Below are 71,627 nucleotides of genomic sequence, written 5' to 3' on the forward strand. Positions count from 1 at the left end.
GCCTTTCCAGGTGTAGGTTCTGGCTTTGAAGGAGCAGGTTTAGAGTTGGAGGCAGTAGTAGGAACTCACGTTTAGCCTACTATAGATACAGATGGCTGTATATGGAAATATGTATAGATATGTGTATATACGCAAGATGGTATACACACATATATTTCCTTGCTCTGTGAGTGGAGAGGACCTAGAAGCAACAGCAACTCAGTAGCCGTGAGCACACCTAGCACCCGGATCTTGGTTTCTAATACCATTCTCCAATGAAAGGAACTGATGCTCCTTGAAGAAATGGCTGATTCTGGGGCTGGGGCAGGGAATACACAAAAATAAAATTATAAGGCAACCTGTGGAGTGGGAGAAATAGTTGCCAATCATATATCTGATAAGGGATTAAAATATATAAAGAACTCATACAACTCAATAACAAAAAAACCAATCTGATTAAAAAACCAGCAGTGGATCTGAACACACATGATTCCAAAGAAGGCATACAGGTGGCCAACAGGTACATGAGAAGGTATATCACTAGTCATTAGGGAAATTCAAAACCACAGTGAGATTATTAGAATGGGTTTTATCCATTTTTAGATGGATATCATCAAAAGGTGATTTTTAGAATGGATATTATCAAAAAGACAAGGGATAACAAGTTTTGGTAAGGATGTGGAGAAAAAAGCACCCTTGTGCACTGTTGGTGGGAATGAGAACAATATAGAGGTTCCTCAAAAAATAAAAAATAGAACTACCATATGATCCAACTATTCCATTTCTGGTCTATCCAAAGAAGACAAAAACACAATCCTTTTTTTTTTTTTTTTAAGATTTTATTTATTTATTTGACAGAGAAATCACAAGTAGGCCCCCCTGAGAGAGAGGGGGAAACAGGCTCCCTGCTGAACCAAGAGCCTCATGCAGGGCTTGACTCCAGGACCCTGAGATCATGACCTGAGCCGAAGGGAGAGGCTTAACCCACTGAGCCACCCAGGCGCCCTAAAAACATAATCTTAAAGAGATATCTGCTCTTGGGGCGCCTGGGTGGCTCAGTGGATTAAGCCGCTGCCTTCGGCTCAGGTCATGATCTCAGGGTCCTGGGATCGAGCCCCGCATCGGGCTCTCTGCTCTGCAGGGAGCCTGCTTCCTCCTCTCTCTCTGCCTGCCTCTCTGCCTACTTGTGATCTCTGTCTGTCAAATAAATAAATAAAATCTTTAAAAAAAAAGAGAGAGAGATCTGCTCTTCCATGTTCACTGCAGCATTATTCACAATAGCCAAGATATGGACACCACCTAAGTGCCCATCAATTGTTGAACAAATAAAGAAGTTGTGGTATGTATACACAATGAAATATTGTTCACCCATGAGAAAGAAGGAGATCCTGCCATTTGTGACAACCTGGATGAACTTGGAGACAACATGCTGAGTAATAAACCAGAAAAAGGTAAATACTGTATGATATCAATCATATGTAGAATCCAAAAGAACCAAACTCCTAGAAACAGAGTAGAGTGGTGGTTACCAGGGGCAGAGGGGTGGGGAAAAAGGAGATACTGGCCGAAGGATACAAACTTCCAGTTTAAGATAAATAACTTCTGGGGACCTAAGGTAGACCATGGTGATTATAGTTAGTAATACTATATTTTATACTTGAAAGTTGCTAAGAGAGTAGATCTTAAATGCTCTCACCACAAAAAAGAAACGGCGATCGTGTGAGGTGACGTGTGGGGAGGTGTGAGCTGATGCCGCAGTGCTCATCATTTTATAGTGCGTGAGCGTATCTCATGAACAGATTGTACACCTGAAACTTACAGTGTTATCCGTCCATGTTCTCGCACCAAACTGGGAAAAGAAAAAGATTGAGAGAAAGAGAGAGTGATAGAATAAGAGGGAGATGGAGGGAGAAATGTGACATGGTATTTATGTATCTATGCTAAATGATTAGTATTTGTAGGGATGTATAAAAGAACATTTTTTGAAAATGGGCTCTGGAATCAGACTGCCTGGGTTTGAATCCCAGTTCTCCCACGTACTCATTCTGTAACTTCACATAACATATGTAACCCTTATATGCCTACAATGGATAATGAGAGTGTCTACCTCATCATAGCGTCTCTGGTGGCTAGCACAGTTCCTGGCATACAGGAGGTCTCTGAGGAAGTTTGTTTGTTCAGTATGACAGAGTGGATGACGTAAGGACTTTTATGAAGATTAAATAAGATGATACCAGTTTGCTGGCACAATCCAAACATCCAGTAACAGTTGAATATTACCATTAACATTCTCTCCAGCCTCGGGATCCCTTCCTTTGCACGGGCCATTCCCTCTGTCTGAACACCCTTCCATCTCTTCTGCGCCTTGTCGCTCAAGACCCAGGTCAAGCAAACTCCCCCTAGTCAGCCTTTCCCACGTGGCCCTTTCCCACATTGTCCTTCAACTTCTTTTCTACCATTATAGCACCTCTGAGGTTGGTTTTGGGTTTTTTCATGATGGCCTTAGCGTGATGTAATTCACATATCATAAAATTCACCCATTTGCAGTGTATTTGCAATGATTTTCAGTATGTTTGCAGAGTTGGGTGGTCATCACCCCAATTTTAGAATATTTTCACCATCCTCCAGAGAAACCCCATTAGCCCCACTCCCCGTCACTCCAGACTCTGGCAAGCACCTGTGTATTTTCTGTCCTGATGGATTTTTCTATTCTAGACTTTCCTGTAATGGAATCATACAAGATATGGCCTTTGTGTCTGGCTTCTTTCACTCAGCACCATGTTTTCTAGGTTCATTCAAGTTGTAGTGCGTGCCCGTAGTTCATTCCTTGTGGCTGAACAATACCTAATTCACGGTCATACCCACGTTTTACTTATCCACTCAGTTGGTAGACTTTTGGGCTATTTAGACTTTTTGGCTATTATGAATAATGCTGCTATGAACATATGTACATTTTTGTAGAGACACATTCTCTGGGTGTATACCTAGGTCTGGAATCGCTAGGTGATCTGGTAACACTATGTTGAACTTTGCGAAAACGTGCCTGTTTTCCAAGGTGGCTGTGCCGTGTTGCATTCCCACCAGCAGTGCATGTGGAGGTCCAGTTTCTCCATGTCTACAGCCATTTTTTTTAGTGTACTGCCATACCGGGGAACTTCCTGAAGGCAAAGAATGTGAAACGGTGGTTTCTGTCACCCCAGCTCTCAGCCCAGTGCCAGCCACAGAAAGAAACTTTGTTCCCACCCCTTCCCTACTCCCCAGGACTGTAGCAGTTATAAAGACATGATATCTTCCTTGTTAATATGCTCGAGGTAGGAGTCGACTACTTACAAAATGAGGACACTGAGGCCCAGAGAAGTAAGAAGACCTGCTCGATGTCATACAGAGCCAGAGCCAGAACTCCTGACTCAGGACCGGCGACCCAGAGCTCGTTCCTGCAGTGCTCTGCAAACTGCCTCTGAATTGACTCCAAGATGGAAGGAGAATCTACTTTGGCTCCAGGGGTCTGGTGCCATAGTCCCAGGACGGAAGGCACACGTAGCAAAATTGCCCTGCAATGGCATGTTTCTCTTTAAAATTCAGAGGAAGGCAGCATTCAAAAATCACAGCACGTCTATGTCTTTGAACCTGTGAATAACCCGGTGATTATTACCCTTCCGGTACAATGGAAGCCGCATGTCTCTGCTCGGTGTCTTGGCACAGGATGCATCCCCGTGGGGGGCTGGACCCCCGTGTGGAAGGCCATGTGTCACTCCACCGCAGTGCCCTCTCACACCCTCTGCGGGAGCAGGCAGGCACCAACTGCTGATTATCAACTTGAGTCGTACAACCATGCCCTTACGTTTCTGTTGGCAAAGGCACTGGAGAAGCATCAGGTGGTTCCTGAACTCCCGCTGTGGGCTCAGGGCTGTGCTGGCTGACACAGCATCAACACGGCCTCTGCCTGTGAGGGGCTGGCAGGCTGTTCAGGGATCCCAGCTCCGTGCTCACGGGGTATTTTAAGGAGCTAGGAGGAGAGACGGGGATGCTAGGGCAGGAATGCGGGAGGACAATGCCATCTGCCTCCGCAGGGAAGGAGCAGGGGCCAGGCCAGGGGAGGATGGGCCCAGGTGCATGGGTGCAGCAGCGAGGGGCCACACGTCCCATTGGACCATTCGCACTGCAGCTCCAAGGTGGAGGCGTGGATGTCAGCTGGCAGAGGCCTTCCGGGACACCCCAGTTGAGCCTCTTGTTTCCCAGGGATGGAAGTTGGGCATTGAAGGTGACCCAACGCATGAGTTTCTTGAGACCACCTGACCAAGTGCAGCCAGTATTATGTGGCTTGCCAGGGGAAAGAGGAGACCAGTTTGTCACTGGGGAGAGTCATGGGGCTGGGAGGGTGTCCCATTCCGGGCCCCTTGGGCCTTTGCAAAGGGCCACGCCCAAGGCACTTGGAGCTCGGCCTCCCTAGCTGCATGTTGCAAGCGAATTAAATGAGATGACGTACGTAAAGCGTATAGAAGAGGCAGGGCCTGACGCTTATTTACTAAGTACAAACAAATGGGAGCTATTTTTTTTAAAGTAATCTCTACACCCAACATGGGGCTCAAACTCACAGCCCTGAGATCAAAAGGCACATGCTCTATCGATTGAGCCAGCCAGATGCCCCACAAATGGGAAGCTATTTTTGTGGCTGCTGTTGCTGTGGTAGATGTTTACTGATTATCTCACGCTGATTATATTTCAATCCGCTGAGAACTCTTTCGCTAATGTGAGATTTATGACTAGAACAGTGGTTTCAGACATGAGATTTGTTAGAATTACCTGAGGGGAACTGGTTCAAAATTAGATTTCAGGGCCTAGCCCCTCCCTGCTCTAATTCAGTGGGATGGATATCACGTTATCTATCATATATAGTATGTATATCTACAATATGTTATCTATCATATATTTTATATACATATGTATGTTAGATCCCCCCAAAATGGGCACCCCAATAATGGGTCCGTGATTAAAGGAGCAAGACTGATCAAAGCGAAGGTCAAGCAAAGCTTCATTTCGCACCAAGCTTTGAGAATCAGACCGAACGTTCGGAGCCGCACCTCTTACAAGAGAGGGAGACCCTTCTCTGTTTCACAGACTAGCTTTTAAGGGCAAAGGCCATGCGGTCGGGCCTGGCCACGCACAGGTGACCAATGAAATTGTAACACACACAGGAAACCCCACAGTGATGCTGAGTAACCAACTGAATTACAATTTACCCTAGTAGACGTTAGAACCAGCCTACTACACCTTGATTAGGATTGGCGCCACTCCCAGAGGGTGGGGGTCCCTACTCCTTGGTAACTAGGGAGACAGTATGCAACCCCCCACTGATCGGATGTCTCCACCTGGCCTGACCCACCCTATATCTGGGCTGTTACCTGGAGCTGGTTTCCGGGACTTGTCTCCAAATAAATCCCCTGGGGGAAGGGGAGCAGGGACAGTTTCTAAATAGGTCCTTATACTATATATGGTATGTGTTTTACTTATTTTTTTTTAAAATATTTTATGTATTTATTTGACAGACAGAGATCACAGTTAGGCAGAGAGGCGGGGTGGGGGGGTGTGTGGGCCAGGAAGCAGGCTCCCTGCTGCTCCCTCCTCCCAGGCTCGATCCCAAGACCCTGGGATCATGACCTGAGCTGAAGGCAGAGGCTTAACCCACTGAGCCATCCAGGCACCCCTACTTCTTTATTTTTTACAAATATCTTAGGTGAATCAGTGCTGGTGGTTCAAGGACCACAGGGGGAGAGGCTACTGGGAGCTGGGAGCCCTCTGCAGGGAGCTGTGCTGAGTACAGCCCATCGGTGTTCTCCTACTTCGATTTTCTTTAAAAAAATTGGGTTACACATGGTTTTAGAAAAACAATTCAAAGAGCACAGAACCTTACTAAGTGAAAGGAAACTCCCCAGACCCTGCTTCTTCCACGCTTATCCCTAGGTTCCCACCCCGAGATAATCCTTGTTAACTGTGGTGGGTTTTGTTTCCAGAAAGTCTATGCGCATACAAGCATATCCACTAATATATGTCTTTTCCCCCATGCTCACTTTGTGAAAAACACGAATAGGATCATAGGATAGATCAGGGATTGGCAAATGTTCTCAGCAACATGTTGAACAGGAAATATTTTCGGCTTTGCAGGCCAAATGGTCTCTGTCCCAGCTACCAAACTCACCATTGTAGCTAGAAGGCAGCCACAACAATTCACAAATGAATGGGTGTGGCTGTGTTCCAAGGCCGCTTTAGTTGTCAGACTCACAGCAGGCGGGATTTGGCCCATGGGCCGTAGTTAGCTGCTGCGGAGTACAGGGTTCTCTTACCACTTGGTTAGTTTGAGTATCTTTCCCGTACCAGCTCTAGCAGTAACAATTCTTTAACTGCTACAAGGTACTGAGAACATATCTAGCCACTTCTCAACTGGACAATTAGATAGTTTTACAGGTTTTGCTGTACTAAACAAAGCCGCCACACACTGTGTGCTTGGTTGACTGTTGTCCACCGGAATGAATTCTCAGAATAGAACTGCTGACTCAAAGGATAAATGTGAGTTTAGAATTTTGCTAAGAGACTGCCAAATTCATCTCAGGCTTCTTTTTAAATTCAGATTGCCACATGACCTTGTGATTTTTCATTGCTTCATCTTACATCTGGTGAATATTTTGTTAACTTAAAGGTTTTTGTAATAACTGAAGATTCCAAAGACCGACAGAGGGAACCATGAACTATGTGCTAACAGACTCCAGTTTATAATTCTTTTTTTTTTTTTAAGAATTTATTATTTATTTGACAGATAGAGATCACAAGTAGGTAGAGAGGCAGGCAGAGAGAGAGAGAGGAGGAAGCAGGCTCCCTGCCAAGCAGAGAGCCCGATGCGGGACTCAATCCCAGGACCCTGAGATCATGACCCGAGCCGAAGGCAGAAGCTTAACCCACTGAGCCACCCAGGCGCCCCAGTTTATAATTCTTTAATAAGTACTTGCCCACTGTGAAGCGATTTGCACAGCATTCTTGTCAACGTGAAAGCAAGTTCCCCTCTGCCCAGACTCTCAGAAAGCCTAGCAGCTCTTTCTAAATGTAAAGAACATTCTGTGCAAAACCATAGTTTAAGCCCTTGCAGAGCGAACATGTGGATCAGGTAGGACGAAACTACCTTCACAGCTGCCGCACATGCAGGCCTAGGCTCAGTGATGGCGAAAGTGAATTGATTTCCCCTGGGAGTTCTCAGTCCATCCTGTCCACAGCTGGGCCAGTGTTTCAGATTCTCTTAGCTGGAAAATTGCACCTGGTCACACTCACTGTTGCTGAGATTCACAGTTACGAACAACCAGCCTCCACCGAGCCTCTTCTGTGACCCTGACACTGGGCAAGTCCTTCACCTACATTCCTTCTACCTTTGAGGACAGCTTCATGACCATCTTACAGACGGAAAAACTAAAACTCAAGTAGGTTTAAGTAGTTTAACTGTGTTGACATAGTCAGCTTTGACTTCCAATTCTACGGGAAAAAATACAATCATTTACTGATCCGAAAACTGGCAGAAACCTTGATGACTGATTCCTAACTACTGGGCCAAGTCTACAGAAGTCCTGCACATTGTACAATCCCTCCATTACAAAACCTATTTCTCATCTTCAGAAATCACATACCACTGTGACTGAGGCAACATTTAAAAATAGACTTACAAAAGGAGTCAGAGAAATATTGCTAAAATCTGAATGCTGACATTTCTGATTCTGGTCCAGACAAGATGGCATAGACCCATTTTCCCCTGCTCCTCATGGCGAAGTACAGCTAGAAACCCTGGAGATGGCCAAACAGGCAGCCACAGGAAAACTCTAGGCGGTGAGCTGGTTTGGGACCAGGACCAGAGAGCGGCCCAGTGGCAGGGGCATGTGTGTCCTACCACCCACAGGACAGTCCTTCCCAACCCTTGACCTAGCAATAGAAGGCAGCCCAGGGACACTCATTCCTGCCCCTTAGAGAGTGGGAGTCTGTCTGGTGGCAGGACACCAGCTGGCAAGGGGGATCACTGGGAGTCCAGCCAGGAATAAGCCACCAGGGAGGTATTCTCCTTCCCTACAGACTCCCCCTTTCCCCCAAGTTTCCTCGGTGGGTAGGCGGACAGGCTGAGCCAGAGGAAGAAACCCAGCTATAGCAGGTGCGCTGGTTACAAGCCTCTTTATCCCTGAAGCCTAAAGTAAGGCTCTCCTCGCCCACCCAGGGACACTAGCCCAGGAGGGTGGGGGTTGGGAGGACCAATTCGTGGACCCACACGCCCTTCCTCCACCAAGAGATACCCACCAGAGCCTTGAGGCAGCACCTGCAGGGACCAATAGAAGCCCCAGTGGCACCAGGGGAAACGAAGCACACCAGATTAACAGTGCAAAGCACTGAAAATTAAACCGCATTGAAACCACGGTCAGCAAAGTGGGCCAAGCCTCATGCACTAGCCCTCAGTGAGGGATGCCTGCTAAAATCGAAGAGTTACACAGGACCATAACAGACAGAACACCTAGGACACAGCTAATCCATCATACCGTGAAAGAAGAAAATCACCACTTAAGTGAAAAAAAGACAATGGAGTGATGAATCTTAACAAGGAATTTAAAGCAGCCATCTTAAAACTGCAATTAGACTGTCAATTAGAAATTCCCTTGAAATAAGTTAAAAAATAGACAACCTTGGCAAAGAAATAGAAATTATAAAAAAGAACCAAATGGAAACTATAGAACTAAAAATATAGTAACTTAACAGTTCCATAGTAACAGAACACCTGCTGGGCAGGTTCTCTGTGAGCGTGGAGATAACAGACAGGCTCCATGAACTCGAGGACAGAACAACACAACTCACCCAGTCTGAAACAGAGAGAAAATAGACTGGAAAAACAAAACAGAGCCTATGGACCCATGGACGGTAGCAAAGGATCCAATCCTTTTATCATCAGGCTCCCAGAGAAAGAGGACGGCGGTTGGGGCTCAAAGAGTATTTAAGGAAATACAACTGGAAAATTCCCACATCTGGTGAAAGACACAAACTTACAGATCCAAGCTGAGCAAACCCTGAACAGAGTAAAATGTGAACATAGCAGTAATTATCTTACATGTGAACTGGTACAACACTCTGGAAACCAATTTGGCAGCTTCTTATGAGACTAAGCATCCATCATTTGACCTGGCAATCACAGTGACAGGTGATACAGACAACAAATGTGTCTGGGAATGCTCCCAGCAGCTTCGGTGTAATAGCCAAAAACTGGAGTGAGCCTACATACATACCAAGGAATACTACTCAGCAATAAAAAGGGATGAATAAAAAGCATGAACTATCGATACATGCAACAACCTAGAGGAATCTCCAGGGAATTATGCTCAGTGAAAAAATCCCACAAGGCTACCCACTGCATGGTACCATTTATATAACGTTCTTGAAATGATAAAGCTGTAGAAATAGAAGACAGATTAGTGGTTGCCAGGGATTAAGGATGTACTACACCCCACTTGTGCTCTCTTGCTCTTTTTTTTTTTTTTTTTAAAGATTTTATTTATTTGAGAGAGAGAAAGAGAGCATGAACTGGGAGAGAGGCAGACGGAGAGGGAGAAGGAGACATCTCGCTGAGCAGGGAGCCCAACATGGGACTCCATCCCAGGACCCTGAGATCATGACCTGAGCCAAAGGCAGATGCTTCACTGACTGAGCCACCCAGGCGCCCCAATAAATAAAATCTTAAAAAATAAGAAAAAAGAACTGCTGAGTGTCTTGTAGGATGCAGGAACTTACATGGATATTCAGTTGTACAGGACAGTACACCACACAAAGGAACACAGGTAAAACTGGAAAATCTGAGTAAGATCAGTGGACCATATCAAAGCCAGTGTCCTGGTGGTCAGTCGTATCATACCATTATTTTGCAAAATCGTACCTTTGGAGGAAACAGGAAGGTATAGAGAAACCCTCTATTATTTCTTACAATTGCGTGTGAATCCACAATGATCTGAAATTTAAAAATCTGCTTAATACAGGCCATTGCATGAGTAACATCTTATTTACAAATGAGAGAACTGAAGTTGGGTGGGTAACTGACCTAAGATCACAGAGAAAAACTGATGGGCTAGGATGGAAAATTCAGGTCTGTACAGCTCCAAAACCTACGACCTTAGTCACAAAGCTATTTGGACTAATAACTCAGAATATAATGTAAATGACTTAAGAATCTAATTCATTGATTAGAGAAATAAAGAAAGTAACTATATCATTTCAAAAGGTGAGCAAGGTTTTGCTTTCTGCTTTGCAGTGGGTTGTTAGGAATTAGTAAAATATAGCATCGAGGGGCGCCCGGGTGGCTCAGTGGGTTAAGCCTCTACCTTCGGCTCAGGTCATGATCCCAGGGTCCTGAGATCGAGCCCCGCATCGGGCTCTCTGCTCAGCAGGGAGCCTGCTTCCCCCTATCTCTGCCTACTTGTAATCTCTCTCTCTCTGTCAAATAAATAAAATCTTAAAAAAAAAAAAAGAATATAGCATCAAGACTACTATAAACATGAGGGATTTCATTCTCAGGTTCCTAAAAATAAAGTCAGTTTTAATCTAATAATTATGAAATTGAATTATAAGATCACTGATAGAAAACAAACACCAAATAGCACCCGTGCCCACTTGGTAACGTCAGGCTGCAGAGTAAAGTAAAAATATTATAAATGAAGTTATGAAGTGTTGGCAAAATAATTTTATTTTCTAACACATGGTAAACATATACATCCAACATGCATTCATCTTGCATATTCACAAATGACTTCTAAATTACAACAACTGCTTTGATAGTGAAACACGTACTCTCTCTTAGTTGAGATATGAAAAATGCTTTTAGATGCATAACATTCTGAATATATTGGTCACAGCAGAGTTTCCTTTAGTTAGATTAGTTCTATGAATGTGAAGCTGTGAGAAACTGCTTTTGCATCTGCGGCTCCAGATGAACAGGGTGCGGCATCACCAGCCTGTACTCCGCAGAACAGTCATTAGTTCTTCTGGTGATGGAACCACTTATCCACTGCATTCGGATATAAAGAAAACCAAATTAGAATCTCTATTAAGAATCAAAATTTAAAATAGTAAAAAAGAATCAAAATACACCCAAAATATAACAACGAATATCATACTTGCTTTCATGTATCCTATCACAGATCACCTTAAAACTGACACCTGAAGTTCCACTACGGCAAAAACAGGTAATTTATCACAGTGTTTTCTCCTGGGCTTTCTCACTCTTGATCCTAATCGATAAACACGTGATTCTCACCAGAACCACCTTACAGAGAATTCTAAATGTAAAGGGGGAGAAAGCTGTGTTGGTGGCCAGAAGGGGATCCAGATCCAGATCCTCCCGGAACCCAGAGGGCAACAGCGGGTCATGGTTTGGAAACTGCTGTGATGGGGGCTGGCGTGAAGGGTGGCAATGCAGCCATCTTTCTTCCCACATACATTATGGAACTCTAAAAATGTTTCTTCCTCCCTTCTTTCTCTTTCTCTGTGGGTGTGGTGTGTAATATATACCTGTAGGTACAGATATATTTTTCCCACACACAATGACACTAAACACAAAATGTTTAGTGTAATTTTACAAGAATATAGATCTTACCATCTGTCGGTACTGTGCAGGCAGATTCGCATGGTGGCGGTAACTAAAATAAAATATTAAAATGTATTAGTCTAATTCCAGAAAAAAAAGTAAGCCAAAAAAGTATACCAACACAAAAATTAAAAAAACAATCTGAACAGAAGATAACTCTCCCAATTTTTAGGTTCTAAAAGTCATTTTTAATACATAAGAACAAGGCAAGGTTCACTTTACGGCCAAAAAAAAGATTCAGGCCCTATAGCTTTTGATTGAACACAGGAGGATAAATAAAATGAAATACTGCTTGAAATAACGGATTGATGCATATATAATGAATTTACATATACACATATACAGAAAAAGTAGGCAGAGTGTTCTCATTGAAAAGTTATGATTGTTAACCACTGGTTTTCCCCTTCCAATTCTTCTTACTCACCTCGACTGTCAGGATTCAGATATAAAGAGAAATCTAAATGTACTGGCTTCATTGTTAAATCATTCTTTTTCCTCGTACTACACCCCACTTACAAGGCAGTAAAGTCAGACTTCATTTTCTTTTCCTCATTTAATATAGTAAATGAAAATAATTTAAGGTTATCTAGTTTAGTCTTTTGGTTGATCCAAATCAAATAATTAAAAATAATACAAAGCCAAAATTATTTCTTTCATGAATAGTTTACTACAAAAAAGTCTTTTCTAGAGTTATGACCGCTCCTCCATGGTGCCTGAAACTTGACCACCTTCTCAGTCCTTGGTATAACCAAGTCTAGTAAGTTCCCATTAATTCATTTGGAAAAAGGGCTTAGGATAGGTACACAGGATTTGGGTTAGAACCTTCTGGAATCACTTTGATTGTTACAAGTGTACTATTTGCCCACTTAGAGTTGACTAGGACCCTTTTCAGCTTCTCTCTTCAGTCAAAAGTCCACTTGTGTGCACTCACGGTTTGTAATTTCAAGACCACACACAATGATATGCAGCCAGGAGGGACTCCCAGTATTTGCTGAAGGAAGTACTTTCCCTCCTAATTATCGTCTTAATCTGTTTAGCACCAGGTACGTTCTTTTTCAAGGAAAACTTTTACATACAGCATCCACGATAGCTTTGGCAGCATCAGGGTCACACTTGAAGGGGCTCCCAGACACTGTAGTATTCATGCTATTAAATAAAACAGAAGTAATCATGAGTTACAGTAACAAAACTTGTCTCTTAAGAGTCAAAAAGCAACAGATAGGGGCACCGGGGTGGTTCAGTGGGTTGAAGCCTCTGCCTTTAGCTCAGGTCATGATCCCATCCGGCTCTCTGCTCAGCAGGGAGTCTGCTTCGCCCCCCCCCCCCCCCCCCCCCCCCCCCCCCCGCCAACCCCGCCAGCCTCTCTGCCTACCTGTGATCTCTGTCTTTCAAATAAATAAATAAAATCTTAAAAAAAAAAAGCAACGGATAGAGATGGTAGGCCCAAAGAGATTCAAGTTTGGTTTACTTGCATCTCAGGTTTACTCAAGTTGTAGGATACAAAATCACTATATACAAAAATCTGTCACATTTTCCATATATTAATACTAAACTATCAGAAAGAAATTAAAACAGTAACATTTACAGTTACATCAAAAAGAATAAAATACCTAGGAATAAATTTTTTTAAAAGTAATCTACATGTCCAATGTGGGGCTCAAATTCATAACCCCGAGATCAAGAGCCGCATGCTCTACTGAGCCAGGCACCCCGACTTAACCAAGGAGGTGGGAAAGATGTGTACACTGAAAATTATAAGACTCTAATAAAAAGATTGAGGAAGACACAAATAAATGGAAAGATAGTCCATGGTCATGTACTGTGAGCATTAATGTGGTCAAAATAGTCATACTACCCAAAGCAATCCAGATTCAGCACAATCCTTATCAAAATTCAGTGGCATTTTTTCACAGAAATAGGACAAACCTGAAATGTGTTTGGAGCCACCAAAGACCCTGAGTAGCCAAAACAGTTTTGAGAAATAAGAGCAAAGCTGGAGGCATCACAGTTCCTGATTTCACGCCACAGTAATCAGAACAGTACGGTATTGGCATAAAAACAGATACACAGATCAAAGGAACAGGACACAAAGCCCAGAAATAAAACCCATTCATATAAGGTCAATTAATTTACAATAAAGGAGCCAAGAATATACAGTGAGAAAAGGACAGTCTCTTCAATAAGCGATGCTGGAAAAACTGGATAGCCATGTGCAAAAGAGTGAAACTGGACCACTATCTTACATTGTACACAAATATTAAATCAAAATAGGTGAGACTTGAATGTAGACCCGAAATCATAAAACTCCTAGAAGAAAACATAGGCAGTAAGCTCCTTGACATCAGTCTTGGAGAAAAATTTTTGGATTTATCCAAAAAGCAAAGACAAAAAAAAAAATAAACAAGTAGGACCATATCAAACTAAAACACCTCTGCACAGTAAAGGGAATCATCAACAAAATGAAAAGGCAACCTACTAAATGGGAGAAAATACCTGAAAAGCATCTATCTGATAAAGGCTTAACATAAAAAATATAAAGAATAGCAAACGAACAATCTGATTTAAAAATGGGTAAAAGGACTGGATAGGAAATTTTCCAAAGAAGACATCCAGGTGGCCAACAGGTACATGAAAAGGCACGCAACATCACTCATCATCAGGGAGATGCAGATCAAAACCACAGAGAGATGTCACCGCACACCTGTTAGAATGGCTATTATCAGCAAGAAATAACAAATGTTAGTAGGATGTAAAAAAAAAACAACGAAGCCCTTGTGCGCTGTTGGTAGAAATGCAAATTGGAGCAGCCCCTGCTGAAAACAGTAGGAAGGGCCCTCAAAAAATTAAAAAAAAGAACTACACTATGATCCAGCAATTCCACTTTGAGTATTTATCTGAAGAACAAAAACACGAAATGGAAAACACACATGCACCCTCATGTTCACTGCAGCCTGATTTACAGCAAGACATGGAAACAATCTAAAGGTCCACCAATGAGCGAATGGACAAAGAAAATGTAGTAAATGGACTATTACGCAGTCATAAAAGAAAATGAAATCTTGCCATTTGTAACAACAAAGATGGTAGCTGAGGGCATTATTCTAAATTAAGTAAGTTACACAGAAAAAGATAAATATCATTATGATCTCACTTATATGTGGCATCTAAAAAAGCAAAAAAATCAAGTTCACGGATCTAGAGAACATACTGGTGGTTACCTGAGGTGAGGTAAGGGTGGATCAAATGGGTGAAAGGGGTCAAAAGTGCCAGTTTTCAGTTACGACTAACTCATGGGTATGTAACATACAACCATGATGACTATAGTTAATAATACCATATTGCATATTTGAAAGTAGCTAGGAAAGTGGATCTTTTTTTTTTTTTTTAAAGATTTTATTTATTTATTTGACAGAGAGAGATCACAAGTAGGCAGAGAGGTAGGCAGAGAGAGTGAGAAGGAAGCAGGCTCCCTGCCAAGCAGAGAGCCCGATGCGGGACTCGATCCCAGGATCCCGAGATCATGACCTGAGCCGAAGGCAGCGGCTTAAACCACTGAGCCACCCAGGCGCCCGGAAAGTGGATCTTAAAAGTTCTCATATCAAGAAAAAAAATGCTGTAACAATGGGTGGTGATGGATGTTAATTGGACTTAATGGTGATCGTTTTGCAGTATATACAAATATCAAAAATCATTACACTGTATACCTGAAACTAACATAATGTTATGTCAATTATACCCCAATGAAAAATAATTTTTTGGAAGTTGAAGATGGCAGACCAGATGAAATTCAAGTTTGATTTAGTTGAAAGCTTTCTCACCCATATAAAATATTCTCTTTATTTGGCTAAGGTATAGCTATTCTTGTTGCCAATTTTATTCTAGTACCTAAACAAGTTCAAATTTAGAAATCTAAAATGGAATGTCCTATAATTCTCCCTGAAATAACTAAGAAGTGCACATTAAAATGAGAAACATATCTTTCCAAATTAGACAAAAGCAAAAAATCCTGTCAGTTCCTGTCGGTGCTGGTGAAGCATCTGAGATAAACTAGCCTGTTGGGAGCAACACTTGGTTCTTGGACAAATATTTCTGGAAAAAATCTTTTAAAAAGTCCATGGGCTTTGACAGAGAAGTTCTACCTCTGAGAATTCAAACAGATTTAAACAATGATCTATAAATGTTCAACAGACACCACCTCACCATTGATAAGAATGAAAAGCTGGAAGTAACCAAAATATCCAGCAATGGGGATGATTTAAAATGGTGTATTTAGGGGACACCTGGGTGGCTCAGTTGGTTAAGCAGCTGCCTTTGGCTCCGGTCATGATCCCAGCGTCCTTATTTATTTGACAGACAGAGATCACAAGTAGGCAGAGAGGCAGGCAGAGAGAGAGGAAGTAGCAGGCTCCCTGCTGAGCAGAGAGCCGGTTGCGGGCCTCGATCCCAGGATCCTGGGATCATGACCTGAGCCGAAGGCAGAGGCTTTAACCCACTGAGCCACCCAGGCGCCCTTAATCCTAATTATTTTTTAAAGTATTACACATTCACACAAGCACTGAAAAAAAAAAAAACCTACATGTTAATAGGAATATCTATGGAAAATCTAATAAGAGGGATTTTTTAAAACATGGGTTTTCTTTTTGTTTATCCATAGTTCAAAATTTCCTATATATTAATTGTTATAGCACGAGTATAACATGGGTATGATCAGAAATTGTCTACTAAAATGAAAAAGAAAATATCCGCAGCCTGTTACTTAACATGCATTAAGGTCATTTCTATAGAAATAAGACACCACAAAAATTGAGAACTTAAAAGCAGTGTATTAGGATCATACATTTTCTCACAAATATATAACTGCTTATTTTATCTTGTTTGTGGAAAGACAGTGTTTTCACTTTACAGGACATTATCCTGACTCACAGAACAGAATATCCCTGAGAATTATTTTTATGTTAGGATTTTCTCATACTCAGAAAAAAATCTTACTGCCCAGATAACTTTGACACTTTAAAAAATGAACATAATACACATATATATAGTTAGAAAATTCAGACAGTCATAAAATGAAAGTCTTCCTCTCAATTATAACTTCTAGTTCTTCCCCCGCCTCCCCAGAAAAACAAAATTTAGACATAAATACATAGATGCTGGTATATGTGTAGGTATGTGTGTGTGGGGGGGGTGCTTATCTTGCATAAATAGGATCATATTAAATACACTACTAGGAACTTTGCTTTTCTCCCTTAATATATTTTAGATATCATTCCATATCAATATATAGAGTTTTTTTTAATGTGCCATTATAGATGTACTTAACCATTACATTTTTTTCCTAACATTTTACTATTATAAATGACACAATAAAGAACATTCTTATACGTGGATCTTGGTGAACTATGGATATATTCCTAGCAGTGATGGTGTGAAGAAATACATGCAATTTTAATTTCTCGACTGGATCCTATCAAAGTGCCCTTCACAAATGTATACCCATTTATGAGCTTAGTAGCTACATATGTATGTTCTTGGTATCTCTGGCTATCTGATTTTTTTCTAATTTTGGCAAATGTAATGGGCAATATCATTATCTTGCTGAACTGCATTTTAAATTATGAGACTGTACACCTTCTTCTATGTAAACTTCCTTCTCCTACCTTTTTCTCCATCTATTGAATTGCTAGTCTTTTTTTTTTTTTAATATTTTATTTATTTGACAGAGAGAATCACAAGCAGGCAGAGAGGCAGGCAGAGAGAGAGGAGGAAGCAGGCTCCCTGCGGAGCAGAGAGCCCGATGAGGGGCTCGATCCCAGGACCCTGAGATCATGACCTGAGCCGAAGGCAGAGGCTTTAACCCACTGAGCCACCCAGGCGCCCCAAATTGCTAGTCTTTTTTGACTTGAACAAGCTGTTTATATATTAAAGAATTTATCCCTTCATTTTATTTTGTTTAAAAAAAAAAAAGCAACTGGGAAAAATTGTCTCCTGATACGTATGAAAAGTAAACCTTTCCTGTATGGATTTTGAGTTTGTGCTCTGTTTAAAAAGGCTTTCCCTGCTATAACCTAATAAAGAAATTCACTTAGGGCGCCTGGGTGGCTCAGTCAGTTAATTGGGCCACTTTCCGCTCAGGTCAGAATCTCAGGGTCCTGGGATAGCACCCCATGTCCTCTTCCCTGCTCAGTGGGGGACCTGTTTCTCCCTCCGCCCCTCCCTCTGCTCATGCAGTATAAATGAATTTTTTTAAAGATTTTCTCAAATAAAATCTTAAAAAGAAATTCCTTATACTTTTTGTAGAATTTTTTCACATCAAAATGTATGTATCTGGCATTAAATACTGATGTAAGACAAGGGCTATAAACTCAAATACCTACAGACCACACCCAATTAACATGTAGCGAGTAGAGAGGCTGAACGTGAGAAAAGGTGCAGAGCTTTCTCTGAGGACACTCCTGGAGCACTTGCCTGGTCACAGCACCTCTTAAAACAAAACAAAACAGCCAGAACATGGTGGTGGTTGCTGGTGTGCACCTCTGGCGTAAGGAATATGTGGAGCAGTTAGGGATCTAGCCCGTTTTCTTCCTAAACAGCCCGTGTGGGTCCATAACCATTCATCCGTAATACTTTGTTATAAACTAAGACATTTCTGGGTCTACCAAACTCCAAAAGGACTACTGAGTGATATGACTTTCTTCTTCAATATCAAACTTTCAGGACAACAGTATTACTAAAAACAATTAACACTCCACCCTGATACAACTACCCTCAATTTTTTTTTCTTTCAGAATTTTCCTGGCTATTTTCACACATAATTTTTTTTCTAATGAAACTGAATGTTATTTATGAACACAGTTTACTTTTCTTTTTAACATATTTTATATTCCTCAAGTGTCTTAAAGCTTTCTTCTTCTGGGTCCTGCAGATGTCTTGTTTATACTTGGTTTGTGTTTTTTTTTTTAAATACTATATTCTATGTGGGGCCTTCTCTTCCATTATGGTTTCTGCTACCACTTGTATAGAAAGCTATTAATATATAGATTCACTTTGTAGTTGGTGACCTTGCTAAATTCTTTTTTTCCCTAGGGTTTTCTGGATACAAAATCATATAATCTATGACAATTTGCTCTTCCTTTTCCAACATTCCTGGATCAAAATACATCCTTTCCCTTATGTACTTCATTGACTATTTCAAGAACATAAGTTAACTGGTGATAGTGGTCATTCTCTTGTAAATTTTTGAGTATTCAAGAGGAAGTATATGATCCTGAACATGGTCTGGAGGCCAGACAGACTTGGATGTGAATCCTAACTCTGAAACACTTATCATGTGGTGACTTTGGTTAAGTTTAACTTCCCTGCATCTCTCTCTCTCTCTCTCTCTCTTTTTTTTTTAAAGATTTTATTTATTTATTTGATAGAAATCACAAGTAGGCACAGAGGCTGGCGGGGGGGCAGGCAGGGAGAGCAGGCTCCCTGCTGAACAGAGAACCCGATTCGGGGCTCTATCCTAGGACCCTAGGATCATGACCTGAGCCGAAGGCAGAGGCTTTAACCCACAGAGCCACCCAGGTCCCCCCTCTCTTTTAAAAGATTTGTTTGCTTATTTGTTTATTTATTTATTTTAGAAAGAGAGAGTGTACACAAGCAGCGGGAGGGGCAGAAGAAAGGAAGAGAATCTCAGGCTCTGACTTCCTGCTGAGTGCAGAGCCTGAGAGGGCTCAATCTCACCACCTCAAGATCATTGATCTGAGCAGAAATCCACAGTGGGCCACTTAACCGACTGAGCCACCCAGGCAACCCCCCACCCCCACCCCGCATCTCTGTTACATGCTTAGCAAATATTTAACTGCTCAATAAATATTAGCGGTTATTATTAGCAGTAATAAAGTCTGTGCGCATGCAATGCATCTTCTGTATTTGTATCAGAGAAAAACCCTTGCACTCAAAATTATTTTACTTGCTACATTCTGAGCATCCTGATGTTAGGAAGCCTTTCCAGTTACCCTCACAAAGCTCTGATCTCAACTGTCCCCTTTATAGTTTTAGTTTGTACTTGTTCAGAAGGTATCTTATGAGTATTTTTCAGTTGCTTATATATCTACCTTCCCACTCCCTTTAGCATGGACTGACAAACAAGTTCTCTCTTTTCTAAGGGAATGCAATGATACAGTATGTTTGTGTCATTAAAATCTCTGGAGCAAACTGGTCTGATTTTTGTGTTAAACATGCAGAGAAGAATTACTGCTTACCAACTGATTCCCTTTCCATCAGTTTTCTTCGTCACTAATGCTCTCCAATGGTCATGAGTGCTTTTAATAATATCAATTGCAAAATCCTATAATTGGAAGAGAATGCATTACAATGACAGATAAGTGTTCTTTCCTTATTATCAACATTTCCCCAAAGACTGATAACTTTGTCTTTTCTGAATTCACTTCCTTGTGTCAAAAGCAGGAGAGAACATTTAAATGGATAAATTAATGTCAAGGCTGTCTTACCAATGTCTTTAAACATTTGTTTTATGACCATATAGTCTTTAAATGGTAACAATATAGTTAAATTAAAAAAAAAACAATATAGTTAAAATAGTCTCAATACAAACAGGCTTAAAGCTACACTTCTAAATGATGCATTACCTTATCTTTGAATTCTGCATTGAAAGCAAACTGGTTCTCTGGTTTTCCATCAGGAACCTTGTACCTTCTGAACCAGTCCACAGTAGCTTCCAGGTAGCCAGGTTTCAGCCGCTTGACATCATTAATATCTAAGAAGAGAATAAGTAGATTGTAAGATGCACAGGTAATTATTCATGCAATAAAAATCTCAAGTATGCACTTTGAGAGAGCTATGGAATGGATTATCAAAGTAAAAGATAACAGAGCTAACCACCTTGTTGAAAAGAGAGCACATACACATGAAAAGGAAATCATCTATGACTTTAAGTATTAAGGAAATAATACAATAATAATTTCTATTAGAGGTGAGGAGGGAGATATGACTGGGGGCTACATAATGAAAGAGTTTGGCAAGGTTAGGTAACTTCTAGAGAAGGGCAGGAGATACCAAAAAAGATAGCCTGAGCTATATTCAGAGGTACACACCCCAATTACCAGAGACAAGAAAAATAGATTATATTGAAATCCATTGACGGGTAACATAAAAGAGACTAGACTTCTTGCTGTATAGGATAGGCATTCTACATCACAGTGCTCTAGTTCTAGCCAACAGGAAACTATCCTGTTAAAAAAAAAAAAAACGTTTCAGAACACCTGGGTGGCTCAGTCAGTTAAGTGTCTGATTTTTTTTTTTTAAGATTTTATTTATTTATTTGACAGAGAGAGCGAGAGAGTGCAAGCAAGGGTAGTGGTAGGCAGAGGAGGAGGGAGCAGCAGTCAGCTCGGCATCTGCCTTTGGCTCAGGTCACGGTCTTAGGGTCATGGGATCCCAGTCCCTCGTAGGGCTCTGCACTCAGCAAGGGAGTCTGCTTAAGATTTTCCTCTGCCCATACCCCCACTCACACTGCTGTCATGTGTGCCCTCTCTAAATAAATATATAAAATCCTTTAAAAAATTTGTTTAAAAAATTTTACAATTTAAATTTTTTTTTAAACTTTTCAAGGTTTCTGTATAGCCATCAACAATGCCTAGCCTCAATGTCCTCAAGGTCAACTTTAAATGACCAAACTGTTGTTCAATGCAAGCAAACAGAAGAAACAAGGGCTAAAAAAAAAAATCAACCAAGAAAAGTATTACTGGAAGGAAGAGTACATTCAACAAGGGAAGCACATTTAAATTTTATAAAATAACTTTGCTTAAGTCCAGTTTATAATTTGTGTAGTTAAAGAATATCATGCATTCGGCATTCTGTTATCTCTCCTCTTGGCCCCAGAGGCCTGTGGGTGGGACTGAACGTTCCTGCCCTCTAATCTCAGTCTTGCGGTGACCAATCCAGTCTGAGGTTAGCTAGGAGCCCCACCTAAGTCACCTAATTAGCATAAACTCAAGTTTGAAGAAAAGGACTTACTGTGAATAACAAAACAGACTAGGAAACACCCAGGAAATTCCAGGAAGTTCTTTGCTAGAAACTAGAGACAAAGACCAAATACATTTTTGTATTATACCACAGCCTAGAAACCTGTAGGAGCTGATGAACTCTCTGACCCTGAACCAGACCTTGAAAAGTACACTGGATCCAGACTGGGGAACCCCTGAACATCAGCCCCAGAAGAGAAAAGGCAGGAAGAAAAGCTTGTCAACTTTTGTTCTCACTTTGCAGGCTGCCAGTGGTCTGCAGAGCTACAACAGTTTTCTGCCTCCTAATACCACATCAAGATCCTACCAGAGACAGCACCCTGTGCTGTTGTTCCCTCTCGGGTTTGGCTGTCCTAATCAGCCAGTCAGTACTGGTGTTGTAGTCTGCATGGAACCCCAGGCTCCCGTGGCCATCTGGTTATTGTGGGCCCCACAATGACAAAGAGGATCCATGTGGACAACCTGGTTGCTGCAGTCCTCTCCCATGGCTCTGTGTGTATCTCTCCCAAAGTTGTGGCTAGTCAAGACTTCTCTCCATCTAGAAACTCCAGTAACGGATGGCAGACACTGTCTCGGGTTGACATTGCCGGAAAGCTGCATACTACCTGCACCATGGGGCCAGCTACCCAGACAAAGTTTCCAGGGTTCTAAGAGCCTCTACTGCAGGGAAATGATACCCTAGCAAAATGCTGCTAACATAATGATAGGTGTGGCTTCCCTAACTGTGGCCAGAGCATGCCACTTAGCGGCTGCGCTCTTATGTAAATAGCATATGGGAAAATGGACACACTGATCATGAGAATCACTGTCAAGGGGTAAACAAACGCAATGAATGCATTCTCACTCTACAAAATTTTAACAATACAGGACAATGTGAAACAAAAAGTCAGTCTCTATTTATTTCTCTTTCTGACTCTGACCCTTCTGCTATCACATCTCTTTGTGGCTATAGCTGAGAAAGGTTCTCTGCTTTCAAGGACTCATGGGATTAAATGAGGCCCATCTAGATAATCCAGGACACTCTCCCCATCTCAAGGACCTAACCTTAATCACATCTGAAAGTGCATCTGCCATGTAAAGTAACCTATTCAGGGGATTAGAAGGTAGATGACTTTGGAAGGGGTGTGGCATCATTCTGCTACTATAAAATTCTACAGGTTTTGACAAATGCATACTATCGTATATCCACCATTACAGTGTCACCATTTGTGGTGAGCAGAATACTGTCCCCAAAGATGTCCCCGTCCTAATTCCCAGAACCTGTGAATATGTCCTGTTATATGGGAAGAGGAAATGAAGGCTGCAGGTGGAATTAAGGTTGCTAATCAGCTGATCTGGAAACTGGGAGATAATCCTGGGATATCTGGCTGGGCTTAATCCTAAAGGTCTTTCTGTGGCAGAGGAAGGCAGAAGAGTCAGTCAGGGAAGAGGGTGATAAAGATTTTACCTTGCAGTTGCTGGCTTTGAAGAGAGGACATGAATCAAGGAATATGGGCAGCCTTCAGAGGCTAGAAAATGCAAGGAAAAATATTTTTCCTTGGAGCCTCCAGAAGGAACACAATCCTGCTGACACCTTGATTTTAGTCCAGTGAGACCCATTTCAGACAGGCAAGAGAAGACTAATTCAATAATGAAAATGGGTTTGATCATTAACTACAGACAAGATTAATATAAAAATAGTCATGAAAACAAGATAGAGTTACAAGGTATAAACATTTCTTTTTCAAAAAGGACTCAGACAATCAGATTATAGCGCTAACCCAAACATGTATGGCCAACTGATTCTCAGTAATAATCCCAACACAATTCAGTGGGGGAAAGAATAGTCTTCAACAATGGTGCTGGGACAAATAGATCTCCATATCCAAAAGAATGATGCTGGCCTCCCATTCATACCATATACAAAAATTAATATAAAACAGATCAAGGGCCTAAATGTGAGAGTTAAATTTATAAAACTCTTAGAAAGGAACATCAGTATAAATCTTTATGACCTTGTACTAGAAATAATGGTTTCTTAGATACAACACCAAAAGTACAAGAAACGGAAGAAAAATTGATAAATCACACAAAAATGGAAAACTTGAGTGCTTTCATTTAGAAAATTAAAGGACAATCTACAAAATGGAAGAAAATACAGGTAAATCATGTATCTCATAAAGGTCTAGTATCCAGAATACATAAAGAACTAGAAAGGCTATAATGAAAAAAAAAAAAAAAAGGTAACAAGTGGGCAAGGAAGTAAAGAAATTAGAACACTGATGGCCAGCGGCAGGACTGTAAAATGGTGCAGCTGCTTTGGAAAAGAGTTTGGCCATTCCTGAAAAGGTTAAACATGAGTCCCCATATGACTCAGCAGCTCCACGCCTAAGTATCTGTATCCAAGAGGATTAAAAACATATGTCCACATAAAAACTTGTTCAGGAATGTACACAGAAGTAGCATTATTCCTAACAGCCAAAAACAACCCAAATGTCTATCAACAGATCAATGGATAAACAAAATGTGGCATAGATCCATGCAACGGATAGAATTCAGCCATAAAAAGGAAGGAGTGCTGATACGAGCTACAGCATGAATGCACCTACCTAGTAAGCATTATGCTAAGTAAAAGAAACCAGACACAAAAAGCCACATGTGTGTGAAATTCCACGTGTATGAAATATCCGGAATAGGAAAATCCATGGAGACAGATTGCAGATTAGTGGCTGCCAGGGCCGGGGAAGAGAAGGGCCTAGGGAGTGACCACATAGAGGTAGCATCTTCCTTTGGAGTGATGAAATATCCTGAAACTAGACAGTGCTGATGGTCACGCAACCTTGTGAATGTACTAAATGCCACCAAACTATACACTTTAAAACTGTTACAGCAGTGAACTTTGTGTTAGGTGAATTATACCACCAAAAAAAGGGGGCGGGAATGAAGTACTGATATGTGTTGTGATGTAAATGAGACTTGAATACATGATGCTACAGGAAAGAAGCCAGACAGACACATTATCATACGATCCCACTTGAGCAAAATGTTCAGAACAGGCAAGTCCATAAAGACACACAATAGATTCGTGATTGCCAGGGACAGCGGGAAATGGGAACAGGGAGTGACTGCTAATGGTTATGGGGCTTCCTCTTAGGGTGGGAAACATGTTCTGGAATTAGATAGTGGTGATATTTGCACAACTGAGTGAATATATGAGAAATCACAGAATTATATATTTTAAAACAAATTTTATGGTATGCAGATCATAGCTCAATAAAAAAATTTTTTAAATAAATAAATAGAGCAAGTAAATGCTAGTATGTATGGAAGGAAGAGAGAAAACAGTCAACACAAACTACCAGATTTTTTCTTTCCTGGAATGAAGGAGAAAGTTTAGTTAATTTTAAGTTAATTATTAGGAAGTTCCCTATGTGCAGTAACAATGCTTTGTCCAATGTTATGCTTCTCCACTCTTTTTTTCTTTTTAAGATTTTATTTATTTGACAGAGAGAGAAAGAGAGAGCACAAGTAGGCAGAGCGGCAGGCACAGGGAGAGGGAGAAGCAGGCTCTCTGCTGAGCCAGATGCGGGGCTTGATTCAAGGACTCTGGGATCATGACCTGAGCTGAAGGCAGCTGCTCAAGCGACTGAACCACCCAGGCATCCCTTGCTTCTCCATTCTTTAACAGTTTGAAGCATGGGCTTATTGCTTATCGCTTCCTGAAGGCAATTCTATCATCATAGGTTAAGTTTGGTGGTGCATAAGATTTAGACATAGATCAGATCTTCAGATTTCCTTACCATTGTAATTGGCTGCATCAGGATCATCCACGTTAATGGCAATGACCTTCCAGTCAGTTTCCCCTTCATCAATCATAGCCAGTATGCCCAGAACCTTCACCCCAATTATTTCACCTCTTGCACATACCTGAGAGTCAATAACCACAGTCAGGACAATACTACAGAATGAACCTTTGGAAGAAAAGTTCTACTTGGCAGATAACAAGAAATATGGAAGATGCCAAGTTTTTGCAAACTTACCTTAAAATTGTTCCTCTGAGCAATTTTTAAAAAGCTAAACAAGCAAATCCCTGTCAGTCCTATCAAAATTGAAAATAGGTACCCTTATTACTATTACTATTATTCCCTATTATTACCTATTACCCTCATTACTTAAGCAATAGCATGGTTCAGGATAATTCATATTTTTTGAACTGTCACTGATTGTGCCAAAGAATACATCCTCCATAATGTTTCAAAATCATATTTAAATGTGTTTTCTTGAAATAAGTCAGTCAGAGAAAGACAAATACTATATGATCTCACTCATATGTGGAATTCAAGAAAGAAAACAGATGAACATATGGGAAGGGGTAAAAGTAAAAAGGAGAGAAGGAAACAAACCATAAGAGACTTTTATCGATAGAGAACAAACCGAGGGTTGCTGGGGGGGGGGGGGGGGAGGTAGGTGGGGGATGGGCTAAAAGGGTGATGGGTATTAAGGAGAGTACCTGTGTTGTATGTGAGTGATGGATCACTGAATTCTATGCCCCCCATCCCTCGGGTCAATTAGGCAAGTCATACAATATGACTTAACTTTATGAGTTAAAAACATCAATGACAGCTTTCTTTTCAGTTAACTATTTCCCTGAGTCTGAGACAGATCATAAAGAAATATAACTGTAGTCATAATCTTAGAGCAGCCCTACTTGATAAAGAAATTCTCACCATGATAAAGAAATTCCCTCTCATGAGCTTATCTGGCATGGGGCAGTTCATTAGGCAAGGTTTGCCCTGCACTGAGATGAAATTTGCCTCCGGGTACTCTTCACCTACTGACTGGTCATGTGCCTTCTGAAGCATGCAGAAAACCCCTACTTCTCCCACGTGTGTGTACAGTCACGCATGCATATGTACACACATTTCTAGACTAGGTTTCAATGCACAGATTATAGTATACAAATGCTTAGATGAACCAGAAGCTGTTAATTTATCAAAGAGACATCATTATTTCGCTAATACTCATATTTTATTCACAATATTTTTTAAAGTATGAACTCTGTATACCTCGTGACTATCATCTTAACACTACAGAAAAATATTTCAGAGCCATTACCTTACTTCCAATTTCACACACATCAATGGGATCATTGTCACCACAACAGCCAGTGTGCTTGTCATTGTGTCCTGGGTCTTCCCAAGTCTAAAAAGTAATAACAATAATAAGGCCGAGAGTGTATCACTCCTACACATGTTACTGAGAAAGTGGACTGTGCTGGACTTTAAAAGGTCATATCCCATGAGTCTTTCTGCAAAAACATGAATCTTCAGCTATTTTCTTCTCTTTTTTTTTAAGATTTTTTTTTTTTTTTTGACTTGATGGAGATCACAAATAGGCAGAGGGGTGGGGGAAGCAGGCTTACCACCAAGTAGAGAGCCCGATGCGGGGCTTGATACCAGGACCCTGAGATCATGACCTGAGCCGAAGGCAGAGGCTTAAGCCACTGAGCCACCCAGGCGCCCCTTTTCTTCCCATTTTTTTTTAAAAGATTTATTTATTTATTTGACAGACAGAGATCACACGTAGGCAGAGAGGCAGGCAGAGAGAGGAGGAGGAAGCAGGCTCCCCGCTGAGTGGAGAGCCTGATGCAGGGCTCGATCCCAGGACCCTGAGATCATGACCTGAGCCGAAGGCAGAGGCTTTAACCCACTGAGACACCCAGGCGCCCCCCCTTTTCTTCCCATTTTTAAGAAATTCTTTATTCACATCTAAGACTCTTCACTGGGCACAATAATTATAATTAACTGCTAGGGCTCTATTATGCTAAATATGCTATGCTGTATATGCTAAACTAACTTTAAGCTTTAAAACAGAGAATGGGGGCACCTGGGTGGCTCAGTGGTTAAGCATCTGCCTTCGGCTCAGGTCATGATCCCAGGGTCCTGGGATTGAGCCCCACATCGGGCTCCCTGCTCCGGAAGCCTGCTCCTCCCCCCCTCACTCTCCCTGTTCGTGTTTCCTCTCTCGCTGTGTCTCTCTTTGTTAAATGAATAAATTTTAAATAAATAAATAAATAAATAAAACAGAGAATGATCTTTTTTTCCTTTTTTTAAGTTTATTTATTTATTTACAGCAATCTCCACACCCAGTGTGAGGGCTTGAACTCCCGACCCGAGATCAAGAGTCACAGGACTAGGAGCCAGTGAGGCTCCCAATAACCATGCTGTATAAAACAAACACCAACCACCTAACAGCCGAGAGAACACGCAAACACAAATACAAAACCAAATATTTACCTAAAAAATACATTAAAAGTAAAGTACATTTGATGCATTCTTCGTGCTCACGATCTTCTAACTAGATTTTCCTTAGAACAAATTTCCACAACAGAGGCGGGGAGAGAATAGTACTAAAATGGAAATGAGATGTTCTGGTGGCAAGGGTCATCACTGACCAGGATCCAAGACTGAAAGGTTTATTAATCAGGATTTTCTGGAGCTTTCAGTTGCTGGCTTTATTCCCTGACTCCTTGTAGAGCATCTCACAGAGGAGCGGCTGGTCTACAAGCTTAAAATGTAGCTATTGTTCTAGTTCTTTGCTCCCCTAATCTAGAACCTACTTCTCAGATTTGTTCGCCTACTCAGCGGGAGGAAAGGCAGAAACAGAAAAGTGAAGGGGCATAAAGGAAGACTGGATGCAACAAAGCCAAATCCAGCCTCCAGAAGAGTAAGTCTTTCCGCAGTGTCTTCCCAAAGGGATGATGTTTTGAGGCTAACTACTAAATCAACTGAAATGCAGAAGTGAGGTGCCATAAAGGCAGACAAACGACTCTGTGATCACCTAACAAGCTCGGGAAGTGTGGTCTATGTTCTGGTAACTTTCACACTGTTTCACAGTAGACTGCACTTAAGAGACTTACTGCCTAATAAAAACAAACCATTTATCAACAGGAAAAGAGTAAAATTGAGTATTTCGTGCAAAAATCATTCAGTACCACAGGCATTAGCCTACTGAATTGGAATTAAATAGCCATCATTTACTCATAATAGACATGATTCTAGTGGCTCTTCACTTAAATATTAAATAAGAACCTACTATACCCACTGGCATGGTGCTGGGGACAACATGATAAACAGTGCAGATAGCCTCCCTCCTCAAAGTGCTGGCTGCTTAGAAAAACAGAACCCCATTTACTACTTTACCACAAAATGACTGGCAGTAAGAAGAAATCAGGCCTCTCAGCATAAAAGCTTCCATGTGCAAGGTTCAATAGCCATAAGAGCTAAGTGCTAATAATATCTTGGGAAGACAGGTCTCAGGAAGCAAGAAAGGCAAGTTAGGTGAGCCAAACAGCAGACATGGGATGTGGTACCAAAAATCAGTGCTTTCAGCCACTAGGCTATATATACATATAGGCTCTTATAATGGGTTTGCTACTCATTCTGTAAAGAAACCAGTCCATATAGAAAAATAAAGATTTCAGAAAAGAATAAACTTTCAAATGTGAATTTAAACATTGTAAACCTTTATCTTTCAGTTTATCTGGGAAATAAGTTGTTCAAGAAAGTATTATAATTACTCATGTTGTTAACATCTATAGCAAAAACTTTCTGCTTGTGTTTAAATTTTTCTCACTAGCAGCAGTAGGTTAATTTTTTATAAGCTAAAAAGTACATTTTGAGCAATCAGAGACATACCTGGGGGATGGCACCATAGTTCCAGATATATCCTTTATAAGGGAACAAATTTGCAACATAACGGAGTTTTCCTTTCTTCACATCTTGTTTAATTGGGTTTAAAGGGTCCTTTGTAGCTATCTGAAATAAAAAATTTCAAGTCATTGTATATTTGAATATAAAATACTATTCAGATAAGAATTTTTTTTTTTTTTAAGATTTTATTTATTTATTTGACAGGCAGAGATCACAAGTAGGCAGAAAGGCAGGCAGGCAGAGAGGAGGAAGCAGGCTCCCTGCAGAGCAGAGAGCCCAACGCGGGGCTCGATCCCAGGACCCTGAGATCATGACCCGAGCTGAAGGCATCGGCTTAATCCACTGAGCCACCCAGGCGCCCCTCAGATAAGAATTTAAGGAAATGAATTAAGGACTACACATCCCCTAATTCCACTTTAATGACTTACTTTACCTCTCACATTTTAATGATTTGATATAAAAATTATTCCATAAACAGCCTTTAAGTGGATAATTTATTTGAGGTATATAGAAGGGAAAACAAACAAACAAAAAATTTACTTATTCCAGAAAGCAAAAACTAAGTTACCTGGAATAAATCCTAACATTTGATAAATGTTTTAAGGTTTTTAGTAAAAGGGCAAAATAAATATTATCCAACTTAAACTTTCCTTTAAGACATTTAAATTTATTCAAATATTTGAGTATATAATATATACAAAATGTGGTTACAGTCAAAAAGTTTAAGTGATATAAAATATGTAACATCTACAACAAAAAGCCAAACCTATTAGGTATCATCAGAAAGAACAAAATACAACAGAAATTTCAATAAAATCACAGGTGGCTGGGGCAACTAAAGAAAGCCTGTTTGACTCTGTGGAGGAGTCAGTGATGAACTTTTGGGGAACAAGACAGGGGAAAAGGTAATTCCAGGCTTCCAGAATGCCAGAAGCAAAGTCGTGGAGAAGGAGAAAGTTCATGGCATATTTGCAAACAGTAAATGAGTTGGAGCTCAAGTGAGAGATTGGCAGGCAACAGGAGATCCAACTGGAAAACAGACTGGGACTAGCAACAAGAAAATCTTCGACCTCAGCCATTGAACCCTTGAGCAAATCAGTTTGGTTAGGTCAAAATTAATATCCTAAGTCTGATTATCAACATAAGAGGATACGTACCTCCATTTTTGCATTAGACCAGCGTGGTACTTCAACTACCATGTGGAACACATCCTGAAAAAAACAGAATGGAGCGGGTCACAGGAGCTAACTGACTCTCTTACTTAAGTAAGCACACCCTAGTTCTTCCAAAGTTAGTGTTCATTGGATTGGACCTTTGAAGTCAATGGGCTTTCAACAAATTTCATCAAAAAATCAGACTGACTAATGAATGAAGAGATAAAGCAAATATGCAAAATAACTGTAGAATCAAGGTGGTGGGGATGTGCTTGTCTGTAGTATAATTCTTTCAACTGTTTTGTATGTTTCAGTAAACATAATCAGTTTTTCAAAATAAAATGTTGGAGGGTAGGTAAGAATGTTCCTATAAAGAAAGAATTTTTTAAACGTAACAAAACTTGGATGTGTGAGGAAGGCCATCTTCAAAGCGATCATCTCCAAAGGCTCTTCACTTCCCCCAGTGGCACTGCAGTTGTTCAAGATGCTTCTGGAACTCTGATTTCAGAGGCAGTTTGTAAGATAAACCCCAAGTCCATTTAATTACTTTGTCATACTTTAGTTTTAGCCTCATACAAAATCAATCAACTTGATTACCCACATTTTTCTCCCAACTTAAATGTTTTTTAAAAAATCAAGTACTCCTCAAAAAGACAAGAAATTTGACATGGAAGAGCACATAAAGTTCCAAAAATATTTTAACCCATGGTAGTTCTACTGTAATTAGTTTACAGCCTTAAACCAAGCTCTAAATGGTCAGAAAATTATTTTCACCAAGGAATAAAACTTCAAATGCAGTTTTTCTATTTACAGCTTCTGCAAAAGGCACACATGAAGCCAAATCTGCAATTGTTCTTTTATAAAATGTGTATTTTTACAAGTGGACTTCAAATGAAAATCACTTAGCTACACACTTCTTAGCACTACTTCTCTGCTACCTCACATCAAAAACAGGGACTGAGGGGCGCCTGGGTGGCTCAGTACATTAAGCGACTGCTTTCACCTCAGGCCATGATCAGCCCCAAGTTGGGGGTCCCTGCTCAGCAGGGAGCCTGCTTCTCCCTTTCCCCCTGCTTGTGTTCACTCCCGCTCTCTATCAAATAAATAAATAAAATCTAAAAAAAAAAAAAGAAAAAGAAAAGTGAACTGGTAAGTTGCAAGGAAGTAAGGCAACGGTTTTAAGCCAATAATTATCCTGCTGTTCCTTTTAATCAAACAGAAAAGCTAGAGTTCACGGTCTAAAACTTCTGTCACTTATGTAAGCTCATGGTCAAACCGGGGAAGACTAACGCTTTTCACACATTTCTGCTCCAAGCCTCTTAACGCCTACCTGATATAACATAAAACTCACAAAAAATTAGAGATATTTAAATCCAGGACTGTCTAAGTACTCTATCCCTGTAAAGTAATAACTGTGTGGTTTAGAAAAAGTAATACATTGTTCTTGGGTAGACCTAATCCTTGATTAAATTTCATTCTCTGCACTATATGTTTTCGATAACTATGTCCATCTCATACCACTCCTCAGGTATTAAAATGGAAGATCTTTGCGTTTATGAATGAGTCAGGACTTTTCAGTTTTCAGCAGCAATATCCTAAAGGTTCACAAGATGGAGCTGTTACCACATAAAAGAGTAGCTAAGACGAAAAACCAAGGAGATCGGTTAATTTTTTTAAAGAAAACATTACCAAGTGAATAAATTATCTCAAGTGAAAAAGTACCTAATAGAGATAAAGCTTTTATAGAGATAGAGATAGAGATAGAGCTTTTATAAGAATTTGAAATTTGGTAACTATATTAAGCACTTTAATTGAATTAAATGAAAAGTATGTATAGATCCTCAAAAACCACATCACCTAATATTCCAAACCTACGTAACTATAATGGGAAGCAAGCAGGCAAAGAAAAGAAAGAATGAACCAACAAAAAAAGAATGAACCAACATTATAGGGAAGAAAATATCTTTCTGAAAATGGTAGGATAACTCTACTGCAAACAGAAGAATTCCAAGTGTCTGACGGTTTGGTGCTTTTTAGAAATTAGCTAGGCCAGGGGCACCTGGGTGGCTCAGTGGGTTAAAGCCTCTGCCTTCAGCTCAGGTCATGATCTCAGGGTCCTGGGACCAAGCCCCGCATTGGGCTCTCTGCTCAGCAGGGAGGCTGCTCCCTCCTCTCTCTGCTTGTCTCTCTGCCTAATTGTGATCTCTGTCTGTAAATAAATAAATAAAATCTTAAAAAGAAAGAAAGAAAGAAATTAGCTAGGACAAAAAATAGCAAGGAGTATCCTATAAAGAGCCTCAGAGCCGATTCATTCATTTTCTTTCAACAAATAATGAATCATTGAGTGCCACTGTTCTGCTACTTTTCCAAGCACTGAAGACTAGTGGTGAACAGAATAAAAGCTCTTTTTAACTCCCTAAAAGTTGGATCTCCAAATCGGGTTGTTTCTGTGTGAAGACCTCAGGCTGGGGACAGCTTCAGGGTGGAGGGGTGTCCACAATGTCTACAAACCTGGGTGAGGGATCTTGTCTGTAAAATGAATGTTCACAGAGATGCCATAGCAATTACTGTATCTTTTTTAAAAGCAATGAGCTTATAGCTTTTAGTAATCATCCTCTCCAATTATTATCACAACAGAGGTTTTATTTAAGTATTTCGATATACAACAGGAGCTTCATTCTTTAGCAGGAACTATTACTAAAGAATAGTTTATTTCTCCTAGATACCATGGCTACAATTCGGGGAGTTGTTCAGGGGACCAGTGATCCTCAGGCCTTTCAGGGCAATATAAGAAATCCAACTAATTACTCCATTGCTGGAAACACTTTCTCTGTTAAACTATGCATTCTAATTAGAACTCCTGTGTGCTGTTGGTAGAAATGTAAAATGGTACAGCCACTGTGGAAAACAGCAGTTCCCCCAAAAATTAAAAATAAAATTAGCATAGATCAAGCAATTCTACCTCTGGGTATATACCCAGAACTGAAAGCAGGGTCATCAAGAGGTCTTTGTACACCCATGTCCTAGCAGCATTATTCACAAAATCTAAAATGTAGAAGCACCCCAAAAAATGGAAGAAAATTCTGACACATGCTATAACGTGGATGAACCCTTGAAAATGTGCTAAACATTCATTTCACAGACAAGATCCCTCACCCAGGTTTATGGAAGCCCCTCCAGCTGTCCCCAGCCTGAGGCCTCCACACAGGAACAACCTGATTTGGAGATCCGACTTTTAGGGAGTTAAAAGAGCTTTTATTCTATTCACCACTAGTCTTGAGGACATGATAAATGAAATAAGCAAGTCACAAAAGGACAAACACCGTATGATTCCACTTACATGAGGTATCTAAAGAAGTCAAATTCATAGAGGCAGAAAGCAGAAGGCTAGCTGCCAGGGAGTCTGAGTGGGGGTGGGGGGAGTTTCAGCTTTGCCAACGAAGAGAATTCTGGAGATGAAGAGTGGTGATGGCTGCATAACAATGTGAACATACTCGACACCACCCATCTGTACACTTAACAAATGCTGAAGATGGTCAATCTTATGTTTTGGGGGATTCTACAATTAACAAATGGAAAAAATCATACATTCTTACATTTCCAACATTTATGCATTTAAAATACTGAGACAAGATTTTAGGATATTTCGTACCACCACAAATTCATGCCTTTTTTCTCTAATCCCAACTGGTTTCAACTATGACTTAGCTCAATCCTGTGTCTGTGGGCTAATTATCCCCATTGTTAGAGTTGCTTGGAACTCTGTTCTCCACTTTATTATGCTCTGATTCTAAATCCCTACTCTGGCATCAAGCTCTCAGCTCCTTACAGTTTCAGAAGAAGGAAGGAAGAGGTACTAACCTCCACCCCTAGTTTGATGGTTTTGACAATCCTGTAGGAGGCAGAGGAAAGGCAAACATAGTTTCAGCTCTGACTTCCCAAAGTCAACACATAACAGTCAGTCTTATTTCCCAGGTTTCTGATCATTTCATCAATAAGAATGTCAATGTTAAAGGTGTCCAGACTCTAAGGAGATTAGAAACTTAAGGCTAAAATTAATTACATCACTCCATTAAATAAAAAAGATTTTATTTTTTCCAAATATTTTATTTATTTATTTATTTGAGAGAGAGAGAGAGAGAGAGAGAGCGCCGGCCCACGCATACAAGCCAGAGTGACAGAGGGAGGAGAAGCAGGCCCCCTGCTGAGCAAGGAACCTGACGTGGACTTTGATTCCAGGACCCTGAGATCATGACCTGAGCTAAAGACAGGCGCTTAACCGACTCAGCCACCCAGGTACCCCTAAATCAAAAAGATTTTAAACAGAAGTATTTTAGGAATAGAAGAAATGTGACCTCTATCTTGATTAGTCTTTTAATTTCACTGATTAAACAGGAATATTACAGTAGTATGGTATCCATACGTTTCACCTCCAAACTGGTTATTTTTCTTGTGGGTCAAATTAGTAGTCTAATGAGTTGTTTACTAATGAACAGGCTGTAGCTTTTTGGTAGGCTATTACTACTAAAGTAAGTATGTGCATATAGGGAACATGCTCTTAATTATATGCCATCCCTGAATCTTAGGAGTAAAGTTAAATGTGTCTTTACTGGGAGACCTTTGAACACTTCATGACTTACGATCTATTTCCAACACCGGATCTGAAGCCTACTGAACATGACATGCTATACTGCAAAATTACTTAAGTGGCTTAAATTAGCATTTTCAAGTTGACCCATCATGTTTTTCTCTGGATACTTTCAGGAATCAAGTAAATTTACAATCAAGTAAATTGTAAGAAATACAGAATCACTCTCTGATTCCATCATCCTTCCTTTTATTTTTCTGTTTTGCAATAAAATTGGCAGAAAACGGTGCTAGAGCAGATTTTTTTCCTAAATATATCTACAGATTAGACATCAAGCAAGAGGCTAATAAAATACAAGGGCAGCTTGTCCTTTTTTTTCTTAACCTCTAGAATAATTTTGGGATATAAAATCCCTATCAGAAAAGCTCACATAATGAATAAGGAAATGTTCCAGCCCCAGAAAGGGCTTTTGAAAAGGTGTAGGGGTGCCTGGGTGGCTTAGGTCAGGTCATGATCCTAAAGTCCTGGGATCGAGCCCTGCATTGGGGGGTGGGAGGTCCTGCTCAGCGAGGAGTCTCCTTCTCCCTCTCCAGCTCCCCCGTTTGTGCTCCCTCTCTCACTATCTCTGTCAAATAAATAATTTTTTTTTTAAAAAGGTGTACCAGATTTCATCATTTCTAAGGATATTATACCTTATTAAGTGCTCCCCAAGTAACAATGACTCTTAACCCTTAGTTTTAGGTTTTTTCAAAGTTTTGTGTTTTTTTTTGAAATATTTTATTTATTTGGCAGACAGAGATCAGAAGTAGGCAGAGACGCAGACAGTGAGAGAGGGAAGCAGGCTACTTGCTGAGCAGAGAGCCCGATGCAGGGCTCGATCCCAGGACCCTAGGACCATGACCTGAGCCGAAAGCAGAGGCTTTAACCCACTGAGCCACCCAGGTGCCCCAAAGTTAGTTTTTTGATTACAGGATATACTCTAAGCTATTAAACATAAATGGATTCCTCCTTGTGCACCGTTGGTGGGAATATAAATTAGTGCACCATTATGGAAAACTGTATGGCGGTTCCTCAAAACCCAAAAAATAGAACTACCACATGATCCAGCAATCCCATTTCTGGGTATATATCCAAAAGAAATTAAATCATAATGTTGAAGAGCACTCCCATGTTTACTGCAGCATTATTCACAATAGTCAAGACACAGAAACAAATTAAGTGTCCGTCAACAGATGTTGCATATGTACATAAATACATGTGTACGCACACACACAAATATTATTCAGGCTTAAAAGAGAAGGAAATCCAAATCCTGCCACTGTGACTACATGGATGAACGTGCAAGACATTATGCTAAGTGAATTAAATCAGAGAAAGACAAATACTGTCTGATCTCACTTTTAAGTGGAATCTAAAAAAGTCAAACTCATAAAAACAGAGTAGAATGATGGTTGCCGGGGCTAGAGGAAAAGGGGAGATGCTGATCAAAGGATGCAAACTTTCCATTATAAGACGATTAAGTTCTGGAGATCTTACTGCAAAGCATGGTTTAATGAAATCTACTAAAACAGTAGATCTTAAGTATTCTCGACACACATGCAGAAAGTAAGTATGTGAAGTGATGAAGGGGTCAGTATACTTGATCGGGGGGAATCATTTCACAGTGTATACATACATCAGAACATCACACTGTATGCCGTAAACACATGATTATTTGTCAATCCTACCTCAGTAAAGCTGAAAAATTTTTTTAATTTTTTAAAAAGAAAAAGTAAGTGGATTCTAATTATTTCATTGACAAATGATAAAAGTCTATTTGAGGGGCATCTCAGTGGCTCTGTTGGTTAAGTGTCTGCCTTTGGCTCAGATCATGATTCCAGGGTCCTGGGATGGAGGCCTGCATCGGGCTCAGGCTCCTTGCTTAGTGGGGAGCCTGCTTCTCCCTCTCTCTCTCTGCCTGCTGCTCCCTCCGCTTGTGCTCTGTCAAATAAATAAAATCCTAAAAAAACAAAACACTTAACTGATGTGTCATAACTAAGAATAAGTTCCTATCCACCCCCATTCAGATGAGCTTTAAGAGAACTTTAATTAAAGGTTGATTGATTAATTGATTAATAGAACTAAAATTTAAAAACAGATATTATAACCATATCTATTTACCTTCTTCTCTTTATAAAATCAAGCAAAAGACTACATTTCCAACTGTCAAACTTTTCTATGATTTTCAATGACTAAAAAAATTTTTTTAAAGATTTTATTTACTTATTTGACAGACAGAGATCACAAGGAGGCAGAGGCAGGCAGGTGGGGAGGGGGAAGCAGGCTCCCCGCTGAGCAGAGAGCCAGATGCAGGGCTTGATCCCAGGACCCTGGGATCATGACCTGAACCGAAGTCAGAGGCTTAACCCACTGAGCCACCCAGGCGCCCCAATGACTAACAATTTTGACCACAGAACCTTTCCCAAGAAAAATGCACATATACACCAAAATGTAGTGTCATAGAGTTCACAGAACCTCAGAAATCCATCCTGGCCATTTCAGGGCCTGGAGGTCACCAAGAATCCCTGGACTAGAAGACTTCAGAGCCTATCCAAAGGAAGAAAGTTCTTTGCATGTCCTTTGAATTCTAAGCTTAAATAAATAAAGTAAACCTTTTCTTCTGCATTATCAAACAGATATTTACTATAGGAAATTTGGAAAATATAAAAGGCACAAAGTAAAATCCACCACACACACATAATCATTCAAGGAAGTATATAGCACAGTGGTTAAGACCACAGGTTTCTGAGGGATGCCTGGGTGGCTCAGTCGGTTAAACTCTCTGCCTTGGGCTCAGGTCAGGATCCAGGGCTCCCGGCTCAGCAGGGAACCTGCTTTTCTCTCACCCTCTGCCCCCTACCCCAACCGCTTGTTCACTTGTTCTCTCTCAAGTTGATTAATTAACTAATTAATCAATTTAAAAAAACACAGGTTCTGAGTCAGAATGCCTGGGTTTCAAGCCTGCCACTGTCACTTAGAAATTCTAGTTGCTGATCCTTGACAAGGGGGCTAATGAAAGAATCCAGCTCAGAGAATGACATGACATGATGGCTAAATGATATAATCCACATAAAGGCTTTAGCATAGTACCTAAGCACAGAAGCATTCAACAAATAGTTAACAATACATGTTTTTTAAAGATTTATTTATTTATTTGAGAAAGAGCATGCTGGTGTGCTCCTAAGAGGGAAGAGGGAAAGGGAGACAAGCAGACACCCCCTAAGCACAAAGCCCATGGCAGGGCTCAATCCCAAGACGCTAAGATCACGATTGGAGCAGGAAAGGAAGAGTTGGAGACTCAATCGACTGAGCCATCCAGGTGCCCAAGTAACAATATTTTTTGACCTTTTTTTTTTTTCCCACAGTGATCTTTTTTTTTAAAAGATTTTATTTATTTGAGAGAGAGCACAAGCAAACTGAGGGGCAGAGGGAGAAGCAGGCTCGGCTCTCTGCTGAGCAGGGAACTCAATTTGGGGCTTAATCCTGGGACTCCAGGATCCTGACCTGAGCCGAAGGCCATCACTTAACCAACTGAGGCACCCAGGAGCCTCTACAATGATCTTAAATAAGACTTCATCATGGGGCGCCTGGGTGGCTCAGTGGGTTAAAGCCTCTGCCTTTGGCTCAGGTCATGATCTCAGGGTCCTGGGATCAAGCCCTGCATTGGGCTCTCTGCTCAGCGAGAAGCCTGCTTCCTCCTCTCTCTCTGCCTGCCTCTCTGACTACTTGTGATCTCTCTCTCTCTCTGTCAAATAAATAAAATATTAAAAAACAAACAAACAAAAACTTCATCAATAAGCCATACACACAGAATCACGGAACATCAGTGCAGAATGTAATCTAAAAACACCACCAAGATTAACACTACTCAGGGGGGAAGTAACCTGCTCAATATTGTAAAGCCAGTTAGTAGCAAAACCAGGACTAAAATCTACATTCCTTATTCTCGATTCAGTGATTTTTACTCTATAAAATAGAGCTCTGAAAGGCTAAAGAAATAACCATTTTGTTTGGTTATTGTTTACTGAGACTTTCCTATAAAGCCAGGCATGGCTGTATGTTATACACATATCTAATCATCCATCCCAACTTTATCTTTTTGACAAAGTTGACAGACCACAGAGATTATGGTTAGAATATCTGTTTTCAAAATTTAGTCACCTGCAAGCTCACTGGGGCAGGGGTAGGGCGGGGAGATAGCAGTTTATTCTCAGTTATGACATGCCGATTAAGTTTTTAAAAATTTTTTAAAAATTTTATTTAGTTATTAGACAGAGAGAAAGAGAGCACAAGCTGGCAGAGTAGGAGGCAGAGGGAAAGGGAGAAGCAGGCTCTCCGCTGAGCAAGGAGCCCGACATGGGGCTCCATCCCAGGACCTTGGGATCATGACCTGAGCCGAAGGCAGTTGCTTAACCAACTGAGCCACCCAGGTGCCCCATGACATGCCGATTAAGTTTAATTACCATCAGTTTACATCTGTTCCCAGTTCTAACTTTGGTTTAGAAAACATGAAACCAAAAGATAAACAAAACAAAACAAAAATCCAGAAAACCCATTCCATATACATACAAAGTTCAGGAAGAAGACGATATTTAAATTATTAATTCAGCGACATTTAAAAAATTTCCATTTAAGGAGCTCTCTATAAAAAGGAATAGAAAATTCAAAACAATACAAACCCTGTAAGGAAGTGAGTTATCCACAAAGCATCCACTTGAGTATACCCCCTCCAAAGATTTCTCTAGAAAGTTAAGAATGATACATAGTTGCAGGAGCGCCTGGCTGGCTCAGGTGGTAGAGCATGTGACTCTTGATCTCGGGGTTGTGAGTTCAAGCCCCACATTGGGTGTAGACACTGCTTAAAAATAAAATCTTCTTTTTTTTTAAGATTTTTATTTATTCATTTGATAGAGAGACAGTGAGAGAGGGAACACAACCAGAGGGAGAGGGAAAGGGGAAGCAGGCTTCCCAGATGAGCAGAGAGCCTGATGCAGGGCTCGATCCCAAGATCCTGGAATCATGACCCGAGCCAAAGGGAGATGCTTAACGACTGAGCCACCCAGGTGTCCCCAAAATAAAATCTTTAAAAAAGATAAAAAAGACGGTGCCTCGGTGGCTCAGTCAGTTAAGCATCTGCCTTCAGCTCAGGTCATGATCCTGGGGTCCTAGGATAAGCATCTGCCTTCAGCTCAGGTCATGATCCTGAGGTCCTAGGATAGAGCCCCTTGTCAGGCTCCCTGCTCGGGGGGAGCCTGTTTTTCCCTCTCCTTCTGTCACACCCCCTGCTTATGCTCTCTCACACTCTTTCATATAAATAAAATCTTTTTAAAAAAAGAATGATACACAACTACAAAAAAAATCTGTTAAATTTCTGAAGCATCAACCTATTATAAGCTTGACTTTTTTTTTTAAGATTTTATTTATTTATTTGACAGAGAGAGAGATCACAAGAAGGCAGCGGCTTAATCCACTGAGCCACCCAGGCGCCCCAGCTTGACTTTCTTTTAGAAGAGGAAAAAGGAAACATAGTTCCATATTTACATATGTTCCCAATATAAGCCTTCGGGCATTTTTCCTTAGTAGAGCTGACAGAGTTGTCTGAAAGGTACATTCCCTCATCATCATTCCTCAAATGACTGACCATATTAGAGATAAAGTCTACAGCCACACACATAAAAATATATTTACATAAACTTAATCACACTGGAATTAAAAATCACACATTCTCTAACCAATGGAATTAATCAGATCTTTTATTTAGGCTGTAATCCAAAATAATTTCTGTGTACCACACCCTTCTTTGTGTTTTGTATAAACTTCCTCAAAAACAAAACAACTCTTTCCTGCTTCTCAGACAAGACTCTCAAGTGCTAAGGGTCACTGAGGTCTGGACCACTGGTGAAATCCAGAGTTGTTGCAAGAGCTTGTGCTTTTGAGCCCGCCCAGGTGGTGCAAAGGCTGAGTCTTCACTGCGCAATCCCACGTTATTGCCACAATCAGTCCCACAAAGACTTCAAGGAGTCGCAGAATAATCTGAGTGAAGATGTTTTACACAGCACCAAAATGTAGTCTCTGTGCCCTATTTTGGAAAAACTAAGCATCGCAACTGCTAGGAGCACATGATCGCTGGCTAGAATATTGTCCAGTTTCTTATAGCGATGGTTTGAATGTTTGTATCCCTCGCAAAATTCATTTGCTGAAATCCTAACTCTCAATGGCGATTGTATAGTAGGTGGGACCTTTGGGAAGTGTTTAAGACATGAGGCTGGAGCCCTCATGAATGGGGTTAGAGCCTTATAGAAGAGGATCCAGAGTGGGGCGCCTGGGTGGCTCAGTGGGTTAAGGCCTCTGCCTTCGGCTCAGGTCATGATCCTGGGGTCCTGGGATCGAGCCCCACATCGGGCTCTCTGCTCCGCGGGGAGCCTGCTTCCTCCTCTCTCTCTCTGCCTGTCTCTCTGCCTAGTTGTGATTTCTCTCTGTCAAATAAATAAAAAAATAAAAATTAAAAAAAATTAAAAAAAAAAAAAAAAAGAAGAAGAGGATCCAGAGAGATCCCTGGCCCCTTCTTCCACATAAGTACATAGCTAGAAGTCCATGACCAGAAGAGGGCCCTCACCCAACCATGCTTGCACCCTAATCCCAGACCTAAGGGCTCCAGAACTGTGAGTAATAATTTCTGCTGTGGATAAGCTATCTCGTCTTCAGTATTTTGCCGCAGCAGCCCAAACGGACTAAGACACACAAAAAAACCAGCTCTGTGTCAAGAAATTATTTTTCTTCCTTAGCACATCTATATGTCAAGTTACCATCAATAAACTTTCAGTCATCATTTTATATGCTTAACTACTCAAAATGGCATGAGAGGTTACTGTAAAGTACTTTGATATATATATATATATATATATATATATATATATATATGTTAATTATACACCAGTCAGATAATCAAGCCAACCAAATAATGCCAATTCAAGAAGAAGGATCCTGCAGTTCCTATCAATTCCCAGGAAATCAGATGTAACAAATGAGTTTCTGAATACAACTTTCAGAATCCCACAGGAAAACCATGCCAATTTAGAGGTCCCTCTATAACTGTGGCACATAATTGGCCTCCAGCTATGCGCTCCACTGTCTCCAGGAGGAGCCCAGCTCAGGCAGGCTGCTCAGAAGCACCACGTGAGTTTGGTCTAAACTAGACCCAAACAGAAACCCTGAAGTCTTGGGCTGGGGCACCTCCCCACCAGACACACCTGACAGGAGCACAGGCCAGGGCAGCCAGGGACGGCGTCCATCAAAATAAGTAGGAAAAGAAAAGGAAAAATTTAATAAAATACCACCACAACAAAAAAACACAATATCCCACCCCTCCACTTCCCACTCAGGTTCTGGATGTTGCTGCCAATTCTCCCTCCCTCTTTTACTGGCGGCGTGCGGCTTCTAGGATCCCAGGCTCTCTGGCTGGGGTCTGGGTTGCAATTTGTTCTTCTTTTTTTTTTTTTTTTTTTTCTTAAATATTTTATTTATTTATTTGACAGAGAGATCACAAGTAGATAGAGAGGCAGGCAGAGAGAGAGAGAGGGAAGCAGGCCCCCTGCCGAGCAGAGAGCCCGATGCGGGACTCGATCCCAGGACCCTGAGATCATGACCTGAGCCGAAGGCAGCGGCCCAACCCACTGAGCCACCCAGGCGCCCCAGCAATTTGTTCTTCTGCTAAGTGTGGGAGGTCTGGGGTCTCCAGGATGAGCCACAGCAGAAGCCTTCTGACTGAGGCCTGGGCAGTCAGTAGGGGCCCACCCCCAGAGGTGTGGGAGCCGTGCTCAGCAGGGACCCCTGGGTCTGCACCGTTTACTTTCTTTCTTTTTTTTTTTTTTAAGATTTTATTTATTTATTTGACAGAGAGACACACACACACACACATACACCATGAGAGAAGGAACACAAGCACAGGGAGTGGGAGAGGGAGAAACAGTCTTCCCGCAGAGCCAGGTGCCTGATCCAGGACTCGATCCCAGGACCCAAAGGATCAGGACCGAAGCCAAAGGCAGACGCTTAACAACTGAGCCACCCAGGTGCCCCTGCACTGTTTAAACTCCATCATGATGAGGTCATTAATAAAAAAAATCTCCACATCCAATGTGGGGCTCAATCTTACAATCTGAGATCAAGAGTCACATGCACCATAGACTGAGCCATCTGGGTGCCCCAAAAAGAATTTTTAAAGGTATAAAAAGGAAGCAGACATTTGTCCTTGTGTTGGTTCCTAAATACACTACAATCTTCTACTATTGGGAAGGCCATCTAAAACAAGCTATGAATGAAAAAAAAAAAAAAAGTTTAATTTGTACAAATAATGCACACTCTTTGTAAAAAGACTAGAAAATATAAAAAGGCAAAATGAAAATAAAAACAGAAAGAGTCACTAGCAATTCTACCTCCAAAGGATCACAAAACTTTGGAATATATAGTTGTAGACATTTTTTCCTAGCAAAGTAAGATTCTTACCAATTTGTGGTAAATTTGTACGGTTTCTTCAGCTCACTGGTGAGCATAGGAACAGACCTCTCTTTTTAAAGTCTGTAGACCTGGCGCCCTGGGTGGCTCAGTTGGTTAAGCATCCAACTCGTGATTTTGGCTCAGGTCATGATCTCAGGGTCGTGAGATGGAGCCCCACAATAGGCTCCACACTAGGCGTGGAACTTCCTTAAGATTCTCTCTCCTACTCCCTCTGCCTCTTTCCACCCTCTCCCACTTGCATACCAGCTCTCTCTCTTAAAAAAAAAAAAAAAAGGAGAAAAAGCCCACAGACTTAACCTTTATTAACACTATGCATCTTAACTCTACCAATCCATTAAAATTACTGAATTTTCCTGTAGTCACTGAATACTCTAGCTTATTTTTGCTCTTTTTTTTTCTTTAAGATTTTATTTATTTATTTGACAGAGAGATCACCAGTAGGCAGAGAGGCAGGCAGAGAGAGAGAGAGAGAGGGAAGCAGGCTCCCTGCTGAGCAGAAACCGACCCCCCCACTCCCACCCTAATGCAGGGCTCGATCCCAGAACCCTGAGATCATGACCTGAACGGAAACCAAAAGCCGGCCACCTGACCAACTGAGCCACCCAGGCGCTCCTAAACCAAGGCAGCTTGTGTCTGTTCCTCTATTCCTTCCCCAGTTTATACTTGCTTCTTTAGCCAAGTAATCTGGAATTAAGACTGACTTCTTATTCAGTCAATGTACCTTTAACTCACAGCACAATGAGGCATTTTAAGCTTTTATTAAGACCTATACGAAAATTCATATAGAACTAACTGATCTGAGTAAAGAGACTATGTTTAAATGAGGACATCTTACCTTATCTGCATAAATTGGAACATCATGGAATGGAGATATATATTGTCCTTTTTCATTTTCTGCAAAATGAATTAGAAAAAGTTATTACTAATTTTTTTGTTATCTGTATTTCCAGATGCATTAAGCACACATTTTTAAAAATATTTAATTTTTAGAGTAATTTTAGGTTTACAATAAAATTGAAAAAAAAGATACCCCCCTGCACACACTTGTAGAGCTTCCCTCCATTATCAACACCATTCACCAGAAGAGTGACATAGACATTTTTTATTCCCACACCAGAAAAACTGGTTGTATACTTTACCTTCCTAACCCCTCCAAGACTGGGTTAAGTATTCATCCTGTGCTTTTCTTGGGTGCCTAACAGATACGAGCCTCTACAATGAGGGCAGAGGCTGCCTTATATTTTTTTATATCCCCAGAGTCTAGCAGTGACTGGTATATAAAAGGGGATCAAATTGTACTGGACTGATCGTACATAATTAACAGCTTACAGAACTAATGAAATAATTGGGCTCGGGGAGAACTTGCTGAATTATAAAACCCTACTGTCTTAATAATGTTCCAGGAACCATGTTAGAATATTGTATTTCTTAAGGATAATCAAGTTCCAACAACACTTTCACAGGTAATTTCTATATTCTAAAGATCTAACTACCATGTCCAAAAAGTAATTTCAAAACTTCCTTACTATTCTTTAAGAAACCTAAGAGTCAGTCCATACAATATCCCTTCACATTTAAAACCAAGGTGGAATAGCAAAGACTGAGCAGCGACCACCCCCGCCTTCAGAGTCACCTGTGACTCTGCAATGCTATCCACTATCAGGTTTTGTTTCTTTGGTTTTGCTTTTTTTTTTTTTTTTAAGATTTTTATCTATTTGACAGAGAGCGCACCCTAGCATAAGCAGGGGGAGCAGCAGGTAGAGAGAGAGGAAGAAGCAGGCTCCCTGCAGAGCCCCCATGTGGCTTGATTCCGGGGGGGGGGGGGGGGGGGGGTGATCACGACATCATCAGAAGGTAGATGCTTAACCAATTGAGCCCACCCAGGTGCCCTCCACTATCAGTTGTTTTTTTTTTTAAAGATTTTTATTTATTTGACAGAGAGAGAGATCACAAGTAGGTAGAGAGGCAGGCAGAGAGAGAGGAGGAAGCAGGCTCCCTGCGGAGCAGAGAGCCCGATGCGGGGCTCGATCCCAGGACCCTGAGATCATGACCTGAGCCGAAGGCAGCGGCTTAATCCACTGAGCCACCCAGGCGCCCCATCCACTATCAGTTTTAAAGATTCTGGCAAATGTAACATTACAGAGGTAAAAAAAAAAAAAAATCCTCTAAGGAAAGGTGCTAAGAAATCTGTGATTTTAAAAAACCCTTACAATTATGTAATTACATTGTTGTTCCTAATTATTGTTATTTCTTAAGTCCCAGAGAATTCTGTCTGATAAAAAGTTACTTTAGCCAGTGTCAAAGTCAAGGAGTGGCTATGGTCTTCCATAATGGCCATCAAATATGACCATTACATAACCTAAATAAAAACTACTGGTTTTTTGTTTTCTTTTTAAATTTTATTTATTTGACAGAGAGAGAGAGTGATCACAATTAGGCAGACAGGCAGGCAGAGAGAGAGGGAGGGAAGCAGGCTCCCGCTGAGCAGAGAGCCCCATGAGGGGCTGGATCCCAGGATTCTGGGATCATGACCTGAGCCGAAAGCAGAAGCTTTAACCCGCTGAGCCACCCAGGCGCCCCTAAAAACTGTTTTAATACTGCTTGAAGACAATTCCCCAATCATCCCTCCACCTTCAAACTCTAGGGTCACCTCTGTAAATCCCTATTATGGAGGGATTCCGGGGCCAACACTAAATCCAGGAAAAAGTTTAGTGAATTATTCGTCAAAAGTTCCCACGCTGCCCTTAATCAACTCCTTATTTAAATTAAATAAAATGGAGAGTCCCACCCTTCCTGGATTTTACATGGTAACCTTCAGCTACATGAGTGAACTTGAGTTTACTTTCTTTTTCCTCCCACAGCTGGTTACTATTTGCTAGGAGCTTTGTTCATTCTCCCCGTATTCCCTTTCATCCCCTCTATCCGGCTCTTTCCTGCCCTTCACACACCACTAGCAGACTTCTCTGCACCTGCCCGTTTCCTCCCAAGTAAAAGAATTTACAGTTAAAACAGAAACGCCTTTGGTGACACATTTTCGAACTCCTCCGTTGTCTCCAATAATCTGTTCCTAGAAGCTTGGCGGGGCGCGGGGGGCGGGGGGGGGGGGTGGTAAGAGATAAAGATAACCCCGAGGTAGCTTTCCTCCACCTGCAAGACAAAAAAGGTCGTGCGCCAGGGAAAGCGGAGCTCAGCCAGCCCGCAGCGCGCTGGGCTCTAAGCGCAGCTCGAGGTGCGGACTTGAGGTGGGTCCCCCTCAGATGTCGATTCCCTGCCCAGGGGCAAAAACTTCGCACTTTCTCACTCGTGCTTTCCAGACTGACGTCACCTGTTTGACTTGAAGGGAGCAGTTTTCTGTTTCACAAGGCGCCTTCCCAGCATCTGTGCTACCGCGGACAGCCCGACGCGAGAGGCAGGAGCCCTACCCTGCGGGATCGGTTCGGTCCTCCACTGACCGCTCCTGATTTCAGGCTCAGTTTCCCCGTCTGCAGAGCGCAGGGTTGCACTGGACCCTGCTGGATGCCCACAAGCTGAGCTACAGTTCAGGAATTAAGGTCCTCAGGGAGTCATCCACCCCGCCCCAGTTCCTCCAAATCAAGGAATCCTCTTACGAGGATTAGTTTACCCCCAGACAGCCTTCTAAGGTGACTCGGTGGTTTTCTTCGCCATCAGACGGTGCCCGCCCGAGCAGGACACCTGCAGAACTAGCCCGGCCCGGGATCGGGTCCCACCGCGCGTGGGAAAGGGGAATGCCGAGCCCCGCCGTTCCGTCTGCGAGCGCGACGTGTGAAACCGGAGGGCCGGTCAGGCCCCGGGCAGCCGGAGGAACCCGGCCCGCGCCCGGGACGAGGGGCGGAGCCCGGGCCGCAGGCGCCGGGGTAGGAGGCGAGGCGAGGCCCGGGAATGAATGGGCTGGCGGGAGGGGAGGGGCCGTGGGCCACCGACACTCACTGAGAAAGACTCGGTACTCGAGAGTGAAGGGTGCGGCGCGCTCCTCGCTGCTGAAGCCGCTCATAATACCGCTGACTAGCCGCCGCCACACAGCCACTAGCTCGCACGCGGCGCCGACTGACAAGGAGAAAACTCTGCGCCTGCGCACCACGGAGACTGGCCCGGAGAGCGGGGCGGGGAACGGTTTAAGAGGCCACCCCACCCCCACACCCCGCCCGGCCCACGCCGCGCGCAGGCGCACTCCGCCCGGCCTGCGCGTCCTCTCTTCCCAGCCCCTCCTCCCGGGCCCGCCCTCGCGGGGCAGCCCCCTGGCTCTCAGGCTGGGCCACGTGGCTGGCGGCTAGCTCTGGCTTTGCGGTGTACTGCCACCGCCCTCGGGGCCTCTGACAGAGGACGAGAGCTTGCGCCAGCTAGGAACTGACCGGCGACCTCTCCCCAACCGTGCACACGGGGAACTCTTACCCCAACCTCCACCCCACCACCCCCGCCCCGAGTAATTCCTTGTGTCAAAAGGAGTTGGGAAATCACATGTGTCATCAGGAGGGCCCTGCCTTTGAACATAAAGTTGTGCAGTTTTTCGAACTTGAGGTGTATTACTGACCCCACCCCCACCCCACAATTTCTTCTGGTGAGTAACCGGCTCTACCACTTCCTAGTGTAGGATAGCGGGCAAATTGCTGCCAACCCTTCTAACTCACTTTATCATCTTGGGAAATGGAGATAGAAATGGTAACTATTACGGGTTTGGGGGGGTGCTTAACTGAGTTGATACGTGTCAAGAGTTTGAGGAAGGGGCGCCTGGGTGGCTCAGTCCCTTAAGCATCTGTCTTCAGCTCGGGTCATGATCCCTGAGTACTCAGATGGAGTCCAGCATCCTGCTCCCTGCTCAGTGGGGAGCCTGCTTCTCCCTCTCCTGCTCCCCCTGCTCGTGTTCCCTCTCTCTCTGCCAAATAAATAAATAAAATCTTTTTTTAAAAAATTAAAGTTTGAGGAAGAGTCTGATTCGTTGTAAACACTATGGAAGTATGACTTGTTATTTCTACCCTCCCCAGTGAAGGAAGAGTCACTGTGGCCCCTCCTTGCTCAACTCACCCCAGATCCCCAGGGGCTTTTCATTTCTAAGGGTTGGGAAGTTCCGAGCATGCGCTCAGAGTCCCTTGAGCACATTTCTCTCAGGCCTAAGTTTCTTAGGGCTTGTTTTTAAGCATATTGAGTCAGGCCAGACCCCAACAACTAAAGTTTGATTGAGGTTGGTTAATTGCATCACTTACTTCCCCACTCCTATATACATACTTTTAAAGTGTATTTCAGGGGCGACTGGGTGGCTCCATAGATTAGGTGTCTGCCTGGAGCTCAGGTCATGATCCTGGGGTCCTGGAGTGGAGCCCTGCACCCTGTTCCTTGCTCAGCAGGGAGTCTGCTTCTCCCTCTACCCTTCCCCTTGCTCTTGCTCTCTCTCATAAATAAATAAATAAAATCTTAAAAAAAATAAAGTGTATTTCAAAATCCAAATTATAAATTAGGAACTGATTATTCACTAATTCGATTATATAATAATGAATATTTCAAAGAATACCTAGTTCGATGGGCTGGATTCCTTGAAAAGATCTTGTTTGTTCTGGGGTGCCTGGGTGGCTCAGTGGGTTAAAGCCCCTGCCTTCGGCTCAGGTCATGATCCCAGGGTCCTGGAATCGAGCCCCATGTCTGGCTCTCTGCTCAGTGGGGAGCCTGCTCTCTCCTCTCTCTCTGCCTGCTTGTGATCTCTGTCTGTCAAATAAATAAAATCTTAAAAAAAAAAATCTTGTTTTTCTGGGACATTAAAGTTATATGCCTTTTTTTTTTTTAAAGATATATTGATTTATTTTTGAGAGAGAGAGTGTGCGTGAGTGGGGTAGGGTACAGAGGAAGAGAGAAAATCCTCAGGCAGATTCCCCCCTGAGTTCTGCAGAACCCAAGGCAGGGCTGGATCCCAGGATCCTGAGATCCTGAACTGAGCTGAAATCAAGAGTTGGACACTAAACCAACTGAGCCACCTAGGTGCCCCAAAGATAATATGCTTTAAAGACATTTTGGGGACACCTGGGTGGCTCAGTCGTTAAGCGTCTGCATTCAGCTCAGGTCATGATCCCAGCGTCCTAGGATCCAGGCCCACACTGGGCTCCCTGCTCAGCGGGAAGCCTGCTTCTCCCTCTCCTACTCCCCCGCTTGTATTCCCTCTCTCTCTGTGTCTCTGTCATAAATGAATAAAGTCTAAAAAAAAAAAAATTCATTTTGACTTAAACTTTTCTGTTTCAAAGCCATGTCTACTATGGAAAATGAGATGGCCCCTGTAGAAATGAAAACCTAGTAAGATAATTTCCTAAAGAGTTACAAAGAGTGTTCCTCCCTTGTCTCCATCCAGACTCCCATTAATTTTCAGAAAGCCATGACTCATTGACCTCAGTACCTCAGTACACCACACTGTTGTACTCCAGTTGGAATACAAGACAGGCAAAAAGAGTCGAGCAGGAATTTAGTCAGTAATACAATGTATTACTGGAAGTTAAAGGAGTCTCTGCAGAGTGAACACTAAGTAGGATTAAGTTCAGGGAGTTTCTTAAGGGGATGATCTTTGGATTAAGTTGTTCTATCAGTCTTCTGCCTTTGAGCACAGGGACTAGACTTTGGGGAAAAACCTGGAATCTTTGTCTGTGGCTGACTTAACAAACAGATGGAAATGATGCAATTGTGTTCTACGGACACTTTCCCCGTTGCCTCCTGCCAGCTCAGAGCAAGATAACAAACTCTGCCGACCTCTGGACTTGCACACCAACTTTTATTTCATCCCGTGTGTTAGGAAAGCCCATGGATATCAACTCCAATAAAACACCACACCCTGGCTTGGTGTTTTATTGGAGTTGATATCCATGTCAGTGCTTTGGAACTTTCCCTTGCCGGCAGTGGGGGTAAGATCCATGGGCTCAAGTGAAAGTTGTTCTGTTTCTCATGTGTCCCTGGGGGCTAGCACAGTACCTGGCCAAGAGGAGATGTTTAATCAGTCTTTGCTGGGTTAATGGATAGAGGAATTAATGAAAAGGAAGCAGACAATACCTTCTTACGTATAATAGATTGACAAAGGATAAACCCAGCTCCTGCCAAATATTATCTTTCTTGCTCTGTAACAACTCCAGTGACACTTCTTTTCAGTCTGTGTCCTGTCCTCTTTGCTGTGGCTGACTCTGGTGGGTGCTTCTAATTTTCCAGTGGTCCCTCTTCTTTGGCTTATGACTGCCTTCTCTTCTGACATTTCTGCTCCTTTTCTGGCCACTCATTTCTCATTCTCCCCCTTAGCATTGTCTTCACCCTTCATCTTAACCAGCACATCTTTCTTCTGTTCTCTGTCTCTAGAGGGACCCTCCCCCTAGATTATCTCACGTATATATTTGGTGTCAACTACCACCTACGGGTCCTGTAACAAGAAAACTTTCAAATTTACAGCTATGTTTTATTTAATACTTATTGTGGTCATTGTCTCTGCTAGGTGGTAGGGATGTAGCATTAAGAAAGACGTGGTCTTGGGGCCCCGGGGTGGCTCAATCAGTTAAGCATCTGCCTTTGGCTCAGGTCATGATCCCGGAGTCCCAGAATGAAGCCGGATCAAGCCGGATCAAGCCCCATATCCGACTCCTTGCTCAGCAGGAAGTCTGCTTCTCCCTCTCTGCCCTTCACCCTGCTTGTGGTTCTCTCTCACTCTCTCTGTTTCTCTCTCAAATAAATAAATAAATCTTAAAAAAAAAAAAAAAAGGAAAGAAAGACATGGTCTTGGCCCTCAAAGAAGTTATAGTCCAAAGGGAAGGCAGACTTCAGCAAATAATTACAATAAACTCGGATAAGTAGAGTGACAAAGTACAGGGCATTGCATTATGGGAACAGAGAGCCCCTACAAGGAAGTGAGTCTTAACCTATGCCTGGAAGGCAGAGAAGAGGTTAATAAGATGAAGATGACAAGGCAGAAGCCAGAAAGGGAATATTAAGAGGTGAGACCAGAGAAATAGGTCAGGGTTAATTGGTGGAGGACGTTGGAAGGCATAATTAAGGGTTTGAACTTTACCTAAGAGTTTTTAGCAGGAAAGGGGCACCATCAGAACTGCTTTAGAAAGTGGTTTTGTTAGCAGCTTGGAGCCTGGTTGAAGTTTTATTAAGACTAGTGGCAAGAGACCACAGAGGAGGCTGCCCCAGTGGCCGATGTTGAAGATGCTGAGCAGTCCCTGGATGTGGGCGGCAAAAGAGAAGAGCAATGATGGAGCCATGTTTAAGGTAGAATCAATGGAACGGGTTGTTGGTTGGATGGAGTAGAAGATGAGGGACTAATTGCTTGAAAAGGGAAAGAAATTCTGACACATGCTACTCCATGGATGAACCTTGAGGACACTATGCTCAGCGAAATGAGTCAGTCACAAAAGGATAAATACTGGGGCACCTGGGTGGCTCAGTGGGTTAAGCCTCTGCCTTCAGCTCAAGTCATGATCCCAAGGTCCTGGGATCGAGCCCCGCATCGAGCTCTCTGCTCAGCAGGGAGCCTTCTTCCCACCCCCTCCCCGCCTGCCTCTCTAACTACTTGCAATCTCTGTCTGTCAAATAAATAAATAAAATCTTTAAAAAAAAAAAAAAAGGACAAATACTGTGTGATTCCACTTGCATAAAGTACCTAGAGTAGTCAAATTCACAGACACATGCAGTAGAAGTTTCCAGGGGCTGGGGGAAAGAAGGAATGGGGAGATACTGTTAATGGTTATGGAGTTTCAGTCTGAGAAGAGAAAAAGTACTTGAGGTGAATGCTAGTGATGGCCGCACAACAATGGGAACGTACCTAATACCACTGGACTCTACATTTAAAAAATGGCGACAGTGAGGGTGGGGGTTGGGGTAATTGGGTGACGGACATTAAGGAAGGCACACAATGTGATGAGCACTGGGTGTTATACACCACTAATAAATTATTGAACACTACATCTGAAATTAATGATGTACTATTTGTTGACTAATTGAATTTAAATAAAAAGAATTTTAAATGGTGACAATGGTTTAAAAAATATACATTCAAATGTATCTTTCTTTTTAAAAAAAAGTCACACAGGGGCACCTAGGTGGCTCAGTAGGTTGAGCCTCTGCCTTTGGCTCAGGTCATGATCTCAGGGTCCTGGGATCGGGCCCCATGTCGGGCTCTCTGCTCAGCGGGGAACCTGCTCCCCCCCACCTGCCCCCCGCCTGCTTCTCTGCCTACATGTGATCTCTATCTGTCAAATAAATAAATAAAATCTTTACCCAAAAAAATCACACAAAGTTTGAGACCTTGGTGATCAATAGTTACTCCAAAATTTATCCATGGGATGGTATATCAGATAGGGTCCGACTGAACCAAAACTACTCAAAATGTTTAAACCAGAGGGACTTTAACACAGAGAGTCAGTCAGTAAGTAAAAGAAGAGTTAAAAAGCCAAATACAGATTAGCAACCAGCAGGAATTCTAGAGGGACCAGATTGGAGGACAAGCAGCATCACCCAAGGGAGGAGCTCAGGGCCCATGGTCAGGAACAGGGATCCCAGTGGGCTGGCCTATCTGGAGATAGAGTTGCTGCTGGAGATGCTGCCTGAAGAAGGAAGGGGACTGTATTCTTTCCCTTTCTCACATCCTTCAGTCTCCTGATGGTGTTTCCCATTGGTTGGGCCCAGATGGAAGCCACATGTGTTAGTCAATTTTGACGAGTTGTGCTGCTATAATAAACAATATAAAAAATCTCAGTTGCTTACAAGAATGAACATTTATTTCTCATTCAGTTTCCATGTTGATGCTGTGAGTCACCTGTGGCTCTGCCCCATATGCCTTCTCATTTGCAGACTGAGGCTGAAGTGGCATCCCCCAGCCTACCCCTAACAAGACCAAGAAGATGGGAAAAAGAAATGGCCAAACCACAGAGTGGGCTCATAAGCTTTTGCTTAGAAATGGTGTATGTCCCTTCCACTCACATTCCATTCACTAAAGCAAGTCATAGGACCTTGCCTGATGCCAACAGGTTATGGAAATGTACTCCTCCTGTAGCAGATGAAGCAAATGGGTAACCATGTTGAGGGCTGTGTAATTCTCCTAAAGGGCAAGAAGCAAATAAATAGTAAAAATAATTTTCTCTTATCACAGTCTACCTTCTTGATCATAAATTTTCATCTCTCTCCCTTTTGCATGATAAATATTACTCACTCTTCCTACAAAGAGTGACACCTAAAAGGTTCAACCAATCAAGACACGAGGGCCAAAGTTTAATGTCTCATGATAGTCTCTGCATTATGTCCTGATAGGGCTTCTCTTGATCCAGAGACTAATGAACTTAAGAGACAAACAAACATTATCTACTGCCCCCCACATCTATACCTAATATGAGACAGTTGAACAAAGACAGAATAAACACTGAATAAATACTTCTATTCATCAAAAGAAAGAATGAGAGACTCACAATCATCACTGGTTCTTAGAATTTCCAAAGCCTACTGGGTGTAGAAACATTCCTTGATTAAGTTCTCGTTCAGGTCCCGGGAAGTAGCCTGTGTTTTTCATAACTTGTGGCTGATTGGGGGGTGGAGCCGCTTTCTCAGCTTCCTTTCTGTGCACAGAAATTTGGGAACCCAAATGTTGGTCTCCAGCAATCACATCTTTTAACCCAAGCTGATGTGTCTTGGCTGCACACCTCTCTTTATATCTTGAATAACATTTGACCTGCTTTTAGTGGGTTCTATGTGCCAGTTACCACACGTATAATTCTTTTGAAGACATACTTCTCTCTCTAGGCATCACTGCTAAGGGAACTCGGAACTTACCAACCCTCTGTTGGAGAGCCACACTCTTAAGTCTCTTTTCCCTGGGTCATTTATCCACCAAGAGACTCACTAGTAGCCACTGCTCAGGACCTTGATCTGGTCTCTACCCCAAGGCTGAGTTCTAATCTCTGCTTACAAAACGATCAATTCGTTTCTGAGCTCACCTCTTTTCTCCGAGCAGCCTGTCAAATGCAACTAAAAACAACTAAGGCACACTCATAACAATCTGTTTCCCAACCTTTTTGCCTACACTCACAAGGTACTCGGTCCATGATCTGCCTTCTAAAAACGATTTTATTTATTTATTTGACAGACAAGGATCCCAAGTAGGCAGAGAGGCAGGCAGAGAGAGAGGAGGAAGCAGGCTCCCCGCTGAGCAGAGCTCCCGATGTGGGGTTTGATTCCAGGACCCTGAGATCATGACCTGAGCCAAAGGCAGAGGCTTTAGCCCACTGAGCCACTCAGGCGCCCCCCATGATTTGCCTTCTAAATGACCAAAGTTCTCACCACTTGCTCCCCACCTCTTAGAAGCAATGGCATATATATATATATATATATATATATATATTTTTTTTTTTTTTTTTTTTTTTTTTTTTAAAGATTTCATTTATTTGTTTGAGAAGGAGAGCACAAGCGGCGGGAGCGGGGTGGGGGGTGGAATTGGCAGGCTGAAGGAGAGGGAGAAGCAGACTTCCTGCTGAGCAAGGAGCCAGACACAGGGCTTGATCCCAGGACTCTGATATCAGGACCAGAGCTAAAGGCAGACGCTTAACCCACTGAGCCACGCAGGTGCCCCGCAATGGCACCTACTTAAGGACAGCATTCTGCAACTTGCACCAATCATTCTTTTTTTTTTTTAAGATTTTATTTATTTATTTGACAGACAAGGATCCCAAGTAGGCAGAGAGGCAGGCAGAGAGAGAGAGGAGGAAGCAGGCTCCCTGCCAAGCAGAGAGCCCGATGTGGGGCTCGATCCCAGGACCCTGGGATCATGACCCGAGCGGAAGGCAGAGGCTTTAACCCACTGAGCCACCCAGGCGCCCCTGCACCAATCATTCTATTAGTCAGCTTTTTCTAGCTAATGTTGCATTAACGGACAGCCCTCCCCTCCAACCCCCGAAATCTCACTACATTCATTTTTTTCTCAGATTACAGGTTCGGGCTACAGATTGGCTTTGACTCTGCTCCATGTTATCTGTTATTCTAGGATCTCGACGGAGGGAACAGTTCTTATCTTGGTCTCATGGTAGAAGGAGAAGAGGAACAGCTGAACCGCACTAAGGCTCCTAAAGCTTCTGGTCAGTGTTGATATTGAACTTCACTTCTCATTGGCCAAAGTAAGTAGCCAGGCCCAATGTTAAGGGGATGGAGAAATATATTAATCTGCAGGGAGGCATTATAATGCACTTGATAATACAGGGTTCTATACTCCTATTTCAGGGAAGAGAGTAAGTAATTGGGAACAATAATATAATCTTGTATCCCTCTGACACAGGAGTTTGAGAAACCTGGTCTATAGAGATTTGCCGCCCCCCTGCCCCGCCCCGCCCCTTGCCCACAATAAATTCAGCAGAGCAGGAGAAGAGAGTAAAGAATGGAGGGATATGACAACAGGGACTTAGGACAGCAATAGAGCTGGATGAAGACGTGTCTTGAAATTACAGTGGCATAGTCTATTATATAAGAGGAAAAAAAAGTGTCCAGAACTGTCAGGAACACATAATGGAGAAAATATTATAGAGATTCTGGGGGGTGAGGAGAGACAAAAGTCCAGGTTGAGAAGTCCAGTGAGTGGTTAGATATGAGGCCTGGGGCCACATGGGTGGCTCAGTCGGTTAGGTGTCTGCCTTTGACTCAGGTCATGATCCCAGGATCCTGGGACTGAGCTCCACATTGGGCTCCCTGCTCAATGCGGAGCCTGCTTCTCTCTCTGCCATTCACTCCGCTTGTGCTCTCTGGCTTTCTCTATCTCTCTGTCATGTGAATAAATAAAATCCTAAAAAAAAAAAAAATTGATATGAGGCTTGGAACTGAGAAGAGAAAGACAGGTTTGCTGAAGTCATTAATTTGGGCACTTGAAGCCACAGGAGAAGATGAGACCACCTAGAGGAAATATATATAGGAATGAAATACAATTTTTAAAAAGATTTTATTTATTTATTTGACAGAGAGAATGAGAGAGCATAAGCAGGGGGAGCCGCAGAGGGGGAGGGAGAAGGAGAAGCAGGCTCCTCACTGAGCAGGAAGCCCAGTGCGGGGCTGGATCCCAGGACCATGGGATCATGACCTGAGCCGAAGGCAGACCCTTAATCAGCTGAGCCACCGAGGTGCCCCACAACTTTTTTTTTTTTTTTTTTTTTAAAGCAGAGGGCCTAGAACAGAACCCTGAAGGATCTCAATATTCCAGGGATGGATGGCAGACAAAGTGCCAAGAACAGGTCAAAGAGGCCATGACAGAAAGGTAGGTGAAACAAGGAAGTATGGTGTCTTGGAAGCCAGAGAGAAAGGGGGCTGTTTAAAAGGGGATGTTGGTGACCTGTCAAGAACACTGGACTGCAGCCCACAGAGTCTCAAACTTGGCATTGATTTCCCCCACTTGCAAGATGTGGGGGTCTCAAGGACATTCCGGGGCCTCTATGCCACTCTGTTTTCCCACCTGTAAAATGGGAATACTGCAGTCATGTCAGTGGTAACATAGCCTACTGTCTTCCTTTTTTGTGTGTGTGGGGGGGTTGCTATTTGCCTGGAGACTTTTCATTCACAGTAAAGATGCAAAAGAGGGAAAGCTGCTAACGCGATGGAAAGCAGAAAATAAACACTCACCGCTTTCATAATGAGTTTATTGTCTATAATTTATTGCAGAGGGAACGGAGTCATTTTCCAAAGACGTGGACTAGAGGAGAATAAAGGGGTGATTTTGATCATTAGAGGTGGCTTCAGAGGACCTCCAGACAGCACTGTGAATGAACAAAATACATTGCGTAAAATACTCTTCCTTGGGGCTGGTCAAAACACAGAAATGCAGCTTGCCCCATCACAAAAACAGCTTGGCTTGGGCAGTTCTAACTTCCCCGCGGAAAGAAGACAGAGTGGGCTGGGGAGTGATTACTCTTCAAACAGAGAGGGATTTAACACCGCCCCTGGCCATGGGACAGATAAACTAATTTGCCCAATTCACTAAACTTGGTTTTTTCCACCCACATTAATTTGAATGTTTGCACAAGATAACAGCTGCATTTGTCGGTGACAAGGGTTCAGAGGCCTGGGCGCTGCAGCTAGCAAGAGAACACAAACAACTCAAGGCAAGGCAAACTCTAACCAGCCAGGCAGCTCTGGCCTCATCACGGGCTGCAAGGCACAGGAAACAAAAGGATGATTGCTTTCAGTCCATGGAGACTTGATGTGGAACTGGATCAAACTAAGTTTTCACCTTTTTAGTTAAATTCCTGGCACGCCTTCCATCCCCAAGTTTTGGAATCCACTAAATGTGATGGAAATGTGGTCTTCCAGCCAAAACGGCAGCCTGGAGCCTGTGGCTGGCTGGTTTTATTTCTGGATCAAAGGGATCCTCCATCAAGCCTCTTTGTTTTATTCCAAACCTCAATTTCCCAAATACAGGAAGGAGAATCCACGGCAGCGTGGGACAGTTGCAAAACCTGTACTTTCTGGCCGGCTAGATGAAGAAGTGAGTCTGGGCTTCACCACCATCTAGTTATGGGCCCTTCAGTGAGTTAACTTATCTTCTCCAGGACTTGGGTTTCCCTTCTGTAATATGGGAATAGTCATAAATACCTGTATATTTCATTATGTCACCCATTCAGCAGACATTTACTAAGCACCTCCTATGTACCAGGCAATGTCCTAGACCTGAGTCTGCAAAGGTGAGTGAAACAGACATGTCCTCATGGAGCTTACAGTCTCTTGGGAGAAATACATCACGGGCAAAAGCACTTTACTGTGCCTGGCTTTTAACAGTTTTCAGTTGACCAGAAATGTAGTTCTTGAAATTTAGTACCCTTCGATATGCATTAATTCCTTTTTCATTGATCCCTTTCCTGTCTCAGGGACTTTGCAGATTATATTCTATCTGCCTTGTTCTTTCCTCAGCAATTCAAATGGCTTCCTCTCTCACTTTATTCACAGCTGTACACAAATGTCACCTTCCCAGAGAGGCCATTCCTAATCCCCTAATCCCCTCCTCGCACCTGTTCTGTCTACTTATCTTGCTTTAAACCCATTCTTGATGGGCTTAAAAATCATCTATTAGTAGGGGGCGCCTGGGCTGCTCAGTCCGTTAAGTGCCCGACTCTTGATTTTAGCTCAGGTCATGATCTCAGGGCTGTGAGATCAAACCCCACATTGGGTTTCACATTGGGTTCCACACTGGTCGTGGAGCCTGCTTAAGTTTCTGTGTCTCTCCGCCTCTCCCCCTGCCGCTCCCCCCTCTAAGAAAATAATAATCTATTAGTGATAAGTTCCTCTTAGATTTAGGGCAAATTGTACTATAGTCTCTACAATATAATCACATTTGGAAACATTTATAATGAAAGATGTACAAATGACCAATGAGCCTATTAAAAGATGCCCGGCATCACTAGTCCTTGGGGACATTTTTTCAAGACTAGTACAACTAAGCGTTGGCGAGAACAACTGGAACATTCGTCCACTGCTGACGGGAGTGCAAAATGGTGCAGCAACTTCGGACAATACCTTGATGGTTGTTTATGTGGTTAAACTATACATTAACCACACAACCCAGCAAACCCACGCCCAAGAAAACTGAAAACACATTGACTCTAAGGACGTTTACATGAATTCGTTTATAGCAGCATTATTCATAATTCATAAAGTCATACCTGAATAACAACCCAAATGTCCATCAACTGATGATCAGAGAAATAAAATGTGACATAGCCATACACGGGAGTACTATTCAGCAATAAAAAGAACAAAGGACCGATACACACAACACGGATCAGTCTCAAGAACATGATGCTAACTGGAAAAAACCAGACTCAAAAAGCTACACACTGGGTGGGTTCATGTACACGACATTTTGAAATCAGATGGGTGGGTGCTGGGGCCGGGAGTGGGGAAGAGGGTTGACTGCAGTTAGGCACAAGGGAATATCTTGGAATATCTTGGGTGTGGTGGTGCTTACACAATTGTACACAATAGCCAAAACTCACCAAAGTGTGCAGATCAGATGGGGGAACTTTGTGGTATGCAAATTATGCCTTAATAAAGCTGTACAAAATTTTAAAACATACGGATATCTATGTACAGCAAATGACTCTATGCTTATCTCTGGTGATGGCATTTGGGTGCTTTTTATTTTCTTCTCTTTGCTTATCTAAATGTTGTAAAATTTCCACAATGATTATGGAGCGTTTGTGTCGAGAGAGAAAAAACCAACAATAAAATGCCGTAAACATAAATAATTGGGTTATTCCACAAGGAACCTATTGTCGATTGAACATTGTTTGCTTGTAATGAAGCCCATTTGGGTTACCTCCTTCTCATCTATCTTTCAGCAGTGGCACTTCTCAGGGGTGAGCTGAGGAAACGGATGCAAAAAGGTACAGAGCTTAATAGCAATGCTTTGTCCGCCCAGCTCTTGGTTTGGCTCTCACCTGGGTTTCTGGATGAATACACAGTAGACTAATGATAGGGGGCTCTCGTCTTCCTTTGCCAGCTCCGCCCTCCATTCCAGCCCAAATCAACTCATGCATCTTCCAGGCCCCAAGAGAAAGTCCTCAGCATAGGGTCGGGCAGACTGTGGTTTGTGGGGTCCCAACCAGACGCCTGCCTCCAGCTCACGCTGGTCTGTTGAAGGTTGCATGGCCTTGGGGAAGTCAAGAGGCCATTCATCCATGAAGACCCCTGCTTAGAATGTCCCCTCATGCTGCACATGGCAGGACGGGACACGGAGTCCCTCCAAGAGTCCTCAGAACTGGGGGTGCTCAGTGTCAACAGGTCTCTGGCCCTTTTCACCCATCACACATCCAATTCGTCTTCAGACTTTCCGCTTATGAAAGGGCAGTCACCTTAGGAGACCCAACCAGCCCATAGGCGAAGGATGGCACTTCAGGAGAAGTCTGCGTTGTTTACTGTGTCCTTGGGATAACTGGACAAGACTCCTGACAGGGTCCAGGTATGGGGACGGAGGATTCCGGTAAAGATAATAAAGCTATAGTTACAAAAATAACTTTATAAGCTTTCATCCCACAGAGGGAACATACAATTTTCCAGCCACTCTGGTGAAGAAGTAAAGCCCAGCAGAAGCTCAGAACAGCGGGGTGGGCACAGGGAAGTGAGACAAAGCACAGCTTCCTTGACCTCTGCTTTGTCACACATCAATGCTGAGTTGGGAGCGATCCTAAGTTTCTAACCTGGGGTCTCTGTCCTTAGGGTCACACAGGCATTATTTTCAGGAACTTCTTCTAATATCTTAAAACTCTGCATATTATTCACAATAATCAACATGAGGATATAACCCACATGCCCACCAGTGGAAGAATGGCTAAACCAAATGCAGCATATACATCAACGTAATGTTATCCAGCCCTAAATAAAAGAAAATTCTGGCATATGCTGCAATACAGCTGAATTGCGAAGACATTCTGCTCAGTGAAATAAGCCAGTCACAAAAAGACAAATACTGTTTGATTCCACTTCGGTGAGGGACCTAGTGTAGTCAAGTTCATTGACACAGAAAGTAGAATGGTGGCTACCAGAAGCCTGGAGGAATGGAGAGTTTGTGTTCACTGGGTCCACAGTTGGAGTGTGGGATGTTAAAAAAATTTCTGGAAATCTACAGTGGTGATAGTTCCACATCAGCGTGAATGCACTTATAGCCACTGAATCGCACACTTAGAAATGTTAACAATGGTAAGTTTTATGTTGTGTATATTTTAAAACATGCACAAAAAACCAAACATTCTGCACATACCCGCAAGGCCTCACCCTTTCATGAAAGCATAAAGTCATGCTTGTTACCATTCAGATCCAATCTCTGAATGGGCAGGCACAGCCATTGATTGATTTTTAAAAAGAAAAATAACAGCCAAATATATGAATTATGACCTAGTACAGCTTTTTTGGCAGGCCCGGGCAGCACGGGAAGGCTTTGTGCTCCCAGCTCCAGTGGGCTGATGTATTTCCAGAAGCAGAAAGTAGGTACTGTTCTTTCCCTTCCTCCCATCCGTGAGTGAGTAAACAGAGGCCTCCATGTGGCCTGACATCTGTCTGTCACCTTGAAAGTTCGGAGGGGGGGTGCTGGGTGATGGCAGGGGGCCCTATGAGGAGAGGAGGGAGGACAGCACCCCCTCTTCTCTCCTCTGGGCTGGGACCCAAAGGGCAAGACCCAGAGTGTCTGCAAAGGACACTTCCTGTGCAGCTGCTCAGATGTGATGTCCCATTGTAGGGCTCTGGGAAAAAGAGAATGGCTCAGAACACGACTTGGAACAAATCTCCAGGGAGTGGGCAGGAGCAGAGGTGCTTGGGTAACACATAAGGGACTCCAGGGCATGAACAAATGGGCAGAACAACTTTCTTGTTGCTCCTTCCCAGCCATGTCTCTAGAATTCACCCATTTCAGTGTGCCCCCCCACCCCTTAACGGGGCCCTCCTGGAGACGGCTGGAGATGTCCCTCCAGGCCCTGGCTTCAGGCTCCAGCGAGATTCTCCCGCTGAGAGCTCAGGCCTGCCACACCTCCTCTCAGTTTCTCCTCTCAGGGTCCTCAGTTTCGCATCCATAGAAGGGGAAAGAAGACCTACTTCCAAAGCGTTGTGAGGGTTCAGCGAGAGGGTGTGTGCGGAGTCTGCCACGTGAGGAAGGGTTTGCTGGGAAGTCGGCTCCTTCCTCCCTCGAAGTGGAAAGCAGTAGACCAGATTGCTCTAGCCGCTGCCACCGCCCTGCAGGGGAGAAGGAGGCATGCGGCTCCGCCTCCCCCCACTACCCACTTGCTATCCTGTCTAGGCACCCCACCCCGTCCCCTCGGGGGTCCCCCACCCCAGGATCAAAGGCCCGCCCTCCCAGTACCATTCAGAAATCCCATGCAGGTATGGTGAGGGGCAGGTGGCCACAGCCAGGACCTTCCCCGGCCAACCCATGGTGGGCCACCCGGCCCCCGCGCAGGGGGAGGCGGCCAGAGCGGGCTGCCCCGCTGCTCTGGCCGGACTCAGAGGGCAAGCCCGAGTCGCTGGGCTGCCCCTCCGCGGAGAGCCGGGGGCGCAGGAGCTCCCCGGGCGGCGGCTGGGAGTAGGCCTCCCTGGGGCCGGCCCACGGCGGCAGGCAGAGCTGCGCGCGGAAGGCGGCCTGGAAGCCGCGGCGGAAATTCTCGTTGAAGTAGCCGTAGATGATGGGGTTGGCGCTGCTGTTGAAGAAGGCCAACCAGTGCGCGAAGGGGAAGGCGTAGACGGTGACCAGATGCAGCTGCCGCTCGCTGAGCTGCCCGTAGTCGATGAGCAGCAGCAGCGCCCAGAGCGGCAGCCAGGACAGCGTGAAGACCAGCGCCACCATGACCAGCATGTGCACCACCCTGGCCCTGCGCCGGGCCCCCGGGCGGCCTTGGGGCGCCGCCTCCCCGCCAGCCCGCGCGGGCCCCGAGGCCTTGCAGAGCTTGCGGGCGATACGCGCGTACATGAGCACGATGAGCGCCAGCGGGGCCAGGTAGATGTGCGAGAAGAGCACGGTGGTGTAGACCCGGCGCATGCCCTTCTGGGGCCAGGCCTCCCAGCACGAGTAGAGCGGGTAGGAGCGGTTGCGGGCGTCCACCATAAAGTGGTGCTCCTCGCGCGTGACAGTCAGCGTGACGGCCGAGGGACACATGATGAGCAGGGCCAGGGCCCAGATGACCGCGATGGCGACCAGCGCCTTGCGCACGGTCAGCTTCTCGCGGAAAGGGTGCACGATGCAGCGGAACCTGAGGGCAGGGAGGAAAGAGAAGCCAGCTCGCCACCAGCCCCAGGGTCCCTGTCTCCCCACCCCCAAGAAGGGTGCGGGGGTGGGGGAAGCTACCCCTAGTGCGCGCTGGCAGTGTGTGGGCACCGTGGGCAGCTTCCAAGGGCAGCTCAGGAAGTTTAGGTTCTTTGGCAAGCAAGTTGGTTCTCACCTGCAAAGGAGTCGGTATTGAGGAACAAAGGCAAAACCATGGGGGGTGGGGGCAAGAACTGCAGAAGGCATGGGAAACAATCCTGTCTGTGCACCTCGGGGGCGTAAACTGATTAGCTGGCAGCTAGCAAACGGATCAGCCTGCACATTCTGTCCTCCCGTAGGCTGATTAGGTAAGTGCATCAAAGAACATTGCTAGCTGTTCAGGGATTCTCCAGAAAACCCCTGGTGTTCAGGGGCCGACTCTACATGACGGGCGGCCAGCATCCTTGCCTGCCTCCCATGCTCTGGGGAAAAATGCCCAGAGGAAACCTTAGTGCGAGAGCTCACGGAGGTGGATGAGGGCAGGAGGACCTATGCCATGCATTTGAGTCAGTTTTATCGTTTGCGAAGCTTCCTTGGCCCCTGGCTCCATTCCATTAGCCCATTCATGCTAATCAGAGAATCCGATGCAATCAGGGGCTGGAAGAGACCAGAAGTAGCTTGAGGTAAGGTGTAGATGGAGAGCTAGGAAGGCCTGAGCTGCCAGGGACCAGCAAGGAGGCTGCAAGCGGGCTTGGGAGGAGTGGGGAAGGGCGGTGAAGGAGCAGGGCCACACTCTGACCGCACCCCCGCACCCCAACCCTGAAACTGATTTTCCTTGCTCAGACTCATGGGTGGCAAGATTCCTATGCTCAGGAAACAAGGACTGCCTTCAAGCTCTCGGAGGACCCAGGAATCCCTAGTAAACCTTCACAGGAGCTGCCTCCTAGCCTTCTAGACGAAGGTGGTGGTATTCTTTGCAGGTCCCCCAAGTGTAGAGGGCAGCCAGCCCCACAGCCCTTCCCTTTATGGTTCACGGTTCAGCCCCAGCCTCCTGGTCGGCACAACAGTGGAGACGGTGGCTCTTCCTAGTGCTGGGCCCCTGTCGGCCGAGGATGACCCGGCCAGGAGCCCTCTCACCTTTCCACAGCAATGGCCACCAGTGTGAACACAGACGCCGACACGGACATGCCCTGCACCAAGCCACTCATCTTGCACGTGGCGTTGTCAAAGGGCCACCCTGCAATGACAGAGTCCACGACAGAATGAGTGTCTCATCCACAAAGAGCTGGAGACCTTGGGCCATTGAGGCCAGTCCCCTCTGTGGCTCCGATCTTTCCTCCGTGTCCTGCTAGGTGGTCATCCTCTGCTTACGCACTTCCAGAAGCAACAAACTGACCAGCCTATACCACTGTGGTCAGTTCTCACTGTTAGAGAGACCATCTTTATATTGACTAGTGATTTCTCTCCAGGAGCTCTGTACCCAGCCAGGCCTAGTCTGGCTTTCTGCTCCCATAGTCCTGCCTCAAATTCTAGGCCAGCAGTTCTCAACCCTGGCCACTCACTAGAATCACCTGAGGGCTTTGAAAACAGCCAGTGCCCTGACCATGCCAGACCAGTTACAATCAGCATCTCCAGCGGTGGGACCGGACATCAGTACTTTTCAGATATATGCAGGGGATCTGAGTGGCGGCCAGAGTTGAGAACCACTGGGACTGAGTGAGCCTGACTCCCAGGTGGGAGAGACACAAGCAGATCTACACCTGCCCCCACCCCCACTGCCCGCAACCATGTCTTGCTCTGATTCCCAGGCTTTTGCTCTGTCCAGACAGAGTCCAGGACTTGGCCTCCGGACAGAAAGCCAGATCCATATCTTGGTTCCTTGAGGCCATGTGTTAGTCACTGCCCGCTGTCTCTGCCCCTGTAGGTCTGGGGGTCCCATCTATTCTCTCTGTTGTACCTGGCCACAGGAGCCCTCTCCCAAGGCTGGTCCCCCACTTCCCCAACAGCCACCCCCAGTTACCTTTCTGCCTGCATGGTTGCTGAGTGCCAGGCACTGTCTCGTTCCATCCTCCCAACAACCCTAATGTGACCTCCTGTTCACAGATGAGAGAGCTGAGGGGTGATGAGTTAATTGGTTTCCCATCTCTTTGCCCCTGAATCACTACGGGTGAGTGTGAGAGTTTGGTGTGGGTGCTGGGGAACATCATGAAAGCCCACATCACCATGAAGAGCATCTGATTCTGTTTTGGAAAAGCAGGGGATGTGCAAATGCCCTGATTCGGCAAGTCCTCTCCCAAGTTCATATCCCAGACACATTCCGCCATAGTCCAACTGTTCATAGTGCTGGAGAGTCGGAGGCAGTGGTGTGCTGGCAAATCAGCTCTTAAAAAAATTATATTAAAAATTTTAAAACCCTCTGATTTATAGCATTTGTCAGGTCCAATACCTCCCCACATGGCCAAGTTCCTACTACCACCATTACGTCACTGACCCAGGCACCTGGCTCTAGCCCACCACAGAGTAGAGGCCACGGGGTGTCCATCCCTGGGAGACCAGAGGGTAGAATGGGGCAGAAGCACCCCCCAACCCAGGAGCATAGCAGGGAGCTCTTAGCAGGTGAGATGTCCGCAGGGCAAAGTAAATAGAAGCCTTAGTGGCAAAGGTCGGAAAAAGAATGAGTTCTGTAACACCAAACCACACCATCAAATTAACAATAGACCCACAAGAATAACTAGGGCAACCCTGACGCAGAAAAATGACAAGGGAGTAGCTGGGGGGTGGGGGCAGGGGATGACCTTGTTCTTTATCTTGACCGTGGTGGTAGCACCATGACTGTGTATGGCCCTCGACACCTGTGGAACTGTCCACTAAAGAAGGAGGATTCGTGTGCATATTAAATTGTACCTGGACAAAAATATTTCAATGTAAAATGCGCACACATTTGCAATGCACAATTTGTAAGAAGGCATACAAGTAAAAAGACATACGTTATGTTGAGTAGAAGGTTTGCCTAGAGGGCAGGGAAGGGAATATGTAGTCGGGTAGGGCCACAGAAGGGAAGGGATAAAAAATAAATGAGGGTCTTTACAACGGAATGAAGTTACATAGCACCGGGAGCAGCAGATGTAAATAATTCAACCTTTTGCACCTTCATTCCAAAAAAGAAAAGAGAAAAGGAAAGAAAAGCTAGCTGTACAAATGTTTGTTCTATTGCAGAAGATTCCACTAAAAATACCCTAGATACCCATTAGAAAGAGACTGGCTAAACAAGTTACAGTACGTCCATACAAGGGAATGCCAGGCAGTGGCAGAAAGAACGAAAAACTCTTTTATTTATCAATATGGAATAACTCCATGTAAACTGATTTTAATGAATCCTATTTACAATCTACACACTATATTTTTAAGCTGGAAAAAAAGGTAAAGATGCAGAACTGACTGTTTTGGAAGCCAGTGTGTCCTTAATTTGCTTGTTCTTGCATAAAAGTACTTTTAGAAAGAGGGGCACCTGGGTGGCTCAGTCAGTTAAGCATCTGCCTTCGGCTCCAGTCATGATCCCAGGGTCCTGGGATCGAGTCCTGCATTAGGTTCCCTGCTCAGCGGGGAGCCTGCTTCTCCCTCTCCCTGCCACTGCCCCTGCTTGTTCGAGCTCTCTCTCTCCATCAAACAAATAAATAAAGTCTTAAGAAAAGATACTTTTGGAAAGTGACACAGAAATTGGCCATATTGATTTCCTCCTGGGAGAGAAGCTGGGAGGCCAGAGGACAGGGACAGAAGCCACATTTTTCTCTGGAAACCTTTTGATAGTTTTTGACAGTTGAACCATGTGAATGTGTTATTCCAACAATTTTTTAAACGTAGACGGGTGAAAAAGGCTGGCAGACACCACTGTAACCAGCTAGTGGCTTCGCGGTGTCATTGTTAACTGGTGCACGTTTATGTGCGTGCCTCTAGGCTGTGCACCTCTGCGTGTATGTGCGTGCACGCCTATGTGTAGGTCTAGGCGAGCTGGGAAGGAGAAGGATGAACAGTTTATGTTCAGCAGCGCTGGCGGAACCTGAGATCCAGCTGGGAGTGAAGGTCCCTCCAGACAGAGCCAGCACACTCAAGGGAAAGCTGAGGGCTCTGTCTCTACTTCCTGGATCCTGAAATCTACAAAAGCCCAGGCTGTGACGCCCCTGCCCCAAAGTCAGGTAAGTCACTCCCACTGGAGCAATCCAGGCTCTGGAGCGGAGCTCCCGGGTGCTCAGAGCTCAGAGCCCTCAAGCTCTCTAGGCATCTCCATGGCTCTGGAAACCAGTCCTTCCCCAACTAGAGTCTCAGGGTCTGAGTAACCTTATTCTGAAACAAGAAAGTATAAATCACATGAGAGAGAGGAGAGGACAGTGTGAGCCTTCTGACACTTGCAGGATGAACAGGCAGGAATTTAGGGGTTAAGTGGTCTAGTTCTGCTTGAATTCCTTCTACCAAGTCACTGCTGAATGGCCAGCCAGTCTCTAGTTGGACACTCCCAGTGACAGGGAGCTCATTACCTGTAGGACCGAACTCTCTTTGGTTGGAGAACAACTCAAATAAGTGGATTATTAGGTCCATGTTCAGAGGAAACCTGTGGGTTCTAGCTCTGCCCAGAGGAGCTACCCAGGAGAGTAAGACTGAATGGTGTAGTGGTTAGAAATATGGGTGTGAGGACATGGGACTGGACACTTAGCTGTGTAACTACAGACCTGTCCCTCATCACTCTGAGCATTAGTTTCCCCATCCCTTAAAATCAGGATAATAATAACACATAATTCATTGGATTGGTAGGAGGATTAGTTAACGATGGAAGAGTACGTCATACAACTGCCATGAAGAGAATAATTCATTCATTGTATCTGTTATTTCTAACCTAATCCCTCAGCCACAAGACTGTCTGGGGAGTTTGAGACAATGACATCTTGGCCAAGAGACCAGGCCAAGCAATGATTTCGGGGGCGGTGGGGACTCCCGCTGCCTCCCTCCCTCGCCTCCGCTCACCAGTGACGAGATTGTCCATGAGGGTAGTGGGCATGCAGAAGACGCCCACCAGCAGGTCGCTGACGGCCAGGTTGAGGATGAACATGTTGGTGACGGTGCGCATGTGCCTGTTCTTGAGCACGATGAAGCAGACCAGGGCATTGCCCACCATGCAGAGGAGGAAGATGAGCACGTAGGCCACAATGAACATGGCTGCCACTGGGGAAGAGTGCTGGTAGTAGGAGGAGAAGGTGAGATTTGCATCTGGGGTGGCCTTGGCCTGACTTGTGTTCTGGCTTGGAGGCCAGCTGCTGTTCGGAGGCTGGGAGGGCTCCCCTAGAAGCAAAGGACCACACTGGTCAGGATCATAGGCAAAGAAGAGATGACTGACTTCTTGCCCCTGGTGAGACGGTCCTATGGTCCAAATCCCGACCATGCCCCAGTACCCCAATTTGGGGCTCAACTCCAACAGCCACTGAATGCACTTTCAACCCACAGCACCCAAACCCTGATCTCATAATACCTTTGCCTCATCCTGTCCAGAACTCGTTTCCCAATGCTGGTTCTTCTCCATTCCCATAAGGCCCACCCTGCTGCCCCATCTGGGCTCCGTCCTTGTTAGCCCGCTCTCTGCCCCAGAGGCTGACTTCTAAGAAGTACATTGGCCAGGATCCCTTGCCGTCTGGTTTCTGACCCGGTTCAGCCAATGGAAAGCACTGAAGGAGCTTGAAGGACGGGAAAAGAGAGACATCAGGGCATTTGTCTCCTGACTCCCTCCCTGCCGGGCCCAGTTCTGCCTGTGGGGCTGTCTTTACAGATATAGCTCCTGTTAGGTGACCCTATCCCATGACTCCAGCTCTTCTGGGGCCAGAGCGACACCGTGTTCTCTCCTTGCACCACAGCTTCCTGTGATTGCCAGTCCCAGTCCTTGCCCAACGCTTGCTGGTTCTCACCCCCTCCCCCCGCCCGTCTCCCCTGTAAAGTCCCTCTCTTAAACTCTTGTGAGCGCACCACCTGTTTTCTCCTGAAATAGTCTCCTGACTATTATACCCTCAAAATCTTTGTTGTCCCTCCTCATCTCCTCCACAGAACTTTAGCTGGGAAAGGCAAGAAGGCAGCAAAGGAAGGGCTAATGGAAGAGGACTCTGAACCTGGGTAAGGAGCAAAGGCACACACGAAATTTACCAGAAGACCATCCAAAGCTAGGGCTGCCATGCATCCTTCACTCTCTCCCACCACGGTATCTATAGCTGCATTCAGCCTTTAACAAAACACTTACAGATGCATTATTTTATCTAACCCTCCCAATTACCCCCTGAGGGAAACCTGTGAGGCATGGGCCCCATTTGAAATAGGAGAACTGAGATCAGAGGGGTTCTTCTACATTCTGCTGGCAGCTCGGGAGTATGTCTCCGAGGTGGTCCCACTCCGTGTGTCTCTGGATCCAATCCAGGCTTTAGGAGGTGCCTACCCAGCCACCTGTGGGAAGGAACAGTTCCAGGTCTGACCACAGCTCCTCTGGGAAGCCATTAGATGTGGTGACTCATGATGTCGTCTCATAAACTCTCCTCCCGCCTTCCTCTGGGACTGGATGTAGCCTGTTCCAGGGGATGAAGAGTCTTTTGTCACATCCAGAGCTCAGCCACTAGCCTGGAGACCCACGGGAGGCTTGGGATCTGGAGGCTAGAGACGCTCTGGGGCCAAGGAGCTGGCATGACCAGGGCTGGAGGGCCCAGCAGGAGCAGCAGAGGCACAGGGGAGGGGGGGAGCAGGTGGAGGGCCTGCGGGGGGAGGTGGAGATGCTGCGGGCTTCTGGGCCACAGTGAGAGCAAAGGTGCCGGCTCCCTGCTTAGCCGCTCGCGGGCATCCTGTTGCCCCCGAACGCCTTTCTGTTACTACGGAAGATGTCAAGTGTGGACAAGAGAGAATGGTATCGTGGACATACACAAGAGTATGCAGCTTAATGAGCTATTACAAGACAGAAGAGTATAAAGACCTCCCACGCATACATCCTCTACCTTCATTCAGTCCGAGGCTAATCTGGTTTCACCCTAACCCCCACCTCTCTTTGGAATAACACATCACCTCCTTTCATCCGTCAACATTTCAGTTCGTATCGCTAAAAGATAGGACTAAAAAAACCTTCACAGAACTGGAGTATCAGTGTTCCACCTAACAAAATTGACAATGATGTCTCATATTATCAATTGCCCAGCATCCAGCTTACAAATTCCCTGATCGCTGGAAAATTTTTTTACAAGGTTGTTCATTTACTTGTAATAATCTCTGTACCCAACGTGGGACTACAACTCACAAACCTGAAATCAAGGGTCACATGCTCTTCCGATGGAGGTGATCCCATTAGCTGTTCACCAATGGTTTTGGCAGCAGCCACTGAGGATTATGGCCTAGAACCCTCACTGTCCAAGCTCTGACTTCGACTGCCCAGACGTTCTGTGCTCTGATTCCTGCTGCTGCCTCTGACCTCACCCCTGCCACATGCCCATTTGCCCACTCCACTCTGGACACCTTGAGCTGGCTCCTACATGCTCCTACTTTCTCCGGCCCCAAAGATTTTACCCCTTTCTATTGCTCCTGTCTCTTTCTCCCCTTTAGCCCTCGGCTTAGACTAGGCTGTCTTCTCAGAGAGAAGCCTGACACAGTTGCTCTATTTCAAGTAGGTGCCCTCCTATTTATTATCTCTCACAACGTCTTCTTTTTTTTTTTTAAGATTTTATTTATTTATTTGACAGACAGAGATCACAGGTAGGAAGAGAGGCAGGCAGAGAGAGAGAGGGAGAGGGAAGTAGGCTCCCCGCTGAGCAGAGAGCCCGATTCGGGGCTCGATCCCAGGACCCTGAGATCATGACCTAAGCTGAAGGCAGAGGCTTTTACCCACTGAGCCACCCAGGTGCCCCGCGTCTTCTTTCTTTTCCTCCAGCTATCAATATTTTCTTTGTTTTCAGGTTGACTGAGCTTTCTTCCCCACCTTTGAAAGTCACGTCCTAAAGAGCAGTTGGCAGCTGAATCCCCAGGGTCTCATCAGTGCCTGCCCATAGTCAGTGGTTCAGTATATGGTTGGTGGATGGCTACATATTTGCGTGAAGGGAAAAAGGAAGGGAAGATGGACTCTGAAACCAGGTGACGGGTGACATGGCTGGTGTTGGAAGGCCTTCAGGGGCTCCTCTGGAAGGAACCCCATCCCGGAGTCTGTTGGGAGCTTCCCCGGGCAACTCACCCCTCCTGAGCTCCAGAACAGCTCAGGATTGGTCCCC

General features: G+C 44.0%; 2 protein-coding genes across 5 annotated transcripts in view; both read right to left on the minus strand.

Annotated features, from left to right (window-relative positions):
• Window positions 1–10,705: 10,705 nt before the first annotated feature.
• On the minus strand, window positions 10,706–47,757 carry PPA1 (inorganic pyrophosphatase 1). 4 transcript variants are annotated; one of them, XM_046027499.1, is made up of 12 exons: window positions 47,589–47,738; window positions 46,642–46,787; window positions 44,476–44,534; window positions 30,503–30,556; window positions 29,331–29,450; window positions 26,749–26,835; window positions 25,434–25,560; window positions 20,260–20,387; window positions 19,873–19,958; window positions 12,700–12,769; window positions 11,633–11,675; window positions 10,706–11,044 (listed from the first exon to the last, which is right to left on the minus strand). In XM_046027499.1, the coding sequence occupies exons 4-12, from the start codon at window positions 30,542–30,544 to the stop codon at window positions 11,013–11,015; spliced, it is 735 nt and encodes a 244-aa protein (XP_045883455.1). In that variant the 5' UTR covers window positions 30,545–30,556; window positions 44,476–44,534; window positions 46,642–46,787; window positions 47,589–47,738; the 3' UTR covers window positions 10,706–11,012. The 4 variants fall into 4 exon arrangements, with proteins under 4 accessions (XP_045883455.1, XP_045883453.1, XP_045883454.1 ...); XM_046027497.1 differs by lacking the exon at window positions 46,642–46,787 and having other exon boundaries at window positions 47,589–47,757; XM_046027498.1 differs by lacking the exons at window positions 46,642–46,787; window positions 47,589–47,738 and adding an exon at window positions 47,263–47,452.
• A 14,727-nt stretch (window positions 47,758–62,484) lies between these two features.
• NPFFR1 (neuropeptide FF receptor 1) overlaps window positions 62,485–71,627 on the minus strand; it is a 9,145-nt gene continuing 2 nt past the window's right edge. Inside the window, exons 1-6 of the mRNA XM_046026582.1 lie at window positions 71,591–71,627; window positions 70,015–70,133; window positions 69,403–69,443; window positions 68,374–68,688; window positions 64,495–64,594; window positions 62,485–63,364 (exon numbers count right to left, since the gene is read on the minus strand). The exon at window positions 71,591–71,627 is cut by the window's right edge and continues 2 nt beyond it. Coding sequence (XP_045882538.1) covers window positions 62,485–63,364; window positions 64,495–64,594; window positions 68,374–68,688; window positions 69,403–69,443; window positions 70,015–70,133; window positions 71,591–71,627 — 1,492 coding nt within the window. The remainder of the gene's footprint in view (window positions 63,365–64,494; window positions 64,595–68,373; window positions 68,689–69,402; window positions 69,444–70,014; window positions 70,134–71,590) is intronic.

This window comes from Meles meles, chromosome 13 (genome assembly GCF_922984935.1).
Source record: "Meles meles chromosome 13, mMelMel3.1 paternal haplotype, whole genome shotgun sequence".
Lineage (NCBI taxonomy): Eukaryota > Metazoa > Chordata > Mammalia > Carnivora > Mustelidae > Meles > Meles meles.

Bases quoted from the DNA above. Each gene is read 5' to 3' on its own strand.
- PPA1 (XM_046027497.1), bottom strand. From the start codon at position 47,652: ATGAGCGGCTTCAGCAGCGAGGAGCGCGCCGCACCCTTCACTCTCGAG. The intron at 30,557-44,475 runs GTAAGATGTCCT...TGTTTTTTTCAG, and splicing joins TTCCAATTTATGCAGATAAG to GATGTGTTCCACATGGTAGT. The intron at 11,676-12,699 runs GTATGTAAAAGT...ATTTTATTTTAG, and splicing joins CCAAAGCTATCGTGGATGCT to TTACCGCCACCATGCGAATC.